Source organism: Rhyacophila brunnea, unplaced genomic scaffold (genome assembly GCF_057557595.1).
Source record: "Rhyacophila brunnea isolate RB1 unplaced genomic scaffold, BYU_Rbru_1.0 scaffold_13, whole genome shotgun sequence".
NCBI classification, from domain to species: Eukaryota; Metazoa; Arthropoda; class Insecta; order Trichoptera; family Rhyacophilidae; genus Rhyacophila; species Rhyacophila brunnea.
The window spans coordinates 2709925-2782013 of NW_028232785.1; the positions used below are offsets into that span (position 1 = coordinate 2709925).

At 33.8% G+C, this 72089-nt stretch overlaps 1 protein-coding gene and 3 long non-coding RNA genes across 5 annotated transcripts in view; 1 reads left to right on the forward strand and 3 right to left on the reverse strand.

Moving 5' to 3' along the window:
* The window catches only part of LOC147076142 (uncharacterized), a 12537-nt gene extending 5392 nt beyond the window's left edge, over nt 1-7145 (reverse strand). Inside the window, exons 1-3 of the mRNA XM_085940240.1 lie at nt 6924-7145; nt 6399-6530; nt 2486-2638 (exon numbers count right to left, since the gene is read on the reverse strand). Of these exons, the coding sequence (XP_085796366.1) occupies nt 2486-2638; nt 6399-6530; nt 6924-7073 (435 nt within the window). The 5' untranslated portion in view covers nt 7074-7145. The remainder of the gene's footprint in view (nt 1-2485; nt 2639-6398; nt 6531-6923) is intronic.
* Nucleotides 7146-9311: 2166 nt separating this feature from the next.
* LOC147076143 (uncharacterized) lies at nt 9312-16669 on the forward strand. The gene is made up of 3 exons (XR_015069875.1): nt 9312-9558; nt 12132-12236; nt 13271-16669. It is a non-coding gene; the product is annotated as an uncharacterized LOC147076143 (long non-coding RNA).
* Nucleotides 16670-45729: 29060 nt separating this feature from the next.
* On the reverse strand, nt 45730-51316 carry LOC147076144 (uncharacterized). Its single transcript, XR_015069872.1, has 4 exons — nt 51115-51316; nt 50140-50283; nt 48969-49073; nt 45730-47909 (listed from the first exon to the last, which is right to left on the reverse strand). It is a non-coding gene; the product is annotated as an uncharacterized LOC147076144 (long non-coding RNA).
* Nucleotides 51317-69679: 18363 nt separating this feature from the next.
* LOC147076145 (uncharacterized) overlaps nt 69680-72089 on the reverse strand; it is a 9328-nt gene continuing 6918 nt past the window's right edge. Inside the window, exon 4 of one of the 2 annotated variants that reach the window (XR_015069553.1) lies at nt 69680-70092. This is a non-coding gene — a long non-coding RNA (uncharacterized LOC147076145). The remainder of the gene's footprint in view (nt 70093-72089) is intronic. The other variant, XR_015069552.1, reaches the window with a different exon arrangement.

Sequence of the window (72089 nt, forward strand, 5' to 3'; positions counted from 1 at the left end):
CTTAGTAAAATAATTACGGTAGAAAATTATATACATTATAATAAGTGTGAAAGCAAAACTGACAGTCTAACAAGAATTACGAATTCTGATTAATTTTTATTACCTATCGACCGTAGAAGAGGTAGTATTTTTTTTAAATACGCCATAACTTTCGGTGTATCATACTTAGAGCTCTATCCGCTTCAAACAGACGTCGGAAATGTGCTCGTCTGGAATGTCATTTTTTTGTCAAAAAGTAAGTTAAACGCATTGGAATTGTATTCATATAATTATGTTTATAAACGCGTGTATTATTACTAGCAAAGTATCAACAAAACTATGGCATGTTTATGTTATTCCGAGTTTTAAAAAAATGCAACCTCACTTTCCGACATCTAAATGAATATTTTCAACGAATGATACCAATAAAATTATACCTTTTATTTAAGTATTTTTTTTTACTTTTTAAAAATAAATTATTACAATTTGTTTTTTAATTCGCGTAAACGACAATCAGCCACAATATATTAATATACCACTGTTGCCAATACTAGTGCAGCGCTATGGGTAAAATGTATGGCAACATTATAATTTTGTAAGTATAATAAGTTTAATTGCAAAGATCGAAAAATAAATTTTACAATCTCTCAATCAATTATTTAAAATAATAGTAGCTACCTATATTTTTTTCACATATAATTAATAAACTCTTTGATATATTGTGGTTTGACTGGTCACCTACGTAGGTACGCTATGAATCAAACTATATGTATCAGGCGAACATACTATTCTAAGACGTGTACAATTCTGTGGCGCTCTAATGCATTTATTTATAATGTTCTATATTTGAAAATTCTTCATTAACAAAGGTGTCCAGCAAGGTGATACCATTTCACCTAAACTATTCACCGCTACTCTTGAGGACTTATTTATTAAGCTTGATTGGGAGGAAAAAGGTGTTTCAATTAATGGAAAGCACCTCAGTCACCTGCGCTTTGCAGATGCTATTATTATACTCTCACAAGACCCGAAAGATCTCCAAGATAGAATGCAAGAACTCGCGGATGTCAGTCAAACGATCGGTCTAAAGATAAATGTCTGAAAGCCAAAAGTGATGAGGAACTGTTTTTCGGACCCTGCGATTATCTGTATTTATGGCTACGTCTATCTCGGACAGCAGGTGTCCATAGACAGAAGCATGCACGATGAAATTGCTCGAAGAACAAAGCAGGGATGGAGTGCTTTCGGACGTCTGAATAGTATCTTCAAGAGTTACCTACCACTATATCTTAAGCGTAGGGTGTTCAGCCGATGTGTGCTACTCGTGCTCACGTATGGCTGCGAGACGTGGACCCTCAGCACGAGAGATGTCAAAAGGCTAAGAGTCACACAGCGAGGCATGGAGAGGTGGTTGGGCATCACGCGAAAGGACCGTAAGAGAAACGAATGGGTTAGGAAGCAGACAGGAGTACGCGATGTAATAGACGTTGCCAAACAGCTGAAATGGAGATGGGCGGGGCACATTGCTCACCCAAAGGACGGCCGCTGGACAAATGCCGACATCCAGTAGTACCCAAGGGGCACGAAACGGCCACAGGGTCGCCCTAAAAGCCGCTGGATTGACGAACTGGTAAAAATCGGCGGAAATACGTGGCAGCGAACGACACGGGACTGAGAGAATTGGAGAAAGCTTGGGGAGGCCTTCATCCAGCAGTGGATTGACCCCGGCTGATGATGATATTTGAGATAATATAGGTAATGGCATCACCTGTTTTATTAGTTGGTACATGTATCTTTTTTATAATTCAAAGCGCCTGGTACAATAAAACCAAATCAAAAAGTATGAAAGACAGTAGTATGCGAAGAGATGTTCAATTTGATTGACGGAGCTCTAACGGTCTAATGTTAGATGCATTTGAAAATAATGATAATATTGCTTTCATGTAAGAGTTACAAATACCTATTTTATGTTCTGACCGCCTGATACACCGACGCTAAATCAAAAAGTATCCGTATCCTTTACTTACAATTTTCTACAAAAGTGTAATTTTACATTATATGTAATATAAAAATATATAGTAGTTATACAGTTATACGCATCTAGACTGAGAACTTACCCGTAAAAAATGTTAGTTGATATTATATTATACATAAGTAATAGTCTTATGTGTGAATGGTTAGATATACACTACAGTCGTGCTACATAATATTTTTATTAATAATATCACTTACGCCAAATTATTGACATATTTTTGCATCCTATTTGGGAACTGACCAAAATAAATCAGGTTGATTATCAGGAGGATATTTGGAGCATCATAGAAAAAATAAACTAGTTAATTGGCACCCACAATGCGTTCAAATAGGTGAGCATTTTCTACTTAAAACCTAGTGAAACCGTAAGAATTTTAGGCCACCGGTGAGTCGAATTCGTTGCCTTATCACGCACATTAAAGTATTATTTTTTGCAGTTGCAACACCATAATAATCGTATGTAGGTAAGTACCTGATTTTTTGGGCTGCATTCGGAATAAGAGCAACTCGGTTGACGGTTATCATAATTGCTTTGCTCTACATCCTCTTGAACAATCTTATTCTCTGAGTCAACCCGCTCGAAATCAATCTCCGATTTTAAATTGGTAGGGTATTTTGTAGCGATCTAAAAAAATACATTGATTTCATAAATATAAAAGCATAATATAAGTGTCTTTTTATGAAGATATAATATGGTGTACCGAAAAATTGTGTGTGTAATAAAGTGTGATAGTGGATCAACAGATTTTTGCCTTCTATTAAAAAGTTACACCTCAATACATATGTCAATAAAATCGTTTGTTTTCGACCAATAAATACTTTTGTTGCAAAAACTAAGCCTACCTAACATAAAGTTAGTCAATAAAGAAATGAACCAACCGACAAAAATCTTTGATAGGATAGTCATTTCGTTAGTACAAAATATATTATTATAATCCTTAGTTAAAATATGTAGGTAAATCGAATTTTCGCCACCCCACGTATCATTCCATGTGCTATGTTTAGTTTGTAAATATACTCCACATTATAACTCATAACACTCTAAGACAATGATACTCAACCTTTTTTTTCTTCGGGCCACATACATATATTTGTAAAGCTACGCGGGCCGCAACACTATATAGGTATGGAAAAAAAAATCATGAAACCCACCACCCCCGTTTTTTTGGAAAACCATTTGAGATTTATAAAAATATAACCAAAACAGAAAAATAATAGTACATATCACTTATCAGCATACGGTTCGTTAAATATTACAATAGTGAAACAAATAAAACTCAAAAGTAACATGTATCCAAGCGTTTATTTTGAAATTAGTGTGATTTTTGACATTGGGATAAATTTTCAACAATTTTAGACAAATCGGGTTTATAATTGCTGCATGCTACCCTCAATACGTCATCAAGGTGAGAATCAGTAAGTCGATTCCTGTATACGTTTTTTGCATATTTCATTTTTGAATATGATGACTCACTAAGATATGTTGATGCAAACAATGTGAGGAGCAGGCAGGCACAATTTTTTACAGTCTTGTATTTTTCAGGAACTAATTCTCAAAAATGGATGTACTCCTTCCCCACTCTTTTTTCTTCAAAAATAGCTTTCAGATTAGTATCGTTCTTAAATTCGATAAATTCATCAAAAAGCACTGCATAATCATATCCCAATGCAGCTAAATGTGTTAAAGTTGCTGTTTCTAGATGCCAGGGAATTTCTATAAGTAACAAACAATTCTTGATACTACGTAAGTCCTGAAATCTGCTCTTAAATTTCTTAGCTAAGGCAGCTAAATAATTTAAAAATATCTTATAGTTTTCTTCAGAAACATGTATACCATCTTGTTTAGCTTTTATAACAGTTGGAAAGTTATGCAATACTTGGTTCTCTATTTCTTCGTGGTAGATGTTCAATTTCTCTTCAAAAGCAAACACTTTATTCGCCATCTGCGAAATGAATTTGTTTTCGCCCTGTAGGCCACGATTGAGTTCATTAAGTTTTTCTGTGATATCACACAGAAAAGCTAAAAGACACCACCATCCGTCATTATTAAGTTCGCTGTAAAATTTCTTATTTTGTTGTAAAAATAAAATAATTTCATGCCTCAAAGAATAAAACCGTTCCAGAACTTTACCTCGGCTTAGCCATCTCACCGAGGTATGTAAAAGAATGTCACTATAGTTACTGTTCTATCCAAAAGAGTTTTAAACTTCCTGTGGTTCAGTTCTTGGGTTCTAATATAATTAACTATACTTATTAAAGTCTTCATCACGGCGTCTATTTCGGCAATGGAGATACGTGCTGATAGGTTCTCTTGGTGTATGATACAGTGGAAAGATAAGAGATTTGTTAAATTATATTTCTCCTTCAATAAAGCAACAAATCCTTTTTTGGATCCGATCATTGAAGGGCATCCATCCGTGCATACACAAACCAATTTTTTAATATCGATATCATTGTTTTCCAGAAATGTATTGATAGTATTGAGATAGTCCGTGCCTCTGGTTCGATTTTTCATAGGAAGAAATTTCAAAAAATCTTCATGAACTGAATTGTGTCCTGTACAATAAATAACAAAAAACGGAACATTGTGATGTTGCTGAAATATCGGTGCTAGAATCAAAAGCCAAACTAAAATATTTGCATTTTTTCAGATAAACTATGATGCGATTAAATATGTGTTTTGCAATATCTTCCATGCGTCTAGCAAAGGTAGAATCAGAGAGCTGCACACTTTTTATCTGAGATATTATTTGATTTTTATTGCTGATTAACTGGAAACAATTAGGAAACATTCTTTCGCAACCTCTGCGTCGGTAAATGGTTTCATATATTTACCAAGTATGTAACAAATTTCATACGACGCTCTTGTAACTGCTGCGTCATGTGATACCGCCATTGATATAATATTTTGTTGATGTTGTAAGGACTTCTTGAAGAATTTTAACTTTTCACGTCTTATTGAAGAGCCACGAGGAAAGGTATCACTAAATGTTTTGTGCTTCGTGGTATAATGACGAAGAATGTTATATTTTTTCAATAACTTTCAACACTCTCACGACATATCAAGCATGTCGTCGAATCATGATTATTTGACACAACGAAATATTCTTCTTCCCATTTGTCTTGAAACACTCTTTTTTCGTCGGACATTTTTCGATTGCATTTCGAAGACACTCCCGCCATTATGGGTAATTAAATTATAACAAAACAATATTTTATAAGACAGCAAAAAAAGCTATCGTATCCGTGTTCCGAGTAATGTTTACTTGAAATAAAGCCGCAACAATGTGACTGTGAAGCATTCAACTTTGGAGTACTCAAAAATTTATGTGTTGCCACAAGCAAAATTATTTGCGCGCAAATTTGTCTGTCAAATGTTTGTTTTTTGGGAATAAATCTAGCGTGTGCAGTAGCAACACTCTTATACCAGATCTGGCGTTGACACGACAACGACCATCCTCTTCGTGTTTCCATGTCTGTACGTCAAAGTCGAAATTAATCTCAAGATATACGAAATATAGAATGCCAGATTTTGTAAATCATGTTCCTGATAATAAATGTGTTGAGGGCCGAACAAAAAAGCTTGGCGGGCCGCAGGTTGAGTATCACTGCTCTAAGAGCATGGATAATACTGACAGACATTTTCAAATACATTATATTGTATTTCCCTTGATTTATCTGTCTGTAACGCACGGCAACAGCAAAAGCGCACAGACTATTTTTCCTGTTTGCGCATTACATATTGAAAGCATCGAGCCCAACTACAAGAATTTTGATTGGTGACACTGCTACCCGGTGTATAGAAACTAGTTATTATAATACTTATCTAGAAAAACACTTGGCTTGAATCCTGTTTCACACGTAAGTAAGTACTTACCTACGTAGTGATGTGAAAATCCCGAGAATTTTACAATAATTTTACTTGCACGATCATATCAAATGTTTCGGTACCTTCGTATTGAACATAAGACCTGACTTTATTTCGTAATTCGCTACTCCTCACACATCGAATAAGCCTACCAAATAACTGGCATGAAACACTGCTCCAAAATAATAAACGTGCAGAACAAAAGATCGCTGTAGATACGCACAGCTCCACAGACACACTTAATGAATGTCATTAATAAAATATCAAATATACTAAGAAGCAGGGAGTCCTGTTCGCAAATCTAGTATCCTACAACAAGGCTCCGAAGCAGCTAAAATCTAAATATTTGATCAACTATGTACCTACCGATTTGTTCGATACGATAAATTTATATAAACATATTCTTACAAAATACACTTTGAATTCAATGGTCCAATAATAATGGAGCCAAAAAGACATAATCACTTACAAGTACGATGTATGTATATTACACAATATTGTATAAGTATATAAGCACCTGATTTATTGGCTCGCATTTCGAATATGAGCACCCCAGTAGCGGATCACTGCCTTCGACAAATTCTTCTTTAAAATCAACTCGGAGAGGATCAATCTCAGTTTTAATATTGGCAAGGCTGATTACAGGGCTCTGAAAAACAGGAAAGAAGGTATTTTATGATACGTGTTTACACCTATATTAGTATCATTTGTTATATATTGCGCAAACATACGGAAAATTCTGTCGGTGACCTATTATCATGGTTCGACACTGTCTCGCTATAATTATTAAACGTTCAACAGCTGTCTTCAGATGAATGAGAGTAGTTGGCCTGCAGCCACAGAGACGCAGAACCTATAGGTAGGTACCTAATCAAACAATAGTGTCAACACAACGGTGTACTTATAGATATTATTAGATGTTTCAGTTAGTAAAGTCCAATATGTCACGCAACTGTATTATTTGCATCAGTAAGAAATGACTTCAATTTAAAATAAACATTTTTTTACAATGATTAAAATTACAATGTTCGGAAAACCTAACCTCAATTATTGAGCCGTTGGAATCGTAAGAATTCTCTTGCTTTATACAAATGTTTGTAACCGGATTGTTTGGATGCATTGTTGTAACATCAAGCGATTGCTGCTGTACTTCGTCAGATTCAAAATCATCGAGTTCGCGTTTTACATCCATTTTACTATTTTAATTGTCGCAAAATATCACACGTGTAAGTAAGCAGCTTGACAGTCGTGACAATAGACTATAAATTAATATCTCGGCCATAGACAAAGCGTCTGCATTGCCAACGTGAGAACAATCAACACAAAAAAATGGTAGGAATTATGTCTGTTGATGGCTTTAAAAAAAAATAGGTACATCATAGATATACCTATTTATTATATTATTACGCTACAAAATAAATCATATTTGATGCGCGCCGTATAATTTTAATGAGTGCAGTGAGTGTAATATATAGCTAAGCCCACATTTAGTCAATTCAACACCCACTCCACTTCAACATTAAGTTCTGGTTTTACACCTAGAAGTTTAGTGCATGCGCCGAGGAGATGAATCCGTTACTATAGGTAGGTAGGTACATTAATAAAATTTACCTACATTGAAAACAGTTTAATGAGAAACTTGATATGTCGTACCTATAGACATAATACTAATGCAGAACTATCTGTTATAACTAAAATTTCCTGTGCTCGAAACGCTCGCTAAACTGCAATAGACGCGCGGGCTACATGCCCTCAGTTGCCTGCGCGCCGGTCGTGTTCAGTCGTCAAATTAGGGATATGATACCATAGACAAAGAAAAGTTTTTGCTGGAAAATTCCTATTTAAAATTGCAAATGTGTGCAGCAAAAGATGGGGCCAATGAAATCAATATGGAAACTTTCAAATGAGAATTTTATAACATATACAAGAAACTGCGAGAACAACAAGCGGGGCAATATTATTAATTAGTGTTTCGAATAAAGTAGCATGCCTGTGCAAATATTTGATTATATTCTAAGTAATTGATTTAAGTTTTTCACTAGGTATTCTTTTTAAGTCATGTTTTTTGACCTGAGATTCGCCTTTCAGCATCTTCAGACACCACCGATAGTAAATACACACTGTCAACTTACTAATACAGTTAATTCCTGTTTATTTAGAAAAATTTATACCAGAAAAGAAGGCCTTAATACCTACAGTAAAGGGTCAAGTATGTATTTGCCATTAGTGAGTGTGTATAGCGCCTGAAGGAGAAACCCGGGTCGCAAAAAATATTCAAATGGAACAGTACAAAACTTAAATCAATTAGAATTTTAATTCAAATAACATCAAATCCCTTCGGTCAATAAATAATTTGATTATAATATATTGGATAATCATCATCTATCATAAAATAGTAACTTGTATTGAAACGAGTTTTCAGTTCATATGGTGTGGATGGGGTACTGGTGAAATGGTAGTCGTATATGTACATCACTTGTAATAAACTCCGCACTATCTATACTTTTCGAAGATAAAACCACAATAATAATGCACAAAACGCGCGCCGCAAGCTCATACTGGTTTGAGATCCCCGCACACTGCCGAGCACATTGATAAGGGCATTATCTTCGCAATGAATTTGAAATTGTATTGTCTATCATCAGTGACACCTTTATCGTCACGACTAATTTGTTACCTACGATTGGGTCTACAAAACTGTTCAGAAAACAATCCTGAATCAGTAAGTTAACTAAAAGTATGAATCTAATAATAATTTATTATGTTTTAAAAACTAACCTCAAAATTGCATCTGACATCGTCGTCATTTTCTTGTTTTATATAAATGTTGGCGTCCGGACTGTCACCACACGAACGTTGCCAATTCTGATAAGTTTCTAGTTCAGATGGTTCACAATTTATATCCATTTTACGTCTTTAATTAAAGCAAAAATAACGCGACAAAGTATTTAAGCCACGTGCCGGTATAGCCGTGAGTAATATAATGTTAAATGGTATTTATTAGTCTATGGCAGTCAGGATCAGTGCTGCCAACGGTCGTTGACAAAAACATGCCTGCCGGGTACGAAAACAAACTAGTAGGCAAGAAAAACGTTTTCATTAGGTACCTAGTACCTATGTGATTTTGTGAATATAAAATTGCAAGTAAATTTCCTTATTCCACTATGAATGGATAAAATTCATTAGGTAACTACCTACCTTTCCTTTCGCGTATCAAAAAAAGTGCAAAAATGTTTATCTATACGTCTAAAAATCATCCACTTTAACAAAAATATTATGTAATACATAATTCTATTACATTAAATGTAAATTTTAGTTTAGATTAAAAAATGCATCTTTCGAAATAAAACGTCATGTAAGTTGGCTTTAATTTATTGTTTTCTATCTTTTGTCTATGGTACAAGCAATCATTGTCATTCACTCATTCACTGCCAGATACCGCTTTGTCAGAATTGCTCACATACAGTTTATTATTAATAATAAATTATTGTGACACGATAATCTTTCAGAAGTGAGCGATTTAAAAACGTAAAATGAACGTAAAACGTAAAGCGGGTCATTACGAATCTGATGCAGATGAACAAAATCGGTTCGATGTGTCCTCACAGGGAAGTAACCAGGAATTAAATACTTGCATCAAACAAGAGTGTGATGTTTATCCCAGCAATGCTGTCGAGGTTAGTTTTTCATAGGTTATTTATTATTTTCATAGGATAAAAAATCTCCGAAGAATCAACAAATAATGATGCCAACAATATATAATTAAGTAAACGGGAATAATAGTATATTAAACGAAAGAATTATGTAGGTTGATATTTTGGAAATCGAATTGGAAATGTTTCAAAGGCCGTGGAATGAAACCATTTAACCGTTTCAACGATTATAATTAGGTACTGTAAGTAAATGAGACGCCAGCGATAGTTAAACCGATTAATTTAGATATGGAAAGTTGGTTCGTTCGTTTCGAATTAACATTACGTACCTATTATTATTATTTTCTTTTAAACTAGATACATGGTTTACTATTTTTGTCTATGGCGAAATGTCTTCGTCACGTCACGGCTGTTACGTTCTGTGTGGCACGATCAACTTGATGACCAATTGCATGCATAAAATTGATATTAAACGCGAACGAATAGACTCCGAACCTGTTGTAGAAGGCAAGCAATTGTTTGAAGTGGCTGTGAATCATGATCTAAACAGTCAGCTGCTTACCTACATAAAGCAAGGGGACACCGACGAAGCCGGATACACTTTTGAGGTTAGTTTTTCATAACGGGATTGTTGTACGTCGTAGCAATGTTTGTTCAAACATGTGCCTCTTCAGGCGTAATTAGGAGGGTATGTATTTTGTGTAATGAAAACCGCGTGCAAATTTCGACACAGTTCCAAACGGCCTACATCACCCGTATAATCCCAGTTAACTTTGCTGCTAGCACTGTTCCTGTAGGTACTTATAACTATGAGTTTTCTTAACAATTGATAAACACCTAACATTGTCATTGTTATTGCCCACAAACAAGGCATTTATTTCCATAAAATAAAGTAAGCTGCTGTAAACATGGGGGTCCGGATAAACGAAACTAAAACAATATACATTCCTGTTCTCAACAGGGCAACAAATGATAATAAAAGCTTTGTTATTGGCGGCGACGATTTTGAAACTGGATTCATTTGATTTCCTAGGGTAGGTACGTTGTCACAAACACTAATAACAATAACACAAACGACGAAATAAATCGCCGGTTCATTTTTTTTTAATTAACATTTAATATTCTTCTAGAGGTTTATAGCAATTGGATTGGCCGACATAACTATTGAGCATACATAATTTTGAAAAACACTTTTTGAGAAAATATTTATAACCAATAGAAAAAATCTTTTAATCAATAATCAGAATAGTACATTCTTTAATCTTGTGAATTATTCGTTGAATAAAAGAAATAGTTAATTATAAATTATTAGGAAATTCAAGTTACATCATAAAAAATATTGGAGAAATCCACGACGTCGATTAGTAATTGAAGTAATGGGTATCTACTTTGATTTAATAAAAACAAAAACCGATTGCCATAGTAGCTTGATTTAGAAGAACGTTGGTGAGTAGGTATTAAAAAGGCCAATATTTTATTCATAGGTACTATTATTTAGTTTTATTTCAAGCTAATTTATACTATTGACATTGACAATTCAAATATCATATTGTTTGCAATAATTATACTTGTCAATATATTTTAAAATACTTATTCTTATTAGATAACGACAGATACTATGTCCATATTGCAGAGTGTAAGAGCTAAGAATCCTCGAGTGTGTGGTCGAGCTTCACACGTATTGCCAGTCGTCCTAAAAATATTCTTGATTTTATACATAGGTGATATTTTGTTTTTCAGAATATTGTTTCAGACCCGACATCAATAACATTGAAAAGAAATACTCAGTTAATTGACATCAAGACTGAGTCTATTGAAGACTTAAAATCCCCATTCATTTATGAAGACCCGCAACAGGGTTGTTCTTATTCGGAGAGAGTGAATCGGCTAGGTAGTTTAACTTTAAATACTGACAGAAATACTGATCGTGTAAGAGATGGAATGAACTGACAACACTATAGTTTTCTTGTCTGTTCTGCAACAATTTAAAAACTACTATATCAATATTTATTAGGTATACTTCTCGAAAAGCACACTATGTAAAGTAGTCGGATAGCAGTGGAGGGGTATTAAAATAAGGTGGGGGAAGACAATGCATCACCACTTCCTAAAGTGATCAGATAACAAACTATAACTGCTCAAGTCTAACCGTCGTATATCCCATTGATTTACCATCTGTCTTGATTTTACAACGTGATTAAATGAACGGGGATGTTTTATTAATAATAACAAAACGAACTTCTTGATCACCGTTCAATGTCTCAGTCCTACGAACATTTTGTTTGCTAAGGTTTTTATCTGCCATCCTTTTGGCCATTCCGAATACCATGTACACGACGTACTAACCCCTCAGTTGTCACCCTTTCCTTACAACATGAAGTACTTTCACGTTACGCATGCTTCTTCATGCGGTGGCTGCAGGCGAAATAAAATCCCGCACATAATGTCCGTATAGAACAATCTCCTACCAGATTTTCCAATACCGATAATAGGCTGCAACCTTATCACATAACCGATTTGTTTTATTTTAAAATGTATATATAAATAAATTATTATAGTTTCAGAAGGTCACTAAACAATCTGATATTAATTTTTAGGTAATTGATTTCAAAGAGGGGTATGTTGAAGACACTATAAGCCAAAGCATTCATGAGGTTCCGAAACCCTGTTGCTCTTATTCGGAATGCACACCAGTAAGTCAGGTAGGTACACAATATTCTTAGAAACTTGAACAGTGTATGTACGTACTGATACTGAGAAGTTTATTTCAGAGGGTTTGTTTCGACTTTGAAGGCACACATCGGGGCAATGTAATAAAAGACATTTTCTTTTCATAAGAGATATTTGGACATATATAGATGATATGGGTTCTTCCATAAAGTGAAATTTGATGTGATAATTGTCAATAAGTTATTATTAGGTGTCTACTGTTTTATTAATTGGCTGAACTACGGATTCGGGGCATATGAATACAAGATATTTGTTATCCTTTTCGCACGAGGTATATTATGGTAACTTCCGGAAACTCTTCGCTACTGGGCCCCGATTACTATTGTTTGATAAAAATATATGGGAGACTGGTGTTTTATTATGAATCCCCATTAGGTCAAGTGAATACATGTAGCCAGGCTCCGTATAAGTGCTATCTTTGATTCTTACGCATACCTTAGAAATCTGCATCAGTAATATATGTAGTGTTGGGAACATAATTGATCGTCTGAAATCATATATTTAGGATCCATGCGTATTTACTTCAAATAAACATACTGATATAACTTTTCAACCACCCATTCTTCCTCTAAATTCTATCCTCTCTGTATTTTGAAAATCTTACATAATATCTTTAACGGCCCACATGCGCAGTTTGTGTATCACATTTGAATGTTCAAAGACATTGGTTATAATAGGTATGCGTTTAAAAATTAATAAATCTAAAAATGTTAACACCTTTTTGCACATAAATGTTCCGAAATATGACTTTATTCTAAAAAATTAGAGCGAGAGGTTTAAAAGAATACTATTTCATGTAATAAAAATACTTTATGCAGTCATCTAATATTTAAAATAAATATATTGGATAATAAGGCTTCAAAATTATTTAAATAGTTTATGTACAACGTTTAAGGAATATCCAGAATCACGCTTAGAAAATAGCATAAAATCTCCATTTTTTAAATATTATTCTCTAATATACTTACATATTTTGTTTAATTCAAAATTATCCATGTTCTTTTAGTTGATTCCTGCAACTACTGCCATGATATGTTCCGCTAGTCTCGGATTGCCAGAGAGGATCTTAGAAGAACAGCAGCCATACGATGAAATACAGGTTGACTATCAAGACATTAAAAAAGAATTGGGGCTATATGATGCGATTACTAATATAGGCTGTCGCACTTCTGAACACAAGCATAAACAACCTTACGTCACAGATCCCAAATTATTAGTAGCCGTAATAAAGTTAGAAAAAAATTCGTTTAATAACGAAAATTTTGCGTGCAGTTTTTGTTTTGATTTTTTTCCATTGTTATCTCTATTAAAACTTCACAAAGCGTGTCATAAAAAATCAATAGCGGATAAAATGAAAAATTTCAAAAGCATTCGATATGATGTCAAGAATCTAAATATAATAAATCATCCTGATAAAAAGCCATTTAATTGCGACCAATGCAATTACTCTTGTAAACAATCTAATTACATGAAAAAACACAAAATGACTCATTCCGGTGAAAAGCCTTTTAAATGTGACCAATGTAATTACTCTTGTATCCAATCTCAAAATATGAAATTGCACAAAATTACTCATTCTGGTGAAAAGCCATTTAAATGTGACCAATGTAATTACGCATGCATATTATCTGGCGACATGAAATTACACAAAATGACTCATTCTGGTGAAAAGCCAAATAAATGTGACCAATGTAATTATTCATTTATAACATTTGGTAACTTGAAAAAACACAGAATGACTCATTGTGGTGAAAAGCCTTTTAAATGTGACCAATGTAATTACTCTTGTATCCAATCTCAAAATATGAAAATGCATAAAATGACTCATTCTGGTGAAAAGCCAAATAAATGTGACCAATGTAATTATTCATCTATAAGATCTAGTAGCATGAAATTACACAAAATGACTCATTCTGATGAAAAGCCACTTAAATGTTCGCAATGTAATTACTCTTCTTTCCGATCTCGAAATATGAAAACGCATAAAATGTCTCATTCTGGTGAAAAGCCTTTTAAATGTGACCAATGCAATTACTCTTCTATTACATCTGGTCAGATGACAACGCACAAAATTACTCATTCTGGTGAAAAGCCATTTAAATGCGACCAATGTGACTACTCGTGTATACTTATTGGTAACATGAAAAAACACAAAATGACTCATTCTGGTGAAAAGCCACTTAAATGTGTGCAATGTAAATACTCTTGTATCCAATCTCAAAATATGAAAACGCATAAAATGACTCATTCTGGTGAAAAGCCTTTTAAATGTGACCAATGCAGTTATTCATCTATTACATCTGGTCAGATGAAAACGCACAAAATTACTCATTCTTGTGAAAAGCCATTTAAATGCGACCAATGTAACTACTCGTGTATACTATTTGGTAACATAGAAACACACAAAATGACTCATTCTGGTGAAAAGCCATTTAAATGTAACCAATGTAATTATTCATCTATAACATTTGATAACATGAAAAAACATAGAATGACTCATTCTGGTGAAAAGCCATTTAAATGTGACCAGTGTAGTTACTCATTTATCCGATCTAATGTTATGAAAAAACACAAAATGACTCATTCCGGTGAAAAGCCAATGAAATGTGATCAGTGTGATTTCTCTTGTATATATTCTAGCAGCCTTAAAAGACACAGGATGTCGCATTCTGGTGAAAAGCCATTTTAATGTGATCAATGTAGTAAGTCATGTGCATGACCTAATGCACTTAGATCGTATACAATGACTCATTCTGGTGAAATGCTGTTAAAATTTAATCTATGAGATTAGTCGTGTAATCAATCTTAACCTAAAAATTGCTGAAGTATCTTATTCTGGTGAAAAGCATTTTAAGGTTGTCGAATATAAATACTAATGTGTACTTACAATATTTTATTTTGTAATTATTCTAATACTTCTGTGAACAATACGGTAACTTGAAATCACTGAAATTAAAAATAACACGTTCTGGTGAAAAACTTCTAAATTTTTTGTCACATCCATAACATCAAGTTATTTGAAATAACATAACAAAAGAACATTGTTGATTTACCCTTTTTCGCGCAATCCTTAAAATATCGTACGTGCCATGCATTAGACTCTATCTACATTTAAGAAATTTGTCATTTTATAGCCTTTTTAAAGATAAATTATCGTTTCAAATAGTTAACCAGGATTATTAATACTTTTTGGACATCGATTTACACATTTTTTTGTATACATAACATGCTATTAACACGTAATCGTCCATCAAGAACCGTACATTATAATCCGAATAAGGCTTTTCTAGTCCTGCATTAACAGAAACGGCCGCTACAATATGTCATCATTGATCATCTTCAAGACAAAGTGGAATGTCGATGGAGTGGTGGTCGCCTAAAAACGCATATGTGGTTTTGCGTTCGTACGTTCACCGCATCAAATAATACCGCATTCAATGTAATTGATTGAAAAAACGAAGTAATATTACGTACATAAAACAATATTGTAATATTAAGGGTATCTACAAAAGAGATAAGATGAGGTTTGAATGCTAAATAGAATTAGAAATTACAATAATTATGTGGTTAGATAGAATGAACTAAGGAAATAATAAATTGTTAAATTATAGTGAGCACAAAAGACTATATTACATTTATACCTTCCTCATTAAAAATTAAAAAATACACAGTAATTGACATATTTACAAGATACAAAAAAACCTCAACTCGAAGTACTACCTTAATGGATTATAAAATTATGTGCATAGTAAAAGTAAAATTATTAGTCTACAATATATTGGTTATTTTGTAATTTTTTGTTTTTGAAAAATAGTTTCCAACTTTGTAAGAACCTTCGAATAAGTATTATTAATATTATAGTATTTATGGCAATACTTTTTAACATGGCATGATAGATAATAACTAGTATTTAATTATATAGGTAGATATTTTTGTACAAATACGACTTAGTTAAATATACCTAATACAACCCGATAAATTTAATAATCTTGTTTTCTATTGCACATTAAAATATTGATTTCTAACCCTAAAATGTTGTAACCTATCTAAATACGCGAAGTGCAAACATTAAAATAGTAGAAAAACGTACTTATATTGTAATGGTTAATATAGTTTAACGAGTGTCTAAGGTAACTAAGGCCGATTTTTATAATTTTCTAACAACCATTTCTCTCCCATTATATTTGGCAGCCATGAATATTGTGTGAAAATTATCGTATTGGCCGTTAACTAATTACTTTGCTTTGTTTAATTTAAATTACTTTTGTATGACCTACATTATTTATCTTGTGCTACAATATAGTGGCAATACTCTTTGACGATACAATTAACTTTCTAATATTTTGTAGAATTTAAGCGCCTTCAGTCAATCACATAGTTTTCGAAATAAAAATAGGAAGGATTTAAAAAAAAAAAATGTCTTTTATTTAACACCACAGCGACAGAACTCCAAGTCTCGAAGAATTCATAAAGGTACTGGATTATGTAAATATTACTGTGACCTCACACCGTGACATCTCGACTAAGGTTTCAATGTCTAAATATTTCACACCCTTCGTTATTTCTTGTAGCCTGTGTTGTTTACTCATGATACTCATACCAGTCACGCGATTAGCTTTCGCATTGAGAAGTGTAGAATCCTTGAGGTGATGCTAGTGAAAACAAGCAAAACAATCAGATTACAGTAAACATTTTATTTGATATGTCATATTATTATCTTATAAGTAATTTTCTTTGATTACATTTTATGTATATTGTTATACTTACAGAATATTATTTTATCAACAATCTTGTCGTTTTTATTTTAATTACCTACTACTTCGCTAGCTTTGTGTATAATATATTACAGGAATGGTTTCATCTGCTCAGAAAGATATTCTCAGCCGATGAATGGCCATCTAAGCATAAGAAGCCGGTCCTCATTGTCCTTTCACCGAGAATTTCTTTCGAAAATACCCAACTTATGGTAATGGCTGAAGTAATGGTTAAAGTAGACAGCACATTGTTCATGTGCATACGACTGACTTAAGTCAACTTAATTCCTAATTATTCTTCTTGAAATGATTGACACCTACTAACTGTATGATACTCTTATAAACATCAGCTGTAGGTAATTTTCTTTAAATATTAAAAATAATTACTCGTTGATTTTCCTTCGATTATAATGTTGACTTGTACTCGCATTTGCTTCAGACATCGCCCGTTTATATGCAGTTGTCAATATTGGTTTATCCACAGTTGAAATCGAACACGTCGTGTGCATTTCACAAATACCACATCACCATTGCAATTATTCGTATTTGCATTGATGAATGAGTAGGTATTTAGATTTTATTTCTGATTAAAGTCGCTCTTTCTTCGTTTTGATGCCATGTTTGTCGAAAAATGATAGGTAATTATTGTTACAAACTTCACGGTTTATTGTAACGAAATGAAAGAGTGAACCTGATACGTGCTGAACACAAATTGCCAGCCCTCCGTGGGTGCCCCCCAAGTGGAATAGTTGGCGACGCAACCAATTTGATCTGACCTTAATAGTCAAATCTGCCACTAGGTAAAAGACGATGACCCTTGACAAAGCTAAACATACTTAAATAATATGCAAAAATGTCCTACAGCTCAGCTTGACGGATCTAACGACCCCTCAAGGTGAGCCGTAGAAGAAATAAGTCGGTCACAGACCATGCACATATAGGTAAAAACTACAATAATAATAAATAAATACTTAATTTATTGTTCTACTTTAATATGTAAATGTTTAGCAGGTATAGATTAGTAATAAACAGAGTTAAAATTGTAATGTAAAATGTAATATAATGGATTTGATAAATAATAAAGCGAGGGATATGGACAGTTGTTACAGGTGACTGTTAATTAAGGTATTTAAGATGAATTATTATAAGTTAAATATTGTTTATGTTTATAAAGACTTTTAATACTTTGGACGCTGAAGACGCACCATGCGGCCGATAGATGTAATTAACGTGCATTTTAAAGGTGGTAATTAAAAAAATATTATATAGTCGGCAGCGAATGAGTTAGTTAATTTATCTTATAAACTAACCAACACCAGCTATACATTATGTAGCCCATGTTCAATAAAAACTAATAGGTGTGATTAACAAAGTTTAATGTGCACTGTTGATGGCGGATCTTAACAGCTTACCTCCACCCTTAACTACTGCTAATTAGGTATTATTCTTTAAGAGTAACAGGAAGAGATAGAGAGACAGAATACAATATATAAAAATTTTATTTAACAAAAAATTGTTTCATCAGAACATGATTACATATTTAAATAATGTATCTATTTCATCATACTATTATTATTTTTAAATAATATTTCATCTTTATTTATATAGAGTTATTGGCTATAAATTGGTAAAAAAGTAAAACATATGACATAAAACATAAACACATGATGAAAATAAGGTTGGGAGCTCCTGGTCTGTTATTCGTTTTGCGAGCCAAAAGTCCGAGGACAATAAATCGTCCGATTTGTCTATGCTCTGCTACTGATCAACGAACGAATAAAAAAGTCGAGCTGTCAAAAGTCAAAAGTTGCGATTATCGTAATGTCTTCTGATAATCCTATAATTTTGTGTTATTTATATGTAGACTTGCATAAAATAATATAGCAGTGAAAACAACACAAGTTTTACGTTTTCTTTTATGAATTTCATAAATACAAATAAAAAAATAATTGGTAAATCTCTCATTTTCTAATGTGTACATTAACAAATTAATCAATGAAAATGTTTAAAACAATTACAGTTTTTTTTGCGGTCCGAATACTTGCGTATTAATTTCAAATCGAATGTGCGTAGCGATCGACGGACGAAGTCTGGCAACTCGGAGAGTAAAATATCAAACATGTTTGAAATCCAACGAGCCTGGTCTGCGGATTAAAAAGTCCGCAGACCCGGGGTGCTCCACGCGAAAAAAAAGTCCGAAGACTGTAAATCGTCTGACTTGCGTGCCAATGGAGCGCCGGCATTAGATTTCCGTTTATCAACGTTTGGTTATAACGGAAATAATGTTTACAAGTAATTTTTAAAAAAACTGATTTTTCCACTCACGTTAATTGTCAAAATATATTTTTTCATTGCATTTTCTTTTATAAAAAAAGCAGTATTTTTTGCTTTCGGGAAAGATAGTTAATAAATATTACTCTTTATATATTTTTATTTTTCGGGATTTCGGCCTTCGGGGTTCCAGCCATTCGGGATTTCGGTCTTCGGGATTTGAACTGAACCCATTTAAAAAATTGTCTGATGCAACTGAATGAGTCATTTTATGCAGTTTCTTGTGAAGGTTGTCTAAGACTCCTAGACGAGCATACATTAAAATAAATTGTCACCAGAATAAGCCATTTGGTATATTATATTAGTCGCAATATAATATTAATTCGCATTGTTATGAAATTGCCTATCCGCTATCGCATAACATTACAAAAAAGTATTATATATAGGTAGGTACTGAGTAAGTGTATATGAAAAATGATTATTCAACAAATAATATTATAACTGAGATCTGGGTCACAGTAATCCGATGACAGTCACAAGAGTAATTACATTAACAATGTTGTAATATTTTTTTACAAGAAAGAATAATTTTGTGCTGTTTCAAGTTAAAAGACCGTACACACGTGTTATTACATTATGCACATCTAAATGGTTTTTCATCAGAATGAGACATTTTGTGTGTTGTCAATTGACAAGATGTCCTACATGAGTAATTATATTCAACTCATTTAAACGGTTTTTCAGCACGGTGAATCCTTTTGTGGACTATCAACGTACTAGATGATAAGCTTGAGTAATCACACTGGTCACATTAAAATGCTTTTTTATCAGAATGGGATAATTTGTGTGAGTTTAAATTTCTACGGAATGCAGATGAGTAGTCACATAGAACACATTTAAATAGGTTTTCACCCGAATGAGATCTTTTGTGTAATTTTAAGCCTATAGATTTTTTACTAGAGAAATTGCATTTAACACATTTGAATGGCCTTTCGCCAGAATGGGTCATTTTATGTGTTTTCATATTAACAAATTCAATACAAGAGTAATCACACTGGTCACATTTCAATGGCTTTTCACAAGAATGAGTCATTTTGTGCCTCGTCATATGTCTAGATCTTATACATGAATAATTTCATTGTTCACATTTAAATGGCTTTTCACCAGAATGAGTGAAGTTGTGTATTTTCATCCGACTAATGTTATACAAGAGTAGTTACATTGGTCACATTTAAATGGCTTTTCACCAGAATGAGTCATTTGGTGTATTTTCATCGTACCGAATTGTATACAAGAGTAATAACATTGGCCACATTTGAATGGTTTTTCAGCAGAATGAGTCATTTTGTGTATTTTCATCGTACTGAAATATATACAAGAGTAATCACATTTGTCACATTTAAATGGGTTTTCAACAGAATGAGTCATTTTGTGTCTTTTCATATCACCAGAGTATATACAAAAGAAATCACAATGGTCACATTTTAATGGCTTTTCACCAGAATGATTAATTTTATTTTGTTTTATGGAGGCCGGTCGAATGATGTTATCATTCTCACTGCATTTAAATTGTTTTAAATTCATCTTTTTACCGATTGCTTTATTATGAACCGCTTTGTGTTGTTCCAACAAATGTAACGATGCAAAATAATCAAAACGAATACTACATACATAATTTTTGTTATGAAACGATCTTTTCTCTAACTTTATAACAGCTACTAATAAATTAGGATCGGTCACGTTAGATTGTATATGACAATTATTAACGTTGCGACTGACGACTTCTACGTTGGCAATCGTTTCATATTTGAAGAGGTCCTTTTTAATGTCTTTTTCGTCAATCTGTATTTCGTCATACAGCCCTTGTACATGTGAGATTCCCTGAGACAATCCGAGGCTCGTGATGTTAGTCAATGAAGAGTTTCTGGGAATCAACTAAAACAAGAAAGAGTATTATATTAAACTCTAAACTTTAAGACATGTTTAAATATTGACATGCTGTGCAGGGGATTATTTATAGGAAGAGTGTATATGTGGATACTTAAGTTATATCAGTAATTCACAGGATTTGATAATGTTACATTATTTTATTTTGTTAACTGTCAAATCATAGTGGAACTGCAAATTATTGTTGTTTAATTTAATAAAACGCACTTTTTTGTAGTACTTATTTATTAAAGTGAAATAAGTACCGTTACAATGTTACATTCTTTACATTGTTCACAAATAATTTGAAAACACTTCGGGACAATAACTACTAGAAAAAATCTTATAGCCTGGTAGGACTGAAAACTCAATTCACTGCCCTAATTACTAACCAGCGCTCATATCACTCGATCTTTCGTTCTTGTTTTTGGTAATAATTGATTAAACTATTTCATTTATTGAACGAATAATTCAGAAGAATTAAGAGTGAAACATTCTTTCTATTGAAAAAACTTAACATCTGAGATACCTATATTATCATACGGAAATTAAACCAACTCGTAGTCTTCCAACAGAAAACGAATAGTAGGTACGAGTATTTAATTTAAGAAACCTATTGTCATTCGTACAGTCTAGAACTTACTGATTAGGCGTTCTAAAGACTTCTTAGAGACGTGTAGGGTCTAAAGAAAGCAAAAATGAGATACCCGTTTATGTGTAATTTCTTGACCATGTGGGTATTCCTAAGAAGCTCCAATCTCAAATCTACATTTATCAAAAAAGCTTAACCCAAGCTTACAAATCACTAATCACCTGATATTTTTAAACAATAGACTGGGTTAACTGAGTGTGACATCGTATTATATTAAACGTATCATTATCAAAATATATCTTCGCATTTATTACATACATAAGACTGTATCGGCGGCTATATAAGGTAGTTTATCATATAAATATGAGAAGGTATTACAATTGTTACAATGAGTACTATATTTTAACAGCACCTCTATTGGCTGTGTCCACTTATAGCTCGAGATACGACAGTTTTGAGAATTTAGTAGGCTGACTTATTGTAACAATTATAATACCTCAAATACATAAATATAATAAACTACCACCGATACAGCCTTGTGTATTGAATAAATGCGAAAAATTACTCGGTACAAATTAGATACTGATCATAAAACTATGTATTTAAGTAGTTTGCGTATTTTCTTGATAAAATTATACATAAAATACCTATATAGAAGCTGGCAGTAAAACCAGTAAGAAATATGTCATTATTAATTATTAACACTACAGTAATAATGGTTGCGTGTGTTTAAAATATTTAACCATAATTTTAAGTAGGTATATTGTTGAAATTTCCTGCAATATTGTGTAGCTACCTGATTTACAGGTCCACGGTCCAAATAAGAGCAGCCAGGTTGCGAGAGCTCGTATTTGTTTTGGAGTATTGTTTCGTCAACAAACTCCTCATTTAATTTAACTCCCTGAAAATTAATATCATATTTTGAAAGGGGCAGATGTGTGGAAGGCCTCTGTAAAAGCAATATTTTAAAATAAAACAAATCGGTTATTTCAGAAGGGTGCAAACTATTTTAATATAGTAAGAGATCAGGGACATCATTATTTCAGAAAATTGTATCAATACACTGATCATTTATCACACATTCAAAAATATAATAACGAGTCTATAGGTATTTTAAAATAAAATTACAATAATCACTTTGCAAACAATACCAATCTACTTTAATCAACAATGTTTATTATTTACAGAATTAGTAATATTTGATAATGTTAATTTATTCAAAATGAACGTTCCAAATTAACCTAACATCTCAATAAATCGGCCTAACCATCACTGGCGACTCATTGTAATCATACCTTATCCACGAAAGAGTTAAATAATTTCCTTCCACGGCTATTGAAACATTACCAATTGCATTTCCAAAATGAATACATGATTATTACGGAATAAACACAAATGTGAACTCAATTTATAAAACAATGTATTGATTTGAAATTCAGTTAATCAATACTTTCGTGAACAAAGAAAAACTAACCTCAAAAGTGCATTTAAAAGCGTCGTTCTCTTGTTTCACAGAAGTATCGAAGCCAGGGTCGTTTGAATCCTTCACAGGTGGATCAAACCATTGCCCTATGTCCACGTCAGATTCGCTGCCTTCTAGTTCACGTTCAACGTCCATCTTCCGGAAATATTCAAAGGACAATATTAATTACCATGTATATGACGTGCGACGTAGTGTACCCATAGATAATAGGTAAGATAAGCAAGGCCTTGTGGTCAGTGTTGCCATCTTTTATCACTTAAATAAAAGTGCGTTCCAGTGATGTTTCCAACGGTTTGACCATATACGATATACGTACGGTTAACTTTCGTCCGTAGTCATTTGGCGGGCGCGGCGCGGCGGCGTCTTGCTAAACTCAAACGAATAACCGTGTGTATTATGCCCCAAAAAACACACTGTCTACGAACATTTTACACACGGTTATACGTTTGAGTTTCGCAAGACGCTGCCGCGCCGCCCCAGCGCGACCACTACGTTCTTGCACTTACACCCATGATTATTGGGCCTCAGTATCTTATATTGACGGCAATGATGCATTTTTTTTAAGAAACTAGTCAACAGACGTACATAGGTAATAATAATGTTGATTGTTGTTGCAATGACAATGCACGCGTATGGTCTATGGCCAAGAGATATCGTTTAGCCAATTATTGTCTATTGTCACGTCTGACAACCTACTTACCGACTCTTGTAATATTATTGCATCAATTATACTTCGTATTATGAATGTCAAATGCGATTTAGATGATGTAGAAGTGCAGCAACGCATTGATGTAACAATAATGCATCCAAACAATTCGGTTACAAACATTTGTATAAAGCAAGTGAATGCTTACGATGCCAACAGTACTATTGAGGTTAGGTTTTCCAAACTTATTAATCATTGTAAGATTGTGTTTATTCTTCGTTGAAGTGGTTTCTGACTGATAAGAATAAAACAATTTATAATAACAACGATGTACTTATAATAAATTATAAATCGTTGTATTGACACTTCATATCAATCATTTGACTAGTTACCTACCTACCTATAGGTTCTGCGTCTTTGTGGCCGCTGGTTTACTACTTTTTTTATGATATATAGACTAGAGATATTTTTTTTTATGATATAAAAGTGTTTGTTTTTTAACACTCTGTTTAATCGAATAAGTAAAAAAAAATACGAAACTCAAGTACAAAACACAAATCACAATATTAGCTGCAGTGAAAATCTTTCCTTTGAGTAAAAAAAACACACTTTATTTTATTATATTTTTTTCAACAACCTCAGATGACAAACGGAAGTATTGTCAGTAATAATATATTTTTTTCCCAATTAATATTCTACAGGGTTAGGAAATAACATGCATGGCTGAATGCGAGCATATGCTGAAACCGCCTCCCTTTCCTTACTTTCACTTCTAGCATGTTTCTTCATGCAGTGACTGCAGGCGAAATAAAGGCCCGCACATGAATCGCGATTTCCGACAATTAATCATTTTTGCCAGTATCTAAAATTAATTCAATACCCACCACACTTGACACTTGTCTCTAAAACAGAACACATTGACTGAAATGTCAACTTGAGATGAGTAGGTATCATGAAATTCTAACCTGCTATAGCTCGTTGTCTACGAGAACACAAATTTAATTGTCGGATGCATTTTTATTTTAAATGTATAAAATATAAATACTGCTCCATGGCACCCAACGATGGCCGACTTATATTATAGGTAGCGCAATTATATATCGATAAAATGACTAATAAATCGTCAAAACCTAATAATAGATCATTAGTAATTATAAGCAATAAAAATACTGCACTCAAGAGGTGTAAAATCGTCCATTTTGGGAACAATGGTAACGAATTGGGAATTAATGGAGTTAACTATCGAGTTAATATATCTATCATATCAGTCTTTAAATAAAAGTTATCAGTTCAACAAATAATTTTCAATAATATTCTTACATGATACCTACTTTTTTATAATATTATTTTTTACAATTACATGTCAACAAATAAACCCACCTAATAAATATTTGTATACACACGTATCCATACCTATATCTACACACCTACATACATAATGATTGTATATTGTAAATGAACCATCATATTATAGGATATAGCAATGGGCTATTAGGAAAGCTAAGTTGATCATTCAAGATAGGTAGGCTCGTCGGTAGCCTTAAAATTTACAATATTTATGACAATATTCGTAATAAAATAATTCAAGGAACATTCTCTTAATTTTTTTTAGCCCGGAGCACACGAAATTCCTAAGATACAAGCCGCAATGCCGTACGATGCAATTACAATACCTACACGAACATGACATTAAGCAGGAATTAGTGAATGCTCCCGATAAAGAAATATGTTTAAAATTGACAAGAGATTCCTTTTATCTGAACAATTTTGTATGCAACGTGTGTTGTGCATTTTTCTCTTCAATAAAGATTCTGACCTACCACAAGTGTATGCATGACGTATCTCTGACTTATAATAAAGTGGCTCTCCTTCGAGCACAAGCCTTCCAAGAGTTTGGTGAACGCTCGGATTCGTCAATGTTCAATAACGATTCACATGTATGTTCCATTGCCATTGTGTTATTGCTACCTTTAATTATTTTATATTTGTTAATTTAAACACTTCGGAATTGTATGAAATATATATGGTTGCGTTTTTCATAGTGGACTGTAATAATTGATCAGTGGAATGATTGTGATAGTGGATGTGGATGCTGAGAGGGCACGGTTAGACGTAGGATGCCAACCACTGACCTTTTATGATGTTCTATGATCTTGTTAAAGCTTATCCTTGGTGTATGCTCTCTCGTCCTTGCACAGTACAATTTTGACGAATGATATGCTAAATGAGGAAACACCTGTACCGGTAACACGTATACAAGTGGTTTGATTAACGGAGTTTTCACGGAGATTTGGTTAGAATTATGGCTTCCACGACGGTTACACTGGACACGCTCGTGGTATGCACTTTATTTTTTGAATCAGTCTGTATGTTTAAATTACTCATTAAACGACGGTATAGCTGTAATAAGCTTACACGCACCCGTTGTCATGAGGTAACTGAATGTTATTCAATATCTGGCAATAGCTGGGATTTGAGGTGGAGGGAAGTATAGGGAAACATAGAGCCACCACAATTGTCCCGATTAATTCTTAAAATATATGGTAATCACATATTTCTTTATTCACATAAGTCACCAGTTTCACTGTAATTCATATTTATACCCTCCATCATAATCAACTTAATTCTGAATGGAAACCAGTATATCAAGTAGGTATCTACACAATATTCTATGAAACTTGAACAATCCATGTGCGTAAGTTTGTTTTGACTTAAACGCCAAAGATTTGGGTACCTACGTGATCGTAGGTGCATCTTTCATTTACGAATCGTTAATACATCAGCGATTATTTGGTCGTTACAATATCTTTTCTTCAGAAATTGCCGAAATACATCATTGTTGAGTTGATGAGAGTCATATTGCATTGAATTTTGCAAAGGTAAGCAAATTTTAATTCTGCTTCTTTTTTCACCTTATCACGACCCTGTATTGGGGCGCCACTTACTTAGGTCCATCGCCAACTCTCGCACCTCCTGCCATGCCAGACCTGTAGTACGTATATCGCTTCAGTAGAACCGCCGCAGGGTGAGGGAGGCCCGGCCACGGCGATGGAACTCTTGAGGCTGTGCCATAAGGGTACGCAAGGTCGCACTCGCTGGAGGCATCTGAAACACATGTCCCAGCCACTTAAGGCGTTTCTTCGCGAGTATCTCAATTACTGGGTTGCTGTGTTTGTTCACGAAGACATCGTAAAATTAATATCACCTAATATTTTCGGTAATGTAGGTATGTTTGTCATTTTCGTAAGATTTTAATAAAAAAAATATTGAAAAATAGTTTTCGATTTTCCGAACTATTTTCATCTCCAAATAGTCCAGATAATCGAGCCTCTACTGCATAGTGATTTACGATAAATTTATATGTGAGGAATTGCAAGATGCCGAACGCATCCTATGGAAGTGGCCCTTATGTCAGTTAAAAGGCAAGAGTTTCCAACCAATAAGACCGCTCAACCATTGCTACTTGGTATCTACAATCGATATTTTTTTTTCTCGTCGTGAATTAATTGTAATAATAATCAAGCACTCTAGTCATAGCTCGTCAACCGAGCTCAGGGAAGTTGCGCCTGTGATACCCAAAGCAACATTAAAGGCAGCTTAACGTTCGTTACGCCATGGTATACGACTCCATTGGAGGTGGCAAAGAAAAAGGCGTGCTGGTAAAATCTCGCATGCGTATATTCATTGTTAAATTATTTGTCCACGTTAGTCACATAACAAATACACGGTAGAATTGACAAGGTTCACTTCCGTCTCACATCAAAAGTCGTTCAGACAGACTATATTATATTGTCTTAAGTATAAACTGATGTGATTTTGTATTTAACGGCCCACGTGCTCGGTGTAGGTCAAAATTGAGTTTTTATTGTATTTTAAAACCATGATCCTAGACATTCCTTAAACGTTGTAAATAATCTATTTATATAATTTTAAAGCCTTATTATCCTTTATATTTATTTTAAACATTTGATGACTGCATAAAGTATTTTTGTTACATAAAATAGTATTCTTTTAAACCTCTCGCTCTAATGTTTTAGAATATAGTGATATTTCGGTACATGAATGTGCAGTGGTTTTAAGATTTTTTACGTTTATTAATTTTTAAACGCATTTATAAAACCATTAGTATAATTTATGATGAGATAAATTTAGTAAAATATTTACGATAAAAAAATATATTGATGATCTCTGTGATCCCTAATTTGACAAGAATTAGGCATTTTATTATTCAAAAAATCGGCAAGATTAACACATTTGAAGATGATTCTAAAGATATTTATTATAAGCTATGTCTTTGACCATTCAAGTGTGATAAACATTTTACGACTAATGATTGCTTTATAATAATTATTGACCTAAGAATAAGGTAGTGTTTTTTTGAAATACGCCATTTCTTTTGTCATTCCCCAGTGGTTAAGCTACAACATACGGCCGTAGCCATAAATTGACAAACTATAATTGAAGTAGGGAGTAAAATGATATTGACGCGCGTGTTTGAACATGTACTGTTAAAAAAAAATTAAAAAATTTCGTTGGGGTACATGTTCAAACACGCGCGTTAACATAATTTTACTCCCTACTTTAATTATAGTTTGTCAATTTATGGCTACGCTCGGGGAATGTCAAAAAGTAAAGCTTCCGCAGATATGTCAAAGGGATCCAAAGGGGGTGGGTGGTTCAGCACTCCGCGGAAATGATTCTTCCAAAGTTTCTTGACGCATTCTGCGTCAGAATCTATTGCTCTACTGGGACCATGAATGGCTCCGGGAGTCGGTGATCACGCGCCGCAGACTTCACGGGTGATTCGGAAGAGTTTCCACGTGTCATTTCTGCTTGCAGCCTCACCTGCCGTTTCAATTTGCCGGTTCATAAAATTGCGCTTGTCCAACCGCACGGATCGTTTGACTACCCTGTCTTGGGTCTAGTAGTCAGTCCGGCTATCCTCGGTTCGGTCGGGGTCTGTCTCCTCGTCTCTCAGAGCTTTCAGCCTGGCTCGTTTTTCAATTTCAACCCACGTTTCGTCAGACATCCACTTTGGCTGCTCACTCCTTCTGGTACCAAGCACGGTACAGGCCGACGACACAATCGCACTCTTTATGAGGCTCCAGTCCGCCTCAATGAGGTCGGATTCAGATTTGTGCCGCTCGTAGATACGATCTACACTATCTCGTACAGCAGTTTCGAAGTCGATTCTGCGGCGTCGGAGCTTCTCAACGTCAATTCGTTCGCGCGCTTTGGAGGCCTCGCCTGGCGACTGAGTAATACTCGCATATTTCCAATGAGTAACTCAAGATTGCTATGGATATTAGCGCCTCTGTAAGTACGCACGTCGAAAAGTTTCTTTCGGTGCTTCAAGCTGTACAAGAAGAGGTCAATCTGCGTTTTAGTGCGTCCATCAGGAGACGTCCACGTATATTTGTGAATGTCTTTATGGGGAAAAAACAGTGCCTCCGATGGCGAACTCGTTCAGAGTGGCGAATTCTACGAGCCGATCACCATTGTCGTTGGGGTCACCGAGGCCGTGTCATCCCATCACCGTGGGGCCAAGCACCGGGTCTGCTCCTACTCTCGCATTATAATCCCCCATTACAATCACGCTGTCTCTTCGGGGGATGGCGGAGACTGCCGCGTGGAGAGAATCGTAGAAGGCATCCTTTATCGGCGCGTCGGCATCCTCAGTGTGGGGCGTAGCACTGAAAGACGGCCAAGGAGCTACCAGGCGTCTTGAAGGAGGCACGTATCAGTCTCTCCGAGATTGGTTCCCATTTCACGAGGCAACGAGCCACTCTCTTTGCCATCAATACTACCACTCCCTGGCGATGATATTGCTCCTGACCTGAGTAGACAATAGAGTAACCCTCAATCAACTTTCTTCCAGCTCCTTTCCAGCGCACTTAGCCCTAGGATGTCCACACTTTAGGTGTGCATGATATGTGTGGCGTACTGGTCCTTTCCGTGGATACGCAGGGTGCGAACATTTTTCAATGCTATTAACTGATAGTGGAATTATCACGCACTTCAAACAACTCATCATTACGAAGTCAAGTAACATGTTGAAAAGGTGCGGGTAAAGGAATTCGTACTAAATCGTATACTAAATTTCAGGAAGTTGATTTCAACGAAAAGTATGTAGTTGATACAAAACCTCTCAGCAAACATAAGAATTCTAATCCCGGTTTCTCTTTTTTATGATGTATACCTGTAATTCAACTACTATCAAAATATTCTATAAATTTAAACAAGATAGTGTGACTTACCTGCTAGTCTGCTGCTTAAATAATATATAGGTCGGCAGCGAATATATTTAGCTAGGAATAAGATGCTCTGCTAAATATGAATATATTAACTAGTCAGATTCCATATTTTAGTTATATTTTAAGTATTAATAATATAATTAAATACCATGTGAATTGACTTAATATAAAAATACTGATCAACATAATATGTACCCAATTTCCTCTAAATTTTATCCACCATGCTTGTCAAGATTCCTATGTTTATCTTTAAGATGTTTGATTTTTTATATATTATTTTCTCATATAGCTAAGTCGTTTGCTTACATGTTAACGCGATATTTCACCTTCTTTTAGTTGATTTCTGCAACCACTGCCGTGACCTATTCCGGTAGTCTCGGATTGACAGAGAGAGAAGAAGAAGAGCCAAACGATGAAATACAGATTGGCTACCAAGACATTAAAAAAGAATTGGGTGTATATGAAACGATTACTAATATAGTCAGTCGCACTGCTAAACGTAAGCATATACAATCTACCCTCACAGATCCCGAATTATTAGTAGCTGTTATAAAGTTGGAGAAAAAATCATTTAATAAGGAAAATTTTGTGTGCAGTTTTTGTTTTGATTTTTTTGCCTCGCTATCTCAATTGAAGCTTCACAAAACGTGTCATAAAAAATCAAAAGCGGAGTCCGTTAATTATGTTAGCATGCGATACGAATTAAAGAATCAAAACAAAATGACTCAATTTAGTAAAAAAGCATTTAAATGTGATCAATGTGACTACTACAGCATTCATTCTGGCAATTTTAAACAACACAAAATGAATCACTCTCGTGTAAGGTCATTTAAGTGTGACCAATGTGCCTACTCATGTATTAGATCTGGTGATATGAAAATACACAAAATGACTCATTCTGGTGAAAAGCCCTTGAAATGTGATCAATGTAATTATTAATGTATAAGATCTAATAATATGAAAATACACAAAATGACTCATTCCGATGAAAAGCCATTTAAATGTGACCAAGTTTGATTACTCTTGTAAACAATCCGGAGTAATGAAAATACACAAAATGACTCATTCTGGTAAAAAGCCATTTAAATGTGACCAATGTAATTACTCATGTATAAGATCTGGTAATATGAAAATACACAAAATGACTCATTTTGGTGAAAAGCCCTTGAAATGTGATTTATACATGTATAACATCTAATGATATGAAAATACACAAAATGACTCATTCTGGTGAAAAGCCATTTAAATGTGTCTGCTGTAATTATACGTGTATTACATCCACACATATAAAAAGACACAAAATGACTCATTCTAATGAAAAGCCATTGAAATGTGACCAATGTAATTACTCATGTATAAGATCTGGTAATATGAAAATACACAAAATGACTCATTCTGGTGAAAAGCCATTTATATGTGATAAATGTAATTATTCTTGTACAAGTACTTATGTTATGAAAAGACACAAAATGGCCCATTCTGGTGAAAAACCATATAAATGTGACCATTGTAATTACTCGTCTATTGCATCTGATACGATTAAATTACACAAAATGACTCACTCTGGTGAAAAGCCATTTAAATGTGACCAATGTAATTACTCGTGTATAAGATCTACTAATATGAAATTACACAGAATGGCTCATTCTGGTGAAAAGCCAGTTAAATGTGACTACTGTAATTATACATGTATTACTTCCACAAATATGAAAAAACACAAAATAACTCATTCCGGTATAACCTTTTAATTGCAATAATGTACTGCTTATACTTTTCGCATTCTTGAATACTATTTTCAAAATTGACCTATTGTGTCCTTACCGTGAAGTGTTCAACTCATATGTGCCACTAACGCCCACGAATGTACCTGAGACATTAAGTTTGTGTAAAAATAAATACATAATTTATAATTGCGCAACTTGGTATTGGAAGGGAAAAAAGCCAATTGATAAGTAAGCAAACAGGAGTACGCGATAACATATTGGTCGCTAAACAGATGAAATGGCAATGGTCTGAACATGTCTCTTATCGAGTGGACCACCGCTAAACAAATGCTGTTCTACTGTGGTGCCCAAGGAGCGGAGTACTATACTCCCACAGAGACGTCCAACAACCCGCTGGATAGAAGAATTTTAAGATTTAAGAAGAAAGAGACGATTGAATTTTAACAAGTGTATAATATGGCAATTGCATCTACATACAATTTAGAAACAAGTATTAAGTAATCTTAGAAATAAGTAAATATAATAGATGCCTAATTTATCGAACGAATGATGACTGATAGTTAAATAATATTTTTACAAACTTAATGGAACTAATATTACAATAAAAAGAAATACAAAACCGGACGTATACAAGTGTGCTTGATGGCTCCTGCCATCAGTGCCAGAGATTCGTCAAGAAACGTCCATCTTAGAGATCACTTATCACAAGACGTCTGGTATGGCCAAAGGTAGGAGAATAAAAAGGTTGAAGATGCTGTCCGAACCGTTTAAGTCAGTTTTTTGCTCCGAAATACAAACAGCGCCAACTATGTCAACACGACTCGTGAACATAGCTCGTCCAAAGACAAGTCGGTGTGACCAGTCGGCATGGAAAGGTCCATGTTAGGCACAACGGTCAATGTTCACAAAAAACCAATTGATAAATAAACAGACAAGACTACGCGATATCATAGAGGTCGCTGAACAAATCTCTTATCTCTCCGCTAGATAGACGAACCCATAAAGTTTGGTAGATGTACGTAGCTGCAAATAACTAGTGACCGAGAAGGGTGGAGGGAGCTTTACTGGAATGTTTGCGACGGATATTAAGTTTGCGGTGGTATGAGTAATGAGGAGATAAGAGAACAAACTATAATTAAAGTAGGTAGTAAAATTATGTTAACGCGCGTGTTTGAACATGTACTTAACCGATTTTTTTTTTTTTTTATACGGTTCATGTTCAAACACGCGCGTCAATATCATTTTACTCCCTACTTCAATTATAGTTTGTCAATTTATGGCTACAGCTGTATGTTGTAGCTTAACCACTGGGGAATGACAAAAGAAATGGCGTATTTCAAAAAAACACTACCTTATTCTTAGGTCAATAATTATTATAAAGCAATCATTATTCATAAGATGTTTATCACACTTGAATGGTCAAAGACATAGTTTATAATAAGTATCTTTAGAATCATCTTCAAATGTGTTAATCTTGCCGATTTTTTGAACCAACGACGAGCACGTGGGCCGTTAATTTGGCAATGAGTAATCACGAATAAGCCTTATACGCACTATATGGGTGTAACAAACATAATAAATGTTTGAAATTTGGAATGGTCATAATTTTAATATAAAAAGACATGTAGATAGAACTCAGGCATAATAATTCTAAATCCCATGTTTGTCAATAGATGACTGAAATGAACGTATATGATAGAATATGGCTAATGGAACCTTTTCACACCAAAAAGTCATTTTAGGCAAAAAAAGTCAGTTAGAACCTTTTTAAACTAAGGTAACGATATTTCATTTAATTTGGGTAAAATTATTATATGTATTTAAAAAAATATAAGTTTGACATTTGTTGTTTTTACACAATTTGAGGACCTTTGTTGTTTTTACTGTTGACCGTAGTTATGCACAAAGCAGCCAAGCTTCAATTTTGAAAAAAATGAGTTATTGTGATTTCTATAATCTCACACGTTTTTTTTACGTTCGGCACAAATCAGCCAAGCTGCTGTCATACAAAAATGTCATATAAATGCGTTTTTAAAATATGCCATTTTCGATCTGCATAAAGCAACCATATGATAATATTATAGGTCCATTTACCTGGAACACCCAATGTTAAAACTCCAACTTTTTTTGCGTGCATTTGTTTGTGCATCGTTAGTGCACGTTTGTGCACGATTTTTTTTCGTTTGTGCACCTATAATAACCGAAAAATTCCAATTTCAAATTGGGTGTTCCAGCTAAACGTTGGGTCACCCAATGTTGAAATTTCAACTTTTTTCGAGTGCATTCGTTTGTGCATCGTTAGTGCACGTTTGTGCACGCGTTTTTTTCGTTTGTGCACGCACATTAAGGGGGTTATTCGCATTTCAATTTGGGTGACCCAGCTAAATGCTGGATACTTGTGTCACTAAACATGTGTTTTTCCTTAAATTTAAATTGTAAACACTTGTGCGTTGGTAGTGAACGTTAGTGCACGATTTTGTTTTGCTTTTTCACCTATATTCAGCGCGCTATTTAATTTTAAAGTTTGTATGCAAAACCTGACTGGGTGGGTTTAAAAAAATATTTTGTAGTGAAATCGCTTGTAGCATAGCTAGTGCGCAATTCTGCATACTTTTTTATTTTTTTTCTCATATAGTGCGTGAGTTATTCTATATGAAATATTTAATGAACGTTAAGTAGAACCACCCAACAAACTTTTTTAACGTTTTATTAAGTCATCAATTTGTCTATTATTGGCTTACGTTTGTGCACGTGCTTTTTTTGTTTTATCGATTATATCGTGAGAGATATTATTTTTTAAAATTTAGTGACTTGATACTTGAACCATTAAATTTGCTTTAAATTTTTTTTGTTTAGTGCATCCGATTAAGTTAATTTATGTTAACTTTCAGCATGATTTTTAAAAAATTTATCTTTTATATTAAGCTAGTAATTAGATTTTGAGTGGCCGTCAAGTTTTAAAACCAAACATTTTTTTTCCACATTTTTTAAATGCACACCTTTGAGTAATTTAATTACATGATTTTTCATGAAGTTTTTATTGTTTTTCCATTTAAATTACGCGAAAAATTCGCATTTTTCCATTTTCACTAAGTACCCCGTCAAAATGTCCTGTACAAAAACGACCGCATCCGTTTGGAACATCCAGTCAAAAGAGTCTCCTCAAAATAGCCAAAACGGTGTAAGGTGCACTAAATATGTCGGTTTATAATAGACTACCTCAAAATTGACAATTTGATTACACAAAAGTGTCAAAATTACAAAATCAATCAACTTTCTTAACATTTATCTATTTATTTATGATTTTGAATGGATCAATGTCAGTTTCATAAGGAAAAATGCAGTAAATTATATAATTATACTTACCTACTGTTTTTTAAAATGATCTGTAATAAAAATAAATACCGTTAAGTTATTAGAATACAACTAGGTATGCATACTTTTGAAAAATGCAATAGGTATGTTTTTATGCAACGATATTTTCTTCAAAAGATAATATTGGAATGACATTTATATTTTTTTTATATAAAGGGGTTAACTTGCAGGCACTTAACTCTTCCTAATAATATTTGCATCTTCTTTTTCTCTGTTTCTCCAGGTGGTGCAACGTATGCTTGTAGTTCTGGTAGGTGTTATGTTAGGAGAGAAGTGTTAGTCACTTCATATTATGCTATACAGAATCGATATCAAATAAAGTTTTGTAGGTAGGTTCTTTAAAAAGTTATTGCCTCTGACGGCTTCGACAATTGTTTCACGCAAATGGTTTTCTTTTGAATGTGTGTGTTTATTAGTTCTTAAACAACGTACCTACTTACATATCTGTTTACATTTATATTTAAACTCATCACGATTATGAGTTTTTAAATGACATATTTGTTTAGGTACTACTTTCAAAATAAAATTCATCACACGCAAATGGTTTTTCTCCTGTTTCGTTTTATGAGCGTTAAGATAATTTTGTGCCGAGCCTCCGTATAAGTAGTCAATTTATTTAAAAGGTTTTTCACCATACCTAACAGTTTTATTATTTTTCAATAGTTGAGCTAAAATAATATAGGACTTCCGAAATAAGTTTGTAAATATTATGGTAAAATGGCATAGAAATTACATTATTTTTAACAGAAGGTATATGGTTGAATTATCAGAAACATATTCAAATAACATGAACTTATTCAATGAAAGAAGAGAACAACCATTTGCGTGTGATTAATGTGATTTCCAATATAATCAAATATGTAATTTAAAAATACCTAGTAAACCTAAAACATATGGAATGGCAATACTGATAAAAACCTTATAAATGCGATGAAAGTTCATATAGATGCTCGCAAATTAGTTGTCTTCTCCTCTCTTCTTGGTTGTATACTCATGGCTGTGGATCTTGACCACTTTTAAATTATGTCATCCTTTGAGCGACCGAAACTTTAAAGCCTTCTCGACCTTCAGCTTCTTGCAGAGCAGAATGAATGGTGCCAGCAATACTCGTAAAAAACATGAAATGACACATTGTGACGAAGAACCTAAATGTGATCAGTGTACATATAGATGCTCGCTAGTTTAAAAATACATAAGATGACAAAAAAGTGTTCAAAAACCTTATAAATGCAAGATGTGGTTATAAGGATGCTCGCAACCAAGAAACCTTAAAATTTATAAAATAAAACATAACGGGGCACACCCTCATAAATAATCCCATATGGGATCTGGGATTATAAGATCTTATAAGTAATGGACATGTCCGAAAACAATATGTGTCATAATTTGTAGGTATTTAAAGACTACCACGTTGCGAGAATCCATATGAACATACATTGAATTTATAAAATTTTTAATCAGAATGTGTCATTGTATAACTTTTAAAACATTAATTCGCGAGCATCTATATAAACACAAATCGCATTTATGAGGGTGTGTCCCGTTATGTTTTATTTTATAGATTTAAGGTTTCTAGGTTGCGAGCATCTTTATGAACATATATTGCATTTATAAGGTTTTTGAACACTTTTTTGTCATCTTATATATTTTTAAACTAGCGAGCATCTATATGTACACTGATAACATTTAGGTTTTTCGTCACAATGTGTTATTTCATGTTTTTTATACGAGTATTGCTGGCACCATTCATTCTGCTCTGCGAGAAGCGGAAGGTCGAGACGGCTTAAAAGTCTTGGTCGCTCAAAGGATGACAAAATTTAAAAGTGGTCAAGATCCTCAGCCATGAGTATACAACCAAGAAGAGAGGAGAAAACAACTAATTTGCGAGCATCTATAAGAACATTCATCGCATTTATAACGTTTTTCATTAGAATATGCCTTTGTTTGTCTTCAAAAATATTAATTCGCGAGCATCTATATGTACACAAATCGCATTAATGAGGGTGTCCACCGTTATGTTTCATTTTATAGATTTTAATGTTTCTAGGTTGCGAGCATCTTTATAAACAATAATTGGATTTATAAGGTTTTTCAACACTATTTATTATCACTTTTGTATTTTTAAACTACTATGTTGCGAGCAGCTATATGTGCACCGATTAAATTTAGGTTCTACGAAAGAATTTGTCATATCATGTCTTTTACGATTACTGCGGCCACCATTCATTCTGCTTTGCGAGAAACTGAAGATCGAGAAGGCTTGAATGTCTTAGTCGCTCAAAGGATAACAAAATTTAACAGTGGTCAAGATCCTCAGCCATGAGTATACAACCAAGAAAGGAATCGAAGACAACTAATTTGCGAGTATCTATATGAACTTTCATCGCATTTATAGGGTTTTTATCAGTATTGCCATTCCACATGTTTTAAGTTTACTAGGTATTTTTAAATTACATATTTGATTATATTGGAAATCACATTCATCACACGCAAATGTTTTTTCTCCTGAATGTGTAAGTTCATAAGTTCTTTCATTGAATAAGTTCATGTTATTTGAATATGTTTCTGATAATTCTTCCATATACCTTCTGTTAAAAATAATGTAATTTCTATGCAATTTTACCATAATATTTACAAACTTATTTCGGAAGTCCTATATTATTAAATTTTAGCTCAACTATTGAAAAATAATAAAACTGTTAGGTAATAGTATTACAAAGGTTTTACCACTGCGTTTCATTAGTTAGATTGTTATCTAAATTAAAACTGTAAACATCTTTACAGTCTTCTGATGTTGGTAAATTGAACGATCAAGAGTTACGTATTTTTAACATAATGAATAGCTGCTAAAGAAACTATGTTTTAAAAATCGGATGAACTTGATATTTTTATATGGCAAACGTATATAAGTATAGACATCTTATCCGTGGTGAACTCAAAATACCTAAACTATCAACTTACCAACTTTTGGCAGCATCGTATCGAATACGTTGTTTAAGAACTCATAAACTTACACATTCAGGAGAAAACCCAGTTGGGTGTAATGAGTGATGACTTTGAAATGTAATCAAATATGTCATTTAAAAAACCTAGTAGTCTTAAAACATGTGGAATGACAATACTGGTGAACACACTAACGAATGCGATTTATGTTCATATAGATGCTCGCAAATTTAGGTTTTAAAAGACACAAAATGACACATTCCGATGAAAAATCTAATAAATGCAATGTATGTTCATATAGATTTTCGCGAATAATATGCGTACTTGCCGGACCGAGGATTGGAACTAGGGACCCTTGACGCAATATGCCAACGCTTAAGCCGCGCGGCCATTTTTGGTGGATGGTGAAAAACCTTATAAATGCAATGTATGTTCATATAGATGCTCGCAACTTAGTCATCTTAAAAACTAACAAATGACAAATTCTGGTGAAAAACCTTTAAAATTCGATGTATATTCATATAAATGCGTACGACTTTGTTGTCTTAAATGAATATGTACATATTATATAGAACATACTCGTGAAAAATCTTATAAATGCAATGTATGTTCATTTGGATGCTCGCGACGGAGTAATCTTCAAACATATGTAAAGATACAAAATGGTGAAAAACCTTTTAAATAAATTGACTACTTATACGGAGGCTCGGCACAAAATTATCTTAACGCTCATAAAACGAAACAGGAGAAAAACCATTTGCGTGTGATGAATTTTATTTTGAAAGTAGTACCTAAACAAATATGTCATTTAAAAACTCATAATCGTGATGAGTTTAAATATAAATGTAAACAGATATGTAAGTAGGTACGTTGTTTAAGAACTAATAAACACACACATTCAAAAGAAAACCATTTGCGTGAAACAATTGTCGAAGCCGTCAGAGGCAATAACTTTTTAAAGAACCTACCTACAAAACTTTATTTGATATCGATTCTGTATAGCATAATATGAAGTGACTAACACTTCTCTCCTAACATAACACCTACCAGAACTACAAGCATACGTTGCACCACCTGGAGAAACAGAGAAAAAGAAGATGCAAATATTATTAGGAAGAGTTAAGTGCCTGCAAGTTAACCCCTTTATATAAAAAAAATATAAATGTCATTCCAATATTATCTTTTGAAGAAAATATCGTAGCATAAAAACATACCTATTGCATTTTTCAAAAGTATGCATACCTAATTGTATTCTAATAACTTAACGGTATTTATTTTTATTACAGATCATTTTAAAAAACAGTAGGTAAGTATAATTATATAATTTACTGCATTTTTCCTTATGAAACTGACATTGATCCATTCAAAATCATAAATAAATAGATAAATGTTAAGAAAGTTGAATGATTTTGTAATTTTGACACTTTTGTGTTATCAAATTGTCAATTTTGAGGTAGTCTATTATAAACCGATATATTTAGTGAGCCTTACACCGTTTTGGCTATTTTGAGGAGACTCTTTTGACTGGATGTTCCAAACGGATGCGGTCGTTTTTGTTCAGGACATTTTTACGGGCTACTTAGTGAAAATGGAAAAATGCGAATTTTTCGCGTAATTTAAATGGAAAAACAATAAAAACTTCATGAAAAATCATGTAATTAAATTACTCAAAGGTGTGCATTTAAAAAATGTGGAAAAAAAATGTTTGGTTTTAAAACTTGACGGCCACTCAAAATCTAATTACTAGCTTAATATAAGACATAAAATTTTTTTTATCGTGCTAAAAGTTTACATAAATTAACTTAATCGGATGCCCTAAACAAAAAAATTTTAAGGCAAATTTAATGGTTCAAGTATCAAGTCACTAAAATTTAAAAAATAATATCTCTCACGATATAATCGATAAAACAAAAAAAGCACGTGCACAAACGTAAGCCAATAATATACAAATTGATGACTTAATCTAAAGTTAAAAAAGTTTGTTGGGTGGTTCTACTTAACGATCATTAAATATTTCATATAGAATAACTCACGCACTATATGAGAAAAAAAATAAAAAAGTATGCAGAATTGCGCACTAGCTAGGCAGCAAGAGATTTAACTACAAAATATTTTTTTAAACCCACCCAGTCAGGTTTTGCATACAAACTTTAAAATTGAATAGCGCGCTGAATATAAGTGAAAAAGCAAAACAAAATCGTGCACTAACGTTCACTACCAAGGCACAAGTGTTTACAATTTAAATTTAAGGTAAAACACATGTTTTGTGACACAAGTATCCAGCATTTAGCTGGGTCACCCAAATTGAAATGCGAATAACCCCCTTAATGTGCGTGCACAAACGAAAAAAACGCGTGCACAAACGTGCACTAACGATGCACAAACGAATGCACTCGAAAAAAGTTGAAATTTCAACATTGGGTGACCCAACGTTTAGCTGGAACACCCAATTTGAAATTGGAATTTTTCGGTTATTATAGGTGCACAAACGAAAAAAAATCGTGCACAAACGTGCACTAACGATGCACAAACAAATGCACGCAAAAAAAGTTAGAGTTTTAACATTGGGTGTTCCAGGCAAATGGACCTTAATATTATGTACCTAATTATTAAAATTGTAATTGTTTAAGGTGTGTTTTTCTACATAATATTAATAAACATTATTTTCTCAATTACATTATATGTTTTTAATTTTATTATATATAAAATATATAATATAATTTAATATATAGGGTTTTCATGTGAAAATTAGTGCCAGGCAGCTAAATATTAATTTTTATTTACAAGTGTTTTGAATTATTTTCAGAACTTTGAAATTCCCATAATACGTAGGTACTTAGAAGGTTTTTTTTAATGAAAGTAGTTGCAAAAATAAATATTTATCTTACAAAAATAAGAGTTGGCTGCATTCCAGAATGAACATTCTTAAAAAACGGTGTTGTTTTTTTAAAACACCATAATTTCATAGATTACACAGTTACACAGTTAGAGAAAGTTACACAAAATCATACATATATATATATATATATATATATAATATCTATCATTCAAAATGTATAAATATATTGTGGATTTAAAGTGCTTTTATCTCTGATTGAGGTTGGTGTGGTATGGCTGCTTTGCGGATAACGACGCTCAATTATTATAAAATCGGATTAAAATGATTATTTCTGCGTTGCTTCGACTTTGTGATTGCACTTTGACAATCGCATGTCATGGTCGTAGAAATAGGAGTCGTCGCAACAGCCTATGGGAATATACTCGCAATTAGTAATCATGATGTACAACACATAGTGATACCGATAACATAAACATTATTTAACTTATAATTATTCATCCTAATATACCCTAATTAACAGTCACATGTAACGCCCGTCCACATCCCTCGCGTTAATATTAATTTATCAAATCCATTATATTACATTTTACATTACAATTATTTAAATCCTGTTTATTATTACTAATCTATACCTGCTAAACATTTACATATATTTTTTTTGTTTTTTTGTTTTGTGATTTTACCGAGGCTTTGACTGTGACTCGCTGTCATATCGCCTCTTCTCTTCTAGAAGGAAATCCGTCGATCAGGTCTCCTATTCTGTTAAATAGCTTTATAATTATTTTACCTAGCTCTTCCGTCTTTCTTTCTTTCTTCTTTAGTCGCCAGTGTTTTATGCACCAGAATCGCTCTCCTCCGTATCCATCCCCTCTATATTTTCGATACATCGAGTAATCATTGAATTTCAGTAGTCTAATTCAGACCTCAGCCAAGTCTCTGAGATTAATGCTATTGTTATTTTTTGTCTTATTGAGTAAAGTTCTATATCATTTTTTTTTGCTTCATACTTCTGGCATTCCATTTTAAAATCCTAATTTGTTTTTATTATCCGTTTTATTGCAGAACCTCCCCTAGAATTTCTTCCAAATTTCCTTCTACGAAGTTTTTGCATACCCAGTCCACTGCTTTAATTATTAGTTGTTTAATGATCTGCTGCCAGTCTCCCCCTTTCAGCGAGACTTTCATAAGTTCTCCCATCGCATTAACCTCTGTCTTCCCCTTTGAGTTTTTCTTATTTTTTATAGGCTTTACGCTACTACCTGTTGCTGTTATTGTTGAGCCTGAAGCTTCTACCACCACTTCTTCTTTCTTTTTGTTTTCCTTTATTTTTTGAATTATTTCACTTTAATCGCTTCGCTTTTCTTTTTTTGTTTTAATATGTCAGCATAGCTGTTACTTAACATATTTTTTTTGCTTCCTTAAAAGGTATGTTCATTTTTATCATTGCTTCTTTGCAATTATTCTTTTCTTCTTGCCACTTTGGGCATTTTTGGCTGTTGGCCGCGTGGTTACCTTTGCAATTGATGCACGTAACTTCCTCATTTTTTTGCAAGTTTTGTGGTTTTCACCGCACTTGGGGCACGTCTTTACTTTACTGACGCAATTGTTCGCAATGTGCCCATATCGCCAGAATTTGTAGCATTGCATTACCCTGAATACATACGGTTCTACAGCAAACGAGACGCCATATATGTGAATTGTTCTCGGCAATATTTTCTCCCCAAATTTAATACTGACTGACGAGGTCTTCGTAAGCTCTCCTGTGTCACTTTTTCGTGTCAACCTCTTAAGGTTGGTCACTTTTGCATCACTTTTGATTTCCATTTGCATTTCTTGGAGATCCATATCAATGTCGACTTTTCTTATTACTCCATAAGAGCAGGAGTCATTCTCTTTAATCACAAAACCGAGATCTTTGAGTTCTCCAGCTTGTTTCACTCTATCTGATTATTTTTCGTCTTCTACTTGGACGTACGTCTTTAAATTTTTGTTGTAAATTTTATGTACTTTAACTCCTGCCTTATGGAGCATCTGCGCTATTTTCAACTTTAATGGTATTTTATTTCCCGTCGCTATCATGACGATGTTTTCGTTTCTCTTTGAAGCGACACCAGAGTCTCTTCTGGGTTTTTTTCCTGAGGTTACAGTCTGCCATTTTTCTTCTTTTTCTCCAATCACTTCCTCTTCCTCATCGTTTCTTTTCTCCTTCGTTTTTTTGGTTTCATTCATGTCCACAGAAGTGTTATCCATATTAATATTTTTGCCTTTCACGCGGACTTTGAATTCGCGTAATAGTGTGAACAAATAACAGTGTGGACAACCCCTCGCTTTACCACGTTTGCCACGCTAATTGCTTCCGGGCAACAATAATTTAAAGAATAAATCTTTATTATTAAAGCCTCAATTACATTGAGCTTCTTTACGAGCTGTTTGTTGGCGAATTTATAATCTGCCTGTAAATTCGCCAATAAACAGCTCGTAAAGAAGCTCAATGTAATTGAGACTTAACTCTTGCTCACTGTTAATATTAATACTACTTATATTAATTTGTGCAGTATGTATGGACTAAATAATATATACACTGTAAATCTACCTATTTATTTATTATTATTGTAGTTTTTACCTAGATTATTTTGTCACCTATATGTGCATGGTCTGTGACCGACTTATTCCTTCTACAGCTCACCATGAGGGGTCGTTAGATCCACAAGCTGAGCTGTAGGACATTTTTACATATTATTTAAGTATGTTTAGCTTTGTCAAGGGTCATCGTCTTTTACCTAGTGGCAGATTTGACTATTAAGGTCAGATCAAATTGGTTGCTTCGCCAACTATTCCACTTGGGGGGCACCCACGGAGGGCTGACAATTTGTGTTCGTATCATTAGGTATAGTGGGAAGGGCTTACTCTGTATAACGCCACTTGCTCGTATCGATAGTCTTAACCCCGGCGCGTATCAGGTTCACGCATTCATTTCGTTACAATAAACCGTGAAGTTTGTAACAATAATTACCTATTCATTTTTCGACAAACATGGCATCAAAACGTAGAAAGAGCTTCTTTAATCAAGAAATAAAATCTGAATACCTACTCATTCATCAATGCAAATACGAATAATTGCAATGGTGATGTGATATTTGTGAAATGCAACCGTCGTGTTCGATTTCAACTGTGGATAAACCAATAGGTATTGACAACTGCATATAAACGGGCGATGTCTGAAGCAAATGCAAGTATAAGTCAACATTATAATCGAAGGAAAATCAACGGGTAATTATTTTGAAATATTAAAAGAAAATTCGCTACAGCTGAAGAGTACCTATCATACAGTTAGTAATTAGTGTCAATCATTTCAAGAAGTATAATTAGGAATTAAGTTGACTTAAGTCAGTCGTATGTAGATGAACAACGTGCAGTCTACTTTAACCATTACTTCAGCCAAATGAAATAAGTTGGATATTTTCGAAAGAAAGTCTTGGTGAAAGGACAATGAGGACCGGCTTCTTACGCTTAGATGGCCAATCATCGGCTGACAATATCTTTCGAGATGATGACACCATTCCTGTAATATATTATACACAAAGCTTGCGGAGTAGTAAGCAAAAGAAAAACGAGAAGATTGTTGATAAAATAATATTCTGTAAGTATAACAATATACATAATGTAGTCAAAGAAAATTACTTATAAGTTAAAATTATGTAACAAAAGGCTGCAAAAAATAACAAGGGGTCTGAAATATTTAGGCGAAGAAACCTTAGTCGAGATGTCACGGTATTCGGATATTACTATTGAAATCAAAACACGTAACCAGAAATCTGTGAGGTCACAATAATATTTACGTAATCCGATACCTTTGTGAATTCTTCGAGACTTGGAGTTCTGTCGCTGTGGTGTTTAATAAAAGACATTTTTTTGAAAAACCTTTTTATTTTTATTTAGACGAAAAATTGACTGAATAGGTTTCAATTCTTCAAAACATTAGAAAATTAATTGTATCGTCATCGAGTATTGCCACTATTTTGTGGCACAAGATAAATAATGTAGGTCATACAAAAATAATTTTAATTAAACAAAGCATAGTTATCAGTTAACAGCCAATACGATAATTTTCACACAATATTTATGGCTGCAATATATGGGGAAAATTATAAAAATCGGCCTTAGTTACCATAGCAAACCGTTAAACTATATTAACTATTACAATATAAGTACGTTTTTTTTACTATTTTAAAGTTTGTACTTAGCGTATTTAGATAGGTTACAATATTTTAGGGTTAAAAATCAATATTTTAATGTGTAGGTAGCAATAGAAAACAAGATTATTAAATTTATCGGATTGAATTAGGTTTATTTCATTTCATAGGTCATATTTGTACAAAAAAATCTATCTACCTATATAATTAAATACTAGTTATTATCTATCAGGCCATGTTAAAAGTATTGCTATAAATACTATAATATTATTAATACTTATTCGAAGGTTCTTACAAAGTTGAAAACTATTTTTCAAAAACAAAAAAATACAAAATAACCAATATATTATATACTAATTATACTTTAACTATGCACAAATTTTATAATCCATTAAGATACTACGTCGAGTTGAGGTTTTTTTGTATCTTGTAAATATGTCATTTACTGTGTATTTTTTGATTTTTAATGACGAAGGTATATTGAAAATAGATATAGTCTTTTGTACTCACTATACTTTAACAATTTATTATTTCCTTAGCTCATTCCATGTAACCACATAATTATTGAAATTTCTTATTCTATTTAGCATTCAAACCTCATATATTGTTTTATGTACGTAATAATACTTAGTTTTTTCAATCAATTACAATGAATGTGGTATTATTTGATGCAGTGAACGTACGTAGGCAAAATAACATTAGCGGTTTTAGGCGACCATCACCCCATCGACATCCGACTTTGTCCTTAAGATGATCAATGATGACATATTGTAGCGGCCGTTTCTACTAATGCAGAACGAGACAAGCCTTAATCGGATTATAATGTACGGTTCTTGATGTACGATTACGTGTTAATTGCATGTTATGTACAGAAAACAATGAGTAAATCGATGACCAAAAAGTATTAAAAATCATGGTTGACCATTTCAAAGGATCATTTATCTTTAAAAACGCTGTAAAATGCCAAATTTCTTAAATGTAGACAGGGTCTAACGCACGGAATCGAACGATATTTTAATGATTGCAAGTAAAAGGTTAACTTAACAATGTTCTTTTATTATGTTAATTCAAACCTGATGTTATGAATAAAACAAAAAAAATAAGAAGTTTTTCACCAGAATGTCATTTTTGATTTCAGTGATTTCAAGCCACCGCATTGTGAACAGAAGTATCAGAATAAATAAAAATTAAAATAGTGTACACATAAGTATTAATATTCTACAACCTTAAAATGCTTTTTTTTCAAAAAAGAAATTTTTAGGTTATGATTGATAACACGAGTAATCTCATAGTTTAAGTTATAACAGCATTTCACCAGAATGCGTCATTTTATACGATCTAAGTGTACCAGGCCGTGCACATGAGTAATTACATTGATCACATTAAAATGGCTTTTCACCAGAATGCGACATCCTGTGTCTTTTAAGGCTGCTAAAATATATACAAGAGTAATCACACTGATCACATTAAATTGGCTTTTCACCAGAATGAGTCATTTTGTATTTTTTCATGTTACCATATGTTATAGATGAATAATTACATTGGTCATATTTAAATGACTTTTCACCAGAATGAGTCATTTTGTGTGTTTTCATGTTACCAAATAGTATACACGAGTAGTCACATTGGTCGCATTTAAATGGCTTTTTACCAGAATGAGTAATTTTGTGCGTTTTCATCTGATTAGATGTAATAGATGAGTAATTGCATTGGTCACATTTAAAAGGCTTTTCACCAGAATGAGTCATTTTATGCGTTTTCATCTGACCAGATGTAATAGATGAGTGATTGCATTGGTCACATTTAAAAGGCTTTTCACCAGAATGAGTCATTTTGTGTTTTTTCATGTAATTAGGTTGTATACACGAATAATTACATTGGTCACATTTAAACGGCTTTTCACCAGAATGAGTCATTTTGTGTAATTTCATGTTACCAAATGTTATAGATGAATAATTACATTGGTCACATTTAAATGGCTTTTCACCAGAATGAGTAATTCTGTGTTTTTTCATGTTACCAAATGTTATAGATGAATAATTGCATTGGTCACATTTAAAAGGCTTTTCACCAGAATGAGTCATTTTGTGTTTTTTCATGTAACCAGGTTGTATACACGAATAATTACATTGGTCACATTTCAATGGCTTTTCACCATAATGAGTCATTTTGTGTAATTTCATGTTACTAGATCGTTTACATGAGTAAACACATTGGTCGCATTTAAAAGGCTTTTCTTCAGAATGATTTATAATATTTAGATTCATGACATCATATCGAATGCTTTCGAAATTTTTCATTTTATCCGCTATTGATTTTTTATGACACGCTTTGTGAAGCTTCAATAGAGATAACGATGCAAAAAAATCAAAACAAAAACTGCACGCAAAATTTTCGTTATTAAACGATTTTTTTTCTAACTTTATTACGGCTACTAATAATTTGGGGTCTGTGACTTTAGATTGTGTGTGCTTACGTTTAGCAGTGCGACTGCCTATATTAGTGATAGTTTCATATACTCCCAATTCTTTTTTAATGTCTTGGTAGTCAATCTGTATTTCATCGTATGGCTTCTGTTCTTCTAAGATCCTCTCTGGCAATCCGAGACTAGCGGAACATATCATGGCAGTTGTTGCAGAAATCAACTAAAAGAAAATGGAGTATTGTAAATTAAACAAAATATGAAGGTATATCACAGTTAAAAATTGAGATTTTATGCTATTTTCTAAGCATGATCCTGGATATTTCGTAAACGTTGTAGATAAACTATATATATAATTTTGAAGCCTTATTATCCTTTATATTTATTTTAAATATTTGATGACTGCATAAAGTATTTTTATTACATGAAATAGTATTCTTTTAAACCTCTCGCTCTAATGTTTTAGAATATAGTCATATTTCGGAACATTTATGTGTAGTGGTGTAAATATTTTTTAGATTTTTTAATTTTTAAACGCATACTGATTATAAGCTATGTTTTTGAACATTCAAATGTGATAAACAAACTGCGCATGTGGGCTGTTAAAGATATGTAAGATTTTCAAAATACAGAGAAGGTAGAATTTAGAGGAAGAATGGGTGTGTTGAAAAGTTATATCAGTATGAAGTTATATATTGAAGTATATACGAATGGATCCTAAATATATAATTTCAGACGATTGCTTATGTTCCTAACACTACATATATTATTATCCGATGCCCATTTCTAAGGCATGCGTAGAATTACAGATAGCACTTATACGGAATCTGGCTACATGTATTCACTTGAACTTATGGGGATTCATAATAAAACACCAGTCCGTCATCTATTTTTATCAAATAATGGTAACCGGCTTGTCCCAGTGGCGAAGGGTTGGGGAGGTTATTAACATCCGAAATAACAATAGTACTTCGTGCGGAAAGGATAAAAAAATATCTTGTATATACATTCACCGACTCCGTAGTTCAGCCAAATAATAAAACAGTTGACACCTAATTATAACAAAGTGCACGTGACATTTTTCACAATTATTACTTCAACTTTCACTTTGTGGAAAAACCCATATCATCTACAAATTTTTTAATATCTCTTGTGAAAAAAAGGTTTTTATTACATTGCCCCGATGTGTGCTTTCAAAGTCGAAACAAACCCTCTGACATAAACTTCTCCATATCAGTACGTACATACACTGTTCAAGTTTCTAAGAATATTGTGTACCTACCTGACTTACTGGTGTGCATTCCGAATAAGAGCAACCGGGTTTTGGAACCTCATGAATGCTTTGGCTTATTGTGTCTTCAACATACTCCTCTTTAAAATCAACTCCCTGAAAATTAATATCAGATTGTTTAGTGACCTGAAACTATAATAATTTATTTCAAATACATTTTAAAATAAAACAAATCAGATTTGTGATAAGGTTGCAGCCTACTATCGGTATTGGAAAATCTGGTAGGAGATTGTTCTATAACGGACTTCGGTTTGTAGGACTGAGACATTGAACGGTGATCAAGCAGTTCATTTTGTTATTATTAATAAAACATCCCTTTTCATTTATTCACGTTGTAAAATCAAGACAGATGGTAAATCAATGTGATATACGACGGTTAGACTTGAGCAGTTATAGTTTGTTATCTGATCACTTTAGCAAGTGGTGATGAATTGTCTTTCTCCGCGTTATCACTCCTCCACTGCTATCCGACTACTTTACGCAGTGTGCTTTTCGAGAAGTACACCTAATAAATATTGATCTTGTATTGCTGCACAACCCGAGAAAACTATAAAAACCATTAAGTATATAAAAAGCAAAAATTTATATCAAAATCATGAACACTTAATTATTGTATTATGTATTAGTATTGAGCCCACGATGGCCGAGCGGCTTAAGCATCGGTCTATAATATCGTGGGTCCAGGTACGAATCTTGGGTCTGGCGAATATTATTTTTTTCTGTTCCTGTTTGTTGTCTTAGAGTATGGACCTCATAGGTTGAGCACGTGGCAACATCCATTTCTCGTAAAAAAATCTGTTAATACAAACCTCTACTTTTTGGCGGCACAATATTATCATCCTATTAAGATCGGACATGGTCGAAAAAAAGAAATTAGTATTCGAAAATTTGTCGTCACTGGCATTACTGATTTTTCATGTATTCGTGTATTCGAGTGTTGTCAGTTCATTCCATCCCTTACACGATCAGTATTTCTGTCAATATCGGTGTTGCCAACCGTACTATAATTGTAGTACAATACTATAATGTTGATGGATTCGAGACGAAAAATGTTCCTGTGCTATATTTTTTTCTGAAATACTATAATTTTTACCTATTTGTACTATAGTCAACATAGAAAAAGATGGCAACACTGGTCAGTATTTAAAATAAAAGTACCTACCCGATGAACTCGCTCCGAATAAGAACCACCCTGTTGCTGATCTTCATAATTTATTGGGGATTTTACGTCTTCAATAAACTCAGTCTTGATGTCAAGCGGAGTGTCTGACTTCAATGTTATTAGTTTCGGGTCTGAAACAATATTCTGAAAAACAAAATATTGTGTTATAAATCATATTTTTAAGAAGACCGATAATACGTGTGTAACTCGACCACATACTTGAAGGGTCTCAGCTCGTACACTCTGCAATGTGGATATGGTGTCTGTCGTTATCTACCTACTAAACAAAATAAACAAGCAAACAATAGGTACTAATCTACGATAACATTTAAATTGTTAATGTCAATTATTATTCATAACTAGTGCCTATAATTTAATTTGAAATAAAACGAAATAATATTATTAATAATTAATATTAATTGGAGGAAATTTGTCGATATTCAATAATTATGTCGGCCAATTCAATTTCTATAAATTTCTAGAAGAATACTCAATGTTAATTCAAAAATAAATGATCCAGTGATTTATTTTGTCGTTTGTGTTATTGTTATTACTGTTTGTGACAACGTACCTACCCAAGGAAATCAAATGAATCCAGTTTCAAATCGTCGCCGCCAATAAGAAAGCTTTTATTGTCATTTGTTGCTCTATCGAGATCAGTAATGAATTTTGTTTTAGTTTCTTTTATCGGAGTCCCATGTAAATAAATGTCCTGTTTGTGGGCAAAGATATCAATAACAATGACAATGATAGGTGTGGTATCAATCGTTAAGAAAATTCATAGTTATAAGTACAGGGATAGTGTTAGCAGCAAAGTTAACTGGGTTTATACGGGTCAAGTAGGCCAATCGGAACTGTGTCGCATTTGCACGCAGTTTTTATTACACAAAATACACACTGATTATTACGTCTGACGACACACATCTTAAAACAAACAATACTACGACATACAACAATCCGTTATGAAAAACTAACCTCAAAAGTGTATCCAGCCTCGTCGGTGTCCTCTTGCTTAATGAAGGTAAGCAGTTGGCTGTTTGGATCATGATTCACAGGTACCTCAAACCATTGCTTCCCTTCTGCAACAGGTTCGGAGTCTTTTCGTTCGCGTTTAATATCCATTTTATGCATGCAATTGGTCATCAACTGATCGTGGCACACAGAACGTAACAGACGTGACGTGGCGTATGCATTCCGCCATAGACAAAAATTGTTAACCGTGTTGCCACTTTCGCAATATTATAAAAATTAAATACAAAACTAAACTTCTTTTGGTACATCTCCACATGCCGCCTTTCAGTTACAATTTTCTAGTCCACTTGTGTCCAAAATTATGAGATTGGATCTAGAATGCTAAATTTTTGATAATTGACCCATGTTTGTTGAAAAACATTTTAAACGAGTTTTTTGCTCGTTGATAGATTTATGTAGGTATGTACCAAATGAAAATAATTAAGTATTCATGTGTCCACCTGAGCAGCCAAAAGCAATCATATTATCCAATTATTGTCTTTTTATCATTATCTGAAGAATGGGATGGGAGAGCCACTGTCAAAGCAACCTAATCAAGAATCGTAACAGGACAAAATTTGACATTTGAATGAAATTTTCAAAAAGCGTCCTATTGTTGTTCGTAATTCCATATTTGGCCATTCTATAGATAAGTTTTTACGTCTGTGAAGTTGTCACAGTGATAATGCCGACGCTTTGTCTATGGCCGAGAGATAAATAAAGTTTAGTCAATTGTTTATTGTCACGTCAGCTGTCTTTCTACTTACCGAGTCTTGTGACATTTTTGCGTAAATTAAACTTCGTAAAATGGATATAAAACGTGAACTAGATGCTTATGAAGATAATGTGGAAGTGCAGCAATGGTTTGATGTGCCAATAATCCATCCAAACAATCCGGTTACAAACATTTGTATAAAAGAAGAGAATTCTTTCGATGCCAACAGCACTATTGAGGTTAGGTTTTCTAATCTTATTATTCATTCCAAGTTGAAGTTGTTTCTTACTGATGCAAATAAAACTGTTCAGTGACATACCTATTAGACTTTACTAACTGAAACATGAAATAATACTATACACCGTTGTGTTGACACTTAAGTAATAACGATTGTTTGACCAAGTACCTACCTATAGGTTCTGCGTCTCTATGGCTGCAGGCTAACTACTCTCATTCATCTGAAGACAGCTGTTGCACGTTTATTAGTAATAGCTAGACAGTGTGTCACATACAGACACCGTGTGTTTGTGCTCAACGCATAATAATAATATAGGTGTAATCACGTATTATAAAATACCTTCTGTCTTGTGTTTGAGAGCCCTGTAGCCAGCCTTGCCAATGTTAAAACTGAGATTGATCCTCTCCGAGTTAATTTCAAAGAAGAATTTGTTGTAGACAGTGATCCGCAACCTTGCTGCTCATATTCAAAATGCGAGCCAATAAATCAGGTGCTTACATACTTATACAATATTGTGTAATATACATACATCGTGCTTGTAAGTGATCATGTCTTTTTGGTTCCGTTATTTTTATACCATTGAATTCAAAGTGTATTTTGTAAGAATATATTTTACATAAATTTATCGTAACGAATAAATCGGTAGGTACATAATATATCAAATATTTAGATTTTAGGTCCTTTGGTGCCTTGTAGGATACTAGACTTGTGAACAGGACTCCCTGCTTCTTAGTTATTTAGTATTTTTAATGACATTCATTAATTGCGTCTCATAAATGTGTTGCATATTAATCCCGGTGTTGTGCGTATCTACAGCGATGTTTTGTTCTGCACATTTATTATTTTGTAGCAATATTCCATGTCAGGTATTTGGTATTATTGTATGATGTGTGGAAAGCACCGAATTACGAAATAATTCTGGTGTCGTGTTCAATACTAAGGTACCTACCGAAACATTTGATATGACCTTAGTAAAATTTATTATTTAAGAATTCCCGAGATTTTCACATCAGTACTTAGGTAGGTACTGTTATACCCCCGAATAGTCCCCATTTGGGGATGTCTCCTCTGGGGGTCTAATAATGTTTGAGCCATCATTGAGCTGACGAATAGTAACGGTTGATTTCGAGGAAAAATAAATTATAGTCGGGTGGCGACCTTACCTACATATTTTAACCGTGTTACGATTATAATAATATATTTTTCAACTAACGAAATGACTATGCTATCACAGATTTTTTCGTTTGGTTTATTTCTTTCTTGACTAACTTTATGGTAGGTAGGCTTGTTTTTATTAATTTTTGAAACACAAGTATTTATTGGTCGAAACCAATCGATTATATTTTTTTACATATCTATTGAGGTGTAACTTTTTAATAGAAAGCAACAATCTTTTGATCCACTATGACACTTTATTACAAACACAACTTTTTGATTCACCATATTATAACTTCAAAAGAAGACATGTATTTGCTTTTATATTTATAAAATCAATGTATTTTTTAGATCGATTCAAAGTACCCTATCTATTTAAAATCGGAGATTGATTTCGAGCGGGTTGACTCAGAGAATGAGATTGTTCAAGACAATGTAGAGCAAAGGAATGAAGGCAACCCGCAACCTAGTTGCTCTTATTCAGAATGCAACCCAGGAAATCAGGTATATTTCAATCTATTTATTTAAAACCATTATCATGGTATTATTTTAATGTGGGTATGAGGAAAGGAATTGGATATGGGAGGTGGGTAGGATTGTATGGATATGGAAGGAATTGGAAGGGAAGTATGTAGGCAGGTGCGCCTGGGTATGGAGATGGGATAGGATAGGGATGAGCATTAGACTCGGAGAAATAAGCAGGGTCGTGGATGGTTTGACTTTACCTCTTAGACTTCAGTTACCTGTCCGGTTACTACACTCATTCGTGTGTTCCTATAATAATGAAAGACATATAAATGGAATAAATAGATATATCTCTCGGATTGAGCGCCACTCTATGATGATGCATAGAGACAATATTGATAAGGTAAATTAAATAAAAAAACGTGTAAAGAAATTTCAACAAATGTATAATTTATGTATAAGATTACTTGCGGGCGACATTGGGCGACAAAATTGTATAATTATTTATCAAATGAATTCGAGCGCCTAACGCGATATAATATTCAGACATAGTTAGAATTAAAATCAAAAGCTAGTTCGGTGGACCGTAACATAAAAGGAACAATAAATACCAAATACACAAAGGCTCTTCAGCCTCTTCGCTGCCCTCGATTCCTTCCAGGACGGAATCGAGGAGTGCTTCTTCAAACGTGTGGGGACCGTGGAGTTCCTTCGATCTCCTGGCGTGGGGGGGACGTCCTTCGGATGGCCATCGTCCTCGTCTCCAAAACGTCAGGAAATCGAAAGCCATGTGCCCCCGGGTCCGAGGCTCGGAACTGGCCAAGACGTCTGCTTCCTTCGAACGATCAAGACTGAGAGATCGACTCCTGCTTCACCTTCATGTACAAAGCCCGCTATCTCGTTTAGCGCCGGAAATAGTATCACGAACTGCGTACAAACTATCCCATGCGCAGGCGTGATCCTGTCGATCTATTGCGTAGTGTTGCCATCATAAAAAATAGTGTGTCATGTTATAAAATAACATGACACCATCTTCTAACACCGATATAACTTATCAACTTATATCATATATACATTTTCCTTAAAATTCAATCCTCCCAGAATGTCAAGATTCCTACATTATAGCATAAAGATGTTTGATTCCTTGAATATTATTCTCTTATAAAGATGTAGGGCAAAGCATTGATGAGAACCCGCAACCTATTTGCTCTTATTCCGAATGTATCACAAAAAATCAGGTATCTACCTGCATACAAGTATAATGGTATTACAACTGAAATAAATGAATACGTTAAAGTGCGCAATAGGGCAACGTGTTCGACTCTCTAGTGGCCTTAAATTCTAACGGTTTCATGATGTTTTCGGTGGAACTTGCTTACTTTATTGAAGTTCCCATTTAGTAGTTCCTTATTTATTTGCTCTGATGCTCCAAATATTCCTCCTGATATCAACCTGATTCCTTTTGGTCAGTTCCCAAATATACATAAATATGTCAATGCTTGGCGTAAGTGATATTATTAATTATTATGTAATATGAATGTAATGAATATCTCACGATTCACACATAAGACTATTACTTATGTATAGTATAAACATATATTTTCTAAGGGTAGATTTTCAATCTAGAAGCGTATAACTGTAAATGGAATTATACCTAACGCACTTTAAACAATTCACCACTACTGGGTCACAGAAAATAGTCGAATGCTGATAATATAAGGTGCATCCCTTGATATCCATCTGTTGTTTATCACGTTTATGTTTCACTATTCAACAATGAAAACAATAGTAGCTGAGTAAAATTTTCATAAAAACAAGTTAAATTGCGTGATTTCTTTCACGTTTGCTTGCCGGGTGGCTACTAGCTACACTGTTTCTGATATAAGCTTCACCCGTCACACTTACCATGCAACATTAAAACACTTTCCCTTCAAGCCCGTTTGTAATATCAAATTTGTTGACTATATGAACGGTAAAAACCTGTACATGTGGATTATCGCTCTCTTGCTATATTATACCTAAATCGATAGTTGGATGTTCCTCAAGAAATATTCATTTTCTCAAACATAGTTGTAACTCAATTATTTCCCAGAACCCTAATCCACCACTAAATTGAATAATTATTTTCAGGAAGAATATGTTTCTGACATAAAATCCCAAAGCAAACATGATAATCCTCAGCCCGGTTACTCTTATTATGAATGCATGACAGTCAATCAATCACCTACATAATATTCTATAAATTTTAAACAATATGGCAGAAGGATAACAAGCTGCTGCCAAAATTAAATACATAGGTCGTTAGCGAATATTTTTGCTAGGATCAGATATCTCTGGTTAAAGCCATGCATTAGTTGAGGCACGGTCTAAAAAGATCGTTGCTAGGCGATGCGCGGATTGCGGGTCGCGGGTGCAAATGACGCCTGTCAAACGAAATATTATTTGTCATATAAATCCAACATACGTCCATTTTATGTTCTGTTTATTGTTCTATTAGTAACAATAATAATATATTCATTGACATGTTTTCTTTTTAAAGTAAATGGGTAACGTTTTTAGTCATCTTTACACGATTTTAGAATTAATTGGCCCGTCGCCATCACGCAGCAAAGTGACGTGCTTCTAACTCAACGTTTTCTCAATGAATGCAAGCGAGTCCGAAATTTCGTCGCGCGTACAGTTGAAAATTATTTGGCGTTTCACTGATGCGTCACCTTAAGTGAATACATGTAGCCGGGTTCTGTATTGGTGTAATCTTTAGGCTCTACGCGTACCTTAGAAATCGTAATATACACATGAATACAGTTATGGGAACATAAGCAATCGTCTGAAAAAATATATATTAAAGTAACATGCATGTTCACTTGAAATAAACAATTACTTATCAACATAGGGGGTATGTTTCCTCTAAATTCTATCTTGTATGCACACTCTACAAGTGTTTGATTTTTTAAATAGTATTCTATGATATTGGTACCCATGTGTTTGTCTTCTTATTAATATGCGATACTCTACGTTATTTTAGTTGAGTCCTGCAACCACTGCCATCCCCTATTTCTCCACGTTCGGATTGTCAGAGAATGTGTTAGAAGTACAAGAGCCATACGATGAAATGCAGATTGACCATCAAGGCATTACAAAAGGATTGGGTGAATATGAAACTAATATAGTCAGCGGCACTGCTAAACGTAAGCATATACAATCTAACGTCAGAGTAAATCAGAAATTACCAAAAATGCCTCATTCTGGCGAAAAGCCATTTAAGTGTGACCAATGTGATTACTCCTGTATCCAATCTCTAAATATGAAAATCCACGAAATAACTCATTCTGGTGAAAAGCCTTTTAAATGTGACCAGTGCAATTACTCATCTTTTAAATCTGTTCACATGAAATTGCACAAAATGACACATTTTGGCGAAAAGCCATTTAAATGTGACCAATGTAACTACCAATCTCAAAAATCTAATGACATGAAATTTCACAAAATGACTCATTCCAGTAAACAACAATTTCAATGTGAGCAATGTGAGTACTCATGTATTACACCCGGTTCGATGAAAATGCACAAAATAACTCATTCGAGTGAAAAGCCATTTAAATGTGACCAGTGTAAATACTCTTCTATAACATCTCGTGATATGAATAGACATAAAATGACTCATTCTGTTGAAAAGCCATTTAAATGTGACCAATGTAATTACTCTTGTATAACACCTAGTAATATGAAAATACACAAAATGACTCATTCTGGTGAAAAACCATTTAAATGTGACCAATGTGACTACTCGTGTAAACAATCTGGTAGTATAAAATTACACAAAATGACTCATTCAGGTGAAAAGCCATTTAATTGTGACCAATGTAATTACTGTTGTATACAATCTAGCGATATGAAGAAACACAAATTGACACATTCTGGTGAAAACCCATTTAAATGTGACCAATGTGACTACTCATGTAAACAATCTAGCAGTATGAAATTTCACCAAATGACTCATTCAGGTGAAAAGCCATTTAATTGTGACCAATGTAATTACCGTTGCATCCAATCTAGCGATATGAAAAAACACAAATTGACACATTCAAGTGAAAAGCCGATTAAATGTGACAAATTAAATTACTCATCTATAATATCTACTCACATACAATTACAAAAAATGACTCATTCTAGTAATAAGCCTTTCAAATGAGATCATTGAGATTACTCTAGTATATTATATTCTGGTTGTTTGAGAAAACACAAAATTACTTATTCCGGTGTAAAGCCTTTAAACGTGACCAATGTAATTGCTCTTATTTGAAAACTTGCAACATAAAAGTACACAATTTAACTAATTCCAGTGAAAAGCCTTTCAAATGTGTTTTATGTAATTTCTCTTGAAACTAATCTCGTAATATGAAATTATACAAAATGACTCATTTTGGTGAAAAGCCATTTTAATGTGACCAATGTAGTTCCTCTTCTATAATTTATAATTCAATGAAATTACACAAAATGACTCATTCTATTGATAAGCAATTTAATCGTGAACACTGTAATTACTGTTGTATCCAATCTTGCGATATGATAAAACACAAAATAACTCACTGCTTGAAAGGGGTTTAAATGTTAAATTAGTAGCTTCTCGTGTATGTAATCACTACAGAAAAATTTTAATGTCACGAGTGTAATCACACATGTATATCAACTGATAGGGTGAAAGCAGACAAATTAACTTATATTGCCTCGTATAAGATATTATAACAATTTCATTTGGTTTTATAAAAAAAAGAATGGGCGTCTTTTATATCAGAGAAACTGTATTATTCATGTGTATTAAATTATAAGTTTAAAACTTTAGCATATATCAGCCGAATGAGTCAATTTAAAATCTGTTCGCATACTATCAACAATGTTATATGAAAATTGTATTAATATGGCATTATTTTATATTATCAGAATAGTAATTATTTGAGTGCATTACATTATACAAACTATGATAATAAAACAGTTTTATTTATAATGTAATGACGTGCATTATGCGTTAGAACATTATTTTTAGCTGTCTGTCTGCCTGACTATTTAATTATATTATAATAACCCCTCTTCGCAGTTAATTCTATACAACATGTAATGTGGTCTATAAACAAATTATAATCTGTAATTTATAGATCATGAAAAAAAGGTTGTGAACCACCGGCAGTGGCTGACCCATGCGTCTTTAAATGTCTGCCATGAATATATTTTTAATAAACTCAAATAATTTGAACATTATAAATGAAATCAGTTTCAAACAATGATCTTATCAAATGTCATTACTTACATATTTCTGCATATTATAATCTTTATTATCATAAAATAATGATATGTTATACTGTATATTAAAAATAATGAAAATAATGATATAATGTAAAATAATTATACTTAAATGTTTTCCCTATTTTAATAAATAATTAAATTAGAATTGTACTTATGTGTTTATGATTATTAATATATATATATTTAATATTACGATTAAAAACGTCATGGCTTCCGGCACTATCAGCAAAATCTAATATTCGAGCCAGTATCTTCGGTCGTAATGATTGACAGATTACTCTGAGCAACGTTTGCTCTTAGATAATCGGATTCCTCTTGACATTCTTAGAGCAACGTTTACATTCACATACCTACACCACATTTCATCATAAAACATATCTCTTGATAATGGCCTCTGCAACGAGCCCGAAACGTCGAGTAAAGAAGGAAGAAGGAGACACGGTGAAAACCCAAGAATATACTACGATAAAAAACAACCGTGAAAGCCTCAAACATTATAAAACTTTTTGTATTTGGTTAGCCATTTATATTCCCATTCCATTCCTTGTCTCCCCACCCACCTCATAATCCCTAGTGTTATTGTCACCAGAGAATCGACGAGTAATTGCTGGTCATGAGAGACCGTATTGCAAAGAAAAAGGCAGTTACTAGTAATCAGCCGACGAGAGCGGGCTTCTGACAACTTACCGTGGCTAGTAATTCCATTGAAAACGCAAAACATATCTGAAAGATATTCGTTCAATCATACTGTAACGTTATTTTTCACAAGACTTGTGAATAATAGACGTTTAAACACTTGCAACATTCAATGAGGATTTTTGAGACGTCGTTAGATTGGCGATACTGCGAACGAGAGAACTTTTAAGTTGGTAGCTAGGCGTACGCTTTACTCTGAAGATAGCGGGGAGTTGATAGTGAGGCACGAGCAAGGAAAGACGTTTCTCGAGCAGGCTGCTCGGCGAGCCTGCCAATCAAGATGGCGACAAGATTCTACGGTATTTATAGTATCGAATTATGTTTAAAGGACTAGACTCCTATCTCTTAAATTGTATTAACCTTCCCCCGGTATCTCTGGTAGTGTGGTTAGGGCTTTTGGCATTGGTTACGAACCTAATAATGTAATTTTTATATTGTTACCTCGGCCTTGGCCGCGTGTTTTTTTCTAGTACCAATAAATTGCTTAGTGTCCATTTTGGACCATCCTCAAAGGAGTTTATTATTTTTCTTGCCCTGATTTGTTCCTTATATAGTAATATGCCAGGAGAGGAGTCAGGCCAAGTGGCGCCCCTATAATAATTTGTGATTAATTGATTATTTCCTCATAATACTAAGTGCTGGACGCTGGAAGATTTATAACCAAAGACTGCGTGGAAGCCCCCGACCAACTGTTGGTAGGTATTAAAAGCCTACGGAGATGAGATTCTCATGTTTTTACCGCTGTTTTGCATAGAGCTAGATCCGGATGTGTTAAACGTACGATTAATATCTATTTTAGCCATGGTAGATGTAAGGTGAATCGAATCGTTATTACGTTTCAGTGGCGACCAACGCGGGGCATGTTTTTTTTCCATTATTCATGTTACATGGCGAACTTTTTCATCGCGTTTTTTTATATAGTTTGTGCGCGTCGTGAGAGTGTTTTCGAAATAAACTAACGCGTCATTTCTATTTTTATTGCGTCACACAGTTGAGGTGTACGAAATGTTTTGTGGTTGCGATATTATAAATCGGAAAGTGTTCCAGTACTTAGTTTTTGTTCAGATTCGTGATTTTATATATTCTTTACACAATATATTCTTCTTCTTCTTTGCCAATGCCAGATACCTAGACGCTCAATGGGGTCGGAATATTTTTTTTGCCGGACGTTTTGTTACCTTTGTAACACGTCTCGTTAATTACCTTCTAGCACGGGTAATTAAATTTGTTACAACTTCTTATAGGATCTTGACGGGACTTCTTGACGAACCGTGCAGCAGGCAACATACTTCTCACTGTTTGCCTTCTTCAATATTTTAAAACTTTCAATAGTTAAACCATTTAAGCATTTTTAAATATTTATTTAAAATGAGTAATAGTGCTTCGCTATTTTTGGTGTCGATTCGATACGGCACGCCTTTGAAATATTTAAATATTTACCCATTTTGGTGTTGGATTAATTATTTGGTGTTTCAATACTAATATGTTTTTGCAAACCTGTCTATAGCTTGCTACCTACTGTCTATTTCGCGTTCGTGTCATGTTGGGATTTGGAGGAGTTCTCGTTTCCTGGAAGTGCAGCGGACGTCGATTCCTGCCGGGTTTTGCCGGGAGCGGAGGAGTTTTCGTTTCCTGGGAATCCAGCGGTCGTCGATTGCTGCCGGGTTTGCAGGGAGTGGAGAAGAATCATCAGCTCGCCACATGTCGAGATTGTTCCAGCAACAAGAAATAGCGGAGCGAAGACGAACAAAAGCTAAGTGGATTTAATTTATTGATGTGTTTTCTTAAAATTTTGTGTGATTACCATGCGGTTTTAGTACGGTGAATCATGCGTGTCAATTATACAGGGCCGTATTGTTGCAGTGTTCCTGTATATTTATTAGATATCCCATCACACGATTTTGTTGCGGGATTACCTATTTTTATATCTTTTTGATGTATTGAATTGTGCGTTGCAAACAATATTTCGGTTTTGCAATCGTTACAGTACAGGTTCGATTCCTGTTTTCATCTACCATCGACAGTGTTGAAATTTACTGATTACCTACGCTGTGGATGTTCTTTTTACTCGAGGTGAACATAGTCACCCTCAATTTGGGAAGAGGTGATTATTGACACATTACAGGTTCAATTCCTGTTGAAAATTTTGTGTGTGATAGGTTTTTTGTCTCTCTATGAAAGTCTACTTATCAACTTATCGTGTAGGTAGGATTTTTCATTATTATAAGATTCGCTCGGAACTATTGGCGGCACTACTAATTAAGTTGTTTCAATGTTGGTGACGGGTTTACTTATAACTTATTATACTTAATTATTATTGTGCTGTGTTGCTTATATATTTTTTTCTTCTGATTAATTAAATTGGGTTCGTTGCAAACATAACATGGCTTTGCAAACGAAACAACACAGGTTCGATCCCTGTGTATCTGCTTTGAAATATTTAATGTTTTTCAATTTTAAAAAGAGAAAAAAGTTACTTTCCTATACATACTACCTAGGTAGTGATGATTTTTTTTTCTCGTTATTCATTTCAATAAACTGCTTGCCAACATACCGAGCAGGTAGGTTTTTTTATATATAGGATTCGCTTCGAACAATTTTGAGCAGTAGTACATAATTTTAATTACTATTCTATTTGTGATTGTTCTAATTAGAGATTATTATCGTGTCGTAATACGACAGAGCTCCGTTCAGTGTCGGCTTTGTTTTATTTTTTTCAAACTATAACGAAATAGTATACTTACTGATTTGGCGTACTGACGCGTTTAATAAAATTAAAATCCTTTTGATTTATTAGCTTTTGTATTATATTTAACTTCGTCGTTGCAATTTAGGTTTTCGTATTTTAGCTTCCGCGTACTATACTAATTCCTAGTATTCTCTTCAACTAATTTATTAAATTTATTTAATTAAATTTATTGAGTTATTCCAATTTGATTATTAAATTTCCAATGTTTAATCCATATTGTTTAGGAATACTATTCATTATTCCATAAACGGTATTGGAATTTCACATTTTTGCTTCTTTCAACCATAAATACCTACTTTAGTCTTTTCTTCTGAATTTTAATAACCATTTTCCTATTATCATAATAAAACTACTCCCATCTGAATTAATAAATATTAACAATTGTTTGGATACTACTTATACTTTTTCGCAGACCTAATCGGTCCTCTTTTCTAAATTAATTAAAAGTTTCATGTTTGTGTCAGCAGTAGTTGATATAATCAAACTATTGGTACACAGTTTTGTTGAATAGAAAGGAATAAATAACTTTCTTATAAAAATATAGTAAGTATATACCGTCGAGTTGTTATTCGTATCACTAAATGCATGGGCGTTCTTGCGCATTTTTTCTCTCTCTTTGAATATTTTACAAGTATAAATATTTATAGATATTACAAGTTGGTGCTGGATTGTGTTCTTTTTGTAGCCTATAATTGCCTTTTTGGATCTGGAGCGAAGGGAATATCGATTCAGTACATGCTTAATTTTCTCAGACCCCCATGTATTTGGTGCCTCTTTAACAACTTTAACTACTTATTTACCTCATGTCCAAGTTGCCTTGAATTCAACTGTCAACTTGGCTACTAAATTTTCACCTTATTTCCTGATGCATGGACGTGAAATGATCCTTGACGGACGTTTTCATTTTCCTAGAGATTGCCCTACTGATAAAAACCTTACTTTACCTAGTCATGCCGATTTGTCATTATTTTCTGACAAACTACTTAATCTACCTGAAATATATGAAATTGTCCAGGAGCAACTTTTAGAAAGTTTCCATTCTAACGCTCAGCGTTACAATCTTAGAAGGAAACGAGTTCAGTTTGACGTTGGAGATATTGTTTGGAGACGAAACTTCGTTGCATCAGACCAGGCGGCTTTCTTCTCAAGCAAGCTGGCACCCAGGTTCCTCCAAAACCAGGTTATCCAAAAACTTTCTCCTACAGTTTACTTACTTGCCGACACCACTGGTAAAACAGTGGGTCGCTTTCATATAAAGGACATTCTGAAACATTAACTTTTCAAGTTAATGCGATTTAGGTAGTTTTTTGCTTTTCAATATAATAGTGAGAATCTTCTATTCTATTTAAAACTAATTTTGAATTTTGATAAGGGATTTTTTTTTTGTTCCCCAAGTAAATACCAATAACTTATTGATAATTATGAAATAAATTAAAGTAAAAACTTGATTTAAAATTTGACTTAAAATTTAACTTAGATTTGAGTTTACATTTTTTATGCATTATTTCCAGTATATAAAATTACTCGAGCATTGTATTAGAACTGCTACTAAACTCGTTAATGACTATTGAATTTCCTGATTCAATACCTTAAAGGAATTTATCTTATTTTTATTGAAGCTATCTTAATTGACAGATACAGATTTAAAGATCGTCATGTCTAACCTATTTAAGAATTGATCTACACTAACTGAAGTTAGTACTGAAATCTGTTGATATTATATCTAACAACAGAATTGTAATTAATAAAACTGAACCCGCAGTGATTACTCGCTTGACTTAATTGTTTGAATTAATACACTCACTAAACGCCTTGCTGGTGTATTAATGTACTTTACATATTTGACTTTTCCTTGAAGACTGACGTTGATAATGTACAGGTGCTTCCTATTTTTGGTTGGGAGGTGTTTCCGTGATACTTCACGTTCAAACTTAATAAATTAACTATTAAGAATGTCAATGTATGCCTTATAGTTACTTGGAATACATATGTTTATAATCCTATATCTCTCTATTGTATATGATTGTATATAACTGTTGTTTATTATAAGTCTTGTATATAGTTAGAAGATATTAACACAACAAGTTATATTGTTCCTACTATTGTACTATTAATCTTGTAAATAATGGAAAACAAGAGTTATTTGGTGCTTATGTTGCATTGTCTTTTCAATTAAGACCTATTATGCTATTCTAGCTTTAAGGATAAAGTCATGCACCGGAATCTTCCCGGAAAACGATGTCATACGAATTCAGACAATCTACTGTATATCGTTTTAATCCTTGATTTAATATTTAACTCATACGTGATTAATTCCATTAATCACATTTTCAACTAGCATTTTCTCCATCCTTTAAATATTATGCTAACTTTTGTTTTGAATTATACTATAGATATTCTCAAATGCTTTCAGAAATGACTGTTGATGGTGCCTGGTGGAGACTCCTCGATTTTGCTGTGCCCTGCTGTCAAGAAATCCTGGTGTCGTGATCTTTCCGAACGGAGGCTGGAGAAACAGAACAACAGAACTTTTCGTCTCCAGCCAAGTGAAACTGTGGTAATCAAAAACTATATCCATTGTGTAAACTTTAATAGGAGGGTCAAACCCACGGATTAGGCAGGGACCAGCTGGTCGAAGAGCCTTCCGGGCGAGTGAATTAACTATTTAGTGTAATGTACTGTATTGGTGATGCGAAACAAAACTTTTTTCTCTGGTGAAACTGTCTAATTTGAAAAACTGTCTAATTAAAAAAAAAAACTGCTAACGCTTTGGATTCTCGCATTTTGATTATTTGTTTTTCAATTTAATTAAGATATAAAATATATTGATACCATTTGAGGTATACAGGAGGACTCGCGTTTTCGCGTAGATGTAATTTGATTCAGGTGCCGGGCGATTGATTGATGTTGTTGTTTTGGTTCAACTATTAGTGTGTTTTTTCTACTTCTACTTCTCTCTAGCGATCATGAATCGGTACTGAAGGTGGACCGGTTATGATTTTCGCTCCCGCCGACTGGAACTGACAGTATATGGTCGTGCTCTTCTTTTTGACACTAATAGTTGTAACGTTTCGCTCTAGGGAGATAGACACTTTCTTTTCTCTCTAGTTCACTGGATAAGGCAGCGCTGGTTGGAGCTGATTGGTCTGACTAAGCCTACTTCTTTTGCGTTCTGGAATTCATGTTCTTCTCATGATTCCATCGCGCTCCTTGACGAAATGGTGGGGGTTTTTTTAGGTTTGACACGATGTGAATAATATATACAAATGTCATTCCGGCCTCGAGATTCGTTGGAATCTACTTTGACGATGTGGAGATCGCAGCCTGATATCAAATGGAGAGTACCTTTTTTTTGTAGATTACGTTGGACGTTTTGTTTAAAACGGCATCTGTAGCCATATTTTTTAAATTTTATATTTTCAGAGAATTTCTTACTCGAAGGTGAGAAGCCTCAACCTGTGAAGGTTATATTAACTACCTATAGCTTCAGACTTGATTCTTGATTCTACTCGACGTTGTTTTGGTTTACGTTTAGCACTTTCTTAGCTTCCTTTTGTTAGCCCGCTGTAGGAATGGTGTCTTCAAGGACCTCTAGCCTCAGGATTAGCTCTCCGGTGGTTGGAGTGGAGCTTCCGGGTCAAGGCACGGGTTCCGCCGCGGACTGTCTCATGTTTTGTTTGGTCGATGTGTTTCAGCGTCTACGGTGTAGTAGTTACATCTTAGTTTTAGTACATCATCCTAGCGTAATCTTGAAGATCGAACCGTATACTCTGGAACATATGACGCTTTATAACACTTGATAGACATTAACGTAGCTTACTAACGTAGAATATTTCATATTTACTTTTCAAATTATTTCAAATATATTAGAGCTTCCCTCTGTTTTAGGTGTCAACTGTATTATTATTGTTTGTCTTGTTGAAAGTTCTACACGCATTCTGAAGCAGCGGCTTGTGTTTTCATCTCTTGTCATATTTTTTGGACGCTAGGCTTACAGGGATTCCAACAAACAGTAGATTATTTATTTTGACTAAGTGTTCTGACACTTGTTTTGGTAATATGATATTAAATGATATAAATGCTTCGGACTGGGATTCAGGACCAGTAAATTTATTCCGAAAAGAGAATTGAAATCAATTGCTAGGAATCAAAGCGCAGTTTATTATTGTCTAATATGTCTACTATTAACTACTATGTTTAATATTGACTTCTATTGTTTACTATTACATAAGATGATATGTCTACTATTGATACCTGTTGGTACGTTGCCTACATTGTCAAATGGCAACTTCTATTGTTACTACTTCCACTTATGAGATTATACCTGAATAACCATAGTGTGACTATTTGTTGAAAGATAATTTCCGTAAGATCACCCATCTGCGGTAAATTAAGAACTGGTATTGAACTTTACGCCATGGTTGTGGAAAGTTTTCTGTTTTCAAGTTAAATTCTTTTGACTGTTGCCTTTTGCTGGCAAATTCTTATCTTTGACTTAACTTAACTTGAATTAAAAAGTACTGATTACATCTAAGCTAACTATTACTTTAGCAAATATTTATTATCTAAAATTAAACAATTAATTGTTGTCTTTTATACTGAGAAGGAGACTATTAATCTTGTTGTACGTTCTATTTGATGAACGGTTATTTGTGTAAGCAATTATTAAAGCAAATTTATTGATTACAAACTTAGACTTTAAAATTGTGCCAGTACATCATTGTCTGGGCACTGATTAAAACTATTTGAAGAATACCATAGTAATGGGTTGTAAGATCTGATTTAATATTCCATTACTTATAAAACTCGAATGCCTTTTGTGACTACCTTTACTACTGACTTGTTTAAAAAAATTTTTTTTGCCTTACGAACCAATGCCAAAGAATTTATAGTATTTTAGCTTTTCCCCACTTTACAAATTTTTACAAATTATTATTGAAGTTATCGGTTAACATAACATGAAGAGGTGTAGGGAAAAATATGCGACCGAACACCACGGAATACGCCGCCCGACATGATGGGAACACCGACATAACTCAAGACTTATCTCTGCCCTTATATAACGGAGGGAATTATTTGGAAAATATTTTTTGTGAACTACTTCTGCGCTACCTGCCTCTACTGAATTTATACTCCTCTGCCGACCAAAGCAGAGTGGGAGTTTTACCTTTACTCACCGCACCTCCACCCAAAGGAGTAGTGATGGCCACGTTACCCGCGCTCCGGAAGCGACACTACCTATAACTCATACTACCACCAGACGACGCCAGGAGAAGTTCCAACCTATGGCCGGACCTTCTTTCTCGACGAGGGGAGTAATGTAACGTTATTTTTCACAAGACTTGTGAATAATAGACGTTTAAACACTTGCAACATTCAATGAGGATTTTTGAGACGTCGTTAGATTGGCGATACTGCGAACGAGAGAACTTTTAAGTTGGTAGCTAGGCGTACGCTTTACTCTGAAGATAGCGGGGAGTTGATAGTGAGGCACGAGCAAGGAAAGACGTTTCTCGAGCAGGCTGCTCGGCGAGCCTGCCAATCAAGATGGCGACAAGATTCTACGGTATTTATAGTATCGAATTATGTTTAAAGGACTAGACTCCTATCTCTTAAATTGTATTAACCTTCCCCCGGTATCTCTGGTAGTGTGGTTAGGGCTTTTGGCATTGGTTACGAACCTAATAATGTAATTTTTATATTGTTACCTCGGCCTTGGCCGCGTGTTTTTTTCTAGTACCAATAAATTGCTTAGTGTCCATTTTGGACCATCCTCAAAGGAGTTTATTATTTTTCTTGCCCTGATTTGTTCCTTATATAGTAATATGCCAGGAGAGGAGTCAGGCCAAGTGGCGCCCCTATAATAATTTGTGATTAATTGATTATTTCCTCATAATACTAAGTGCTGGACGCTGGAAGATTTATAACCAAAGACTGCGTGGAAGCCCCCGACCAACTGTTGGTAGGTATAAAAGCCTACGGAGATGAGATTCTCATGTTTTTACCGCTGTTTTGCATAGAGCTAGATCCGGATGTGTTAAACGTACGATTAATATCTATTTTAGCCATGGTAGATGTAAGGTGAATCGAATCTTCATTACGTTTCAATACATACAAATCATTATGCTCATCATGATCATAATCATCCGTAAACTGTGAAACAATTGCGCGAACAGTGTGACCCAAAACAACCAGTTTGTGTGTGTAAATGTGTATAGCCTGGGACCAGTGCTAGTGCGCGCCAGCCCTCATCCCATCAAAAGCTCAGTGCCACGTCTTCTTGTTCATCACCCTCTTTCCTTATATCCGGAATTACCAGCATCACCTTCCAAATAATACAGTCCACTTTTCGAAATGCTCAACCAGTATGTAATAAATTGTATGTTAAAATTCAAAACTACCTACTAAATTTGAAAATATTTCAATTGCCTAGACACAGTCTAAACAAAATTGTATGGAGAAAAAAATTCGATACCCGATGAGACTTGAACCTGTACCTGCTGAATTCACGCCAGTATACTTTTCCAATTGAGCTAAATTATGATGATTTAAACTAGTAGTTACTTTGACGATACCCCAGTCCTGGTGAAGATGTAAGGGCGTTAAATTCTCAACCGGCCTTGTCCCTAGACCAGATTGAGAACCCCTGCTTTAGGCTAGCTCAGCGCGGGGTCGGAAACGACACTTGTGAACACACCACAGCAATACTGTGATATAAAGGTTTAGAGACGCCTCCTTATATAAGGATGACGTCAGAATCTAAGGGATAGGGTAAGCCGCCCAGTGAATGCTCACTTAAGGACTTTGGACAATTGTAAAATTGTAATTTACAAGCATTCGTCAAAATTTCTTGCGATAATGTATGCATAGATAAACAGAATACAACCAGCAGACTATTAGATAATATTTATGTACACACAAGTCATAGATGATAAATAATCTATCAGACAATCTATATACCAAACCAATGAAAACATAGGGCACCCAGTTTTGACATAACTCGAAAGTGTGTAGCCCTGTAGCAAATAAAAAAAAAATCACTGACTCATGCGTTTGATGAAGTAGCGTACTTACAAGTGAGGTCACATCATAGTTGTTCTGGCCATTTCGTCAAATTTTGGTAACTGACTGTGTTTGTTTTTAGTTCAAAATGTGCTATGAAATGGAAGCATCAGTCTGATAACTTTTTAAATAAATACCAAGAAAAATTACATTGCAAACTTTATCCTGTAGCTCGAATTTATTGTGACAGCACGTAACGTGGTGGTAATGAGTTTATCCCACTAGAGGGAAGAAGCTCGGATGAATTTTTGCCTGCCGTATCTACAAATAATATTAATTATTACAGCTGATTTCAGTAACATGGTTCTTTCTTTAAGCGCAAAAGAGGGTCTTTGAATATACCTCGGTTTATTTTTATGTAGGGAATATTGTAAACCACGTCTCTCAATTATTAATGACACTTATAAATAAACTACACGTTCAACAAATTGTCAATGTACCAACTTGATATGAACATCCGGGTAGTGAATCTTCTAATGAAGAAATTGTGCCTTCAACAAACTCGCTCTTGAAACTATCCTGTTGAAAATCAGTTTCCGATTTTACATTTAACTGGCCGTCCTGAAAAAAACAATACCAAAATTGAACATAAGTACATAACTTTAAAAACACTTCTGAGAAAATATTTTATAACTAATAGAAAAAATCTTTTTTGAAAGAAGTAAGATACCCCGCAGAAATCAAACCTCCATCTCTCGGGTATCGCGTCCACGCACATCGACCACAATACTAACGGAGTCATACTTAATTATGAGAAATTTAGACCAATCGCTTTTAATACTGAGTCATTTGATATATCATAATTTTTATACTGAGATGAGCTTAGTTCTAAATTCGAACACCTGACGATTTATGAATGTATTTATTATCTACCTATAGTATATTTTAGGTAGCAGTGGTAAGGGGTGGAGCTAGGCTGTTATATTCGACATAAATAGTGCACACTTAACTTTGTCAGTCATACTTATTTGGTTTCTAATGGATTTAAGTTTTGTACTATCCCGGGTTTCGCCTTTCGGCATCTTCAGGCACTATGTGCACTCACCAAAAGGTTAATACACACTGACAACGGATACAATTGATTCTAATAAATAAATATAATAAAAGAGGTAAACACTTTATCAGCCACCTAAACTAGCGCATAACGATCAGACGGACAATCGATGTAATTAGCATGCTATTTAAATGTGATAATTAAAAAGTAATTATTTACTCATCAGTCAATTATGATTAGTTGAAGTGTTTGTAAAAATCCCTATCACTAATAAGTAATACAATCAATAGGCGTATACATTGTCAAACCCTAATAGTAGATCACTAAATAATAATCAATATAATACTACATCCAAAAGGTCTAACATCGTCAATTATAGGAATTTAATGAAGTTAACTAATGATATATATCAATAATACCTATTATGTCTTTGAAAAGTTATATGAGACAAATATTCTTACACGCTATTGAACTAAGAATACAATTTGCAGACGGTGTTGGTTAGTTTTTAAAGTTCCACCGAACCCTTCCTAACTAAGCCATAATAGTTCAGGTATAGTATGATGGATGCACACTTTTTCAGACATACTTATTTGTTTTCGTTTAATTAAGAATAGTAGTATTTAAGTTAGTTTTTTTTTAAATTCAATTGGGCCCTACTTAACAGTGACGTCTTGTGGGGGTATGCAGATTGCGCGTTGCTTAGGGGCAGCAATTGCTCGAAGGGCGGGAAATCTAGTAGAATCATTTGGTATATATAGAAATAACTACCTAAACTGAGTACAAAGTAACGAAAATATATTTTCTTTAAAAAATTCAGCTCTCTGGTTGGAAACAAAATGTATTAATTAGCATAAAAGGATAAACATTACTTTTAATTGTTGTTGGGTTCGCGATGTTTAGTTTACTTCCGGTGCCCTTCGATGTCATTGGTGACCATAAACGACACGAGCACGGAAAAAAATATTTTTAAAAAATGCCTCGGCATTATGGCGCCGCCCAAGGGCGGCATTTTGTTTAGGGACGTCACTGCTGCTTAACAAAACTATAATCGATAAAAATATTCTTCTATCTATAAAATATCTAAAATTAAGTATGGTTTGATGGTATAGTTTTAGATATTTTAGAGATAAACGAATATTTTTGAGATTATTTTTAAAAACTAACAAAAACTATCTGCACATTGTAGTCTCCGTTCAATGAACACTAATACGCCTGAGTGACAATGTTTAGTGTGAACTATTTATGTGGAATCTTAACAGCCTACATCCACCTTTCGCCACTGTTAGGCAAGTACCTACCCAAAACCATAACAGTATTATGTCATAGGATTTGATAATATATTATCTACACTTGAAAAAATAGCTCTAATACATTATTAACATACCTACAATCCTTTGGTGCGAATAATGAAGATTTAAGATACATAATAAATAACACAACCAATCCATAGAAACCCGTCAATAAGAATTGACACGATAAAATATGACAATGCTAGAATATTAGTACTTACCTAATAATGAATTACGGAGTAATAGGTACACTACTAGTTACTTGAAGTAGG